This window comes from Convolutriloba macropyga, chromosome 6 (assembly GCF_964194025.1).
Source record: "Convolutriloba macropyga chromosome 6, txConMacr16.3, whole genome shotgun sequence".
Lineage (NCBI taxonomy): Eukaryota > Metazoa > Xenacoelomorpha > Acoela > Convolutidae > Convolutriloba > Convolutriloba macropyga.
This window is the reverse complement of record NC_134473.1, coordinates 31036026-31108114: the sequence shown is the minus strand read 5'-3', so window position 1 is coordinate 31108114 and position 72089 is coordinate 31036026. Positions and strand designations below refer to the sequence as shown.

At 34.0% G+C, this 72089-nt stretch overlaps 1 protein-coding gene across 1 annotated transcript; it reads right to left on the bottom strand.

Annotated features, from left to right (window-relative positions):
- Positions 1 to 17690: 17690 nt before the first annotated feature.
- Positions 17691 to 69766, bottom strand: LOC142341288 (uncharacterized). Its single transcript, XM_075392207.1, has 11 exons — positions 69273 to 69766; positions 65203 to 65475; positions 63338 to 63613; positions 60649 to 60930; positions 56475 to 56668; positions 42993 to 43192; positions 40741 to 40823; positions 21635 to 21691; positions 19396 to 19457; positions 18956 to 19016; positions 17691 to 18041 (listed from the first exon to the last, which is right to left on the bottom strand). Exons 1-11 carry the CDS (start codon positions 69764 to 69766, stop codon positions 17855 to 17857), a joined length of 2169 nt encoding a protein of 722 aa, XP_075248322.1. The 3' UTR covers positions 17691 to 17854.
- Between the last annotated feature and the right edge of the window lie 2323 nt (positions 69767 to 72089).

The window sequence follows — 72089 nt, the reverse complement described above, 5'->3', positions numbered from 1 at the left end:
ACACATCAATTTTGCTCGCCTAACATACATATGAGGTATCACAGGTCGATTGTGCATCGTTTTTCCCGCCACGTGTACTAGTCCCTGAGAAAGTTATTATTTAGAAAAATTGTTCCACTAGTGAAAACTATTACAAAACTACTTTAAAAAACAATTCAATTTTTTTCACATAACATGTATATAAGTCATCAAATTGTATATCATTTTCTCTTTCTTAGTAAACAAGTCCTAGATCAAAATTTCGCGAGAAAAATTTGTTCCATTAACAAACATTAACACAAAACTACTTTATTTAAAACATCAAATTTGGTTACATAACGTATATGAGAGTCATCAAATATCAGCTGTACTTCATTGTGTCCTCTCAAAGTACAATTCCAGGAGAAAATTACTTCATAGGGAAAACTTGTTTCCTTAGTGAAAACTAACAGAAAACTACTTCAAAAAACATCAATTTTGCTGACATAACAACATATGAGTCATCAAAAGTCAATTGTACATCATTTTCTCCTGTTAATGTACAAGTCCTAGTGAAAAATTTCTTATGTACAAGTTATTCCTTTGGTAAAACTAACACAATGATGCATTAAAAAACATCAATTTTGCTTACATAACGTAAGCATGAGTAATCAAAGGTCAATTGTAACAAATTTTGTCCCTCCTAATGCGCAAGTCCCAGAGAAAAACTTCCTAGAGAAAAGATGATCAATTAGTAGAAAATAACAAAAATTTTTTTTAAAAGACTATCAACTTTGCTCACACAGCATGCATATGAGTCTTCGAAGGTCAGTTTCACATCAATTTTCCTCTTAATGTACAAGTTTAAGAGAAAAATTTCTTACGGAAAAGTTATTCTATTAGTGAAAAATAATACAAAATTACTTTAAAAACATCAGTTTTGCTCATATAACGTATATAAGAGTCATCAAAGATCAATTGTGCTTCATTTTTTTTCTTTGAAAGTAAAAGCCCTAGAGAAAATCTTCTTGGGGAAAAATTGTTGCATTAGTTAAAACTAACAGATAACTACTTTAAAAAACACCAGTTTTGCTCAAATAACACATTAATGAGTCGTCAAATGTCAGTTTTACATCTTTCTTTCCTCTCAAAGTAGAAAAACTAGAGAAAATTTTCTTAGAGAAAAGTTGTTCCAATAGTGAAAACTAACAAAGAAATACAATAAAAACATCAAATTTGCTCACATAACGTCTACATTAGTCATCAGAGGTCAATTTATCATCAGTTTTGTCCTCTTAAAATACAAGTCCTTGAGAATATTTTTCTCGAGGAAAAGTTGTTCCATTAGTGAAAACTAACAAAAAATACTTCAAAAACAACAATTTTGCTTATATAACGTATATAAGAGTCATCAAAGGTCAATTGTACTTCATTTTTTCCTCTGAAAGCACTAGTGTCAGAGAAAATCTTCTTCGGGAAAAGTTGTTCCATTAGTGAAAACAAAAAGAAAACTGTTTTGAGCAACATAAGTCTTGCTCACATAACATATATATGAGTCATCAAAACTCAATTGTGCATCTTTTTTTTCCTTTTTAAGTACAAGTCCTAGAAAAAAAACTTTTTAGGGAAACGTTGTTCCATTTGTGAAAACTAACAGAGAACTACTTTAAAAACATCAATTTTGCTCTCACAACGTATATTTTAGTCATCAAAAATCAATTGTATATCATTTTCGTCCTCTTAATATACAAATCCTAGAGAATAATTTCTCTGGGAAAAATTGTGCCATTACTGAAAACTAGCAAAAAACTACTTGAATAAACATCAATTTTGATCACATAAAGTAAGTAAGAGTCATCAAAGATCAAATGTACATTTTTTTTGTTTAAATGTACAAGTAGTAGTGAAAAATTTCCTCCGGGAAAGTTGTACTATTAGTGAAAATTAACATAAAACTACTTTAAAAACATCAAATTTGGTTATATAACATAAATGAGAGTCATCAAATATCAGATGTACTTCATTTTTCCTCTCTTAGTACAATTCCAGGAGAAAATCTCTTCATAAGGAAAAGTTTTTTCATCAGTGAAAACTAACAGAAATCTATTTTTAAAAACTTCAATTAAACATATGAGTAATCAAAGGTCATATGAACATCATTTTCTCCTGATAATGTAAAAATCCTAGAGAAAAATTTCCATGTACAAGTTGTTCCATTAGTAAAAACTAACAACAAGATACATTAAAAAAACATCAATTTCGCTTACATACCGTATACATGAGTAATCAAAAGTCAATTGTGTATAATTTTGTCCATCCTAATGCGCAAGTCCCAGAGAAAAGCTTCTTAGAGAAAAGTTGATCCATTAGTGAAAAATTACAAAAAATTATTTTGAAAAACTATCAACTTTGCTCAATCAACAGGTATATGAATCTCAATGTCAGTTTTACATCATTTTTCCTCTTAATGTACAAGTTTAAGAGAAAAATTTCTTACGGAAAAAATATTCCATTAATGAAAACTAACACGAAGTTACTCTAAAAATATAAATTTTGCTCACATAACGTATACAAGAGTAATCAAAGATCAATTCATTTTTGTCCTCTTAAAGTAGAAGTCCTAGAGAAAATTTTCTTTGGAAAAAATTGTTCCATTAGTGAAAAATAACAGATAACAACATTAAAAATTATCAATTTTGCTCACCTCACATCTACATTATTCATCAAAGGTCAATTGTAAATCAATTATGTCTTCTCAAAATACAAGTCCTAGAGAATAATTTCACTGGGAAAACTGTTCACTTAGTGAAAACTAACAAAAAATTACTTCAAAAAACAACAATATTGCTTATATAACGTTTTTGGTAGTCATCAAAGGTCCCAGATAAAATCTTCTTCGGGAAAAGTTGTTCCATTAGTGAAAACTAACAGGGAACTACTTAAATAAACATCAATTTTGCTCTCAAAACGTATATATTAGTCATCAAAAGTCAATTGTACCTCATTTTTGTCCTCTTAATATACAAGTCCAAGAGAATATTTTCTCTAGAATAGTTATGCCATTAGTGAAAACTAACAAAAAACTACTTGAATAAACATCAATTTTGATCAAATCAAGTAAAAAAGAGTCATCAAAGGTCAATTGTACATCTTTTTTTGTGTGTGATTGTACTAGTCGTAGTGAAAAATTTCCTCAGGAAGAGTTGTTCTATTAGTGAAAACTAACATGAAACTACTTTAAAAAACATCAAATTTATTTATAACGTATATAACAGTCAACAAAGTTCAATTGTACTTCATTTTTTCTTCTGAAGGTAGAAGTCTTAGAGAAAATCTTCTTAGGGGAAAGTTGTTCCATTAGTGATAACTAACAGAGAACTACTTTAAAAACATCAATTTTGCTGACATAACGTATATAATGGTCATGAAAGGTCAATTGTACATCAGTTTTGTCCTCTTAATATACAAATCCTAAAGAAGAATTTCTCTAGGAAAAATTGTTCCTCTAGTGAAAACTAACAAAAACTCACTTTAAAAAACATCAAATTTGCTTATATAACGTATACAAGAGTAATCAAAGTTCAATTGTACTTCATTTTTTCTTCTGAAAGTAGAAGTCCTAGAGAAAATCTTCTTAGGGTAAAGTTGTTCCATGAGTGATAACTAACAGAAAACTACTTTATAAAATATCATTTTTGCTGACAAAACGTATATAATAGTCAGGAAAGGTCAATTGTACATCATTTTTATCCTCTTAATATACAAGTCCAAGAGAAAATCTTCTTAGGGTAAAATTGTTCCATGAGTGATAACTAACAGAAAATTACTTTATAAAATATCATTTTTGATGACATAACGTATAAAATAGTCATGAAAGGTCAACTGTTTATCATGTTTGTCCTCCTATTATACAAGTCCTAGAGAATAATTAATCTAGGAAAAATTGTTCCATTAGTGAAAACTAACAACAAATTACTTGAAAAACATCAATTTTGATCACATAAAGTATATAAGAGTCATCAAAGGTCAATTGTACAACATTATTTTGCTTCAATGTACAAGTCCTAGAGAAAAATTTCCTCATGAAGAATTGTTCCCATAGTAAAAACTAACATAAAACTACACTAAAAATCATCAAATTTGCTTATATAACGTATATAAGAGTCATCAAAGCTCAGTTGTACATCATTTTGTCCTCTTAAAATACAGGTCCTAGAGAAAATCCTCCCAGGGCAAAGTTGTTCCATTAGCGAAATCTAACAGAGAACTACTTTAGAAAACATCATTTTTGCTGACATAACCTATGTAATAGTCATGAAAGGTCAAATGTACATCATTTTTTCCTGCTAATATACAAGTCCTAGAGAATAATTTCTCTAGGAAAAATTGTTCCATTAATAAAAACTGACAAAAAACTAATTGAAAAAACATCAATTTTGATCACATAAAGTATATAAGAGTCATCAAAAGTCAATTGTACAACAATTTTTTGTTTCAATGTACAAGTCCTAGAGAAAAATTTCCTCACGAAAAATTGTTCCAATAGTGAAAACTAACATAAAACTACACTCAAAGTCATCAAATTTGCTTATATAGCGTATTTAAGAGTCATCAAAGGATCAATGGTCAATTGTACTTCATTTTTCCTCGGAAATTACAAGTCCTAGAGAAAGTCTCCTTAGGGAAAAGTTGTCCATTAGTGAAAACTAACAGAGAACTACTTTAAAAAACATTATTTTTCCTGAAACATATTATACAATAGTTATCAAAGGTCAATTGCACATCATTTTTTTCCTCTTAATATACAAGTCCCAGAGAAAAATTTCTCAAGGAAAAGTTGTTTCCTTAGTGAAATGCAACAAAAAACTACTTAAAAATACATCAGTTTTGATCACATAAATATATAAGAGTCGTCAAAGTTCAGAAAAGTCGTTTGTACAACATTTTTTTGTTTCAATGTAAAAGTCCTAGAGAAAAATTTCCTCATGAAAAATTGTTCCAATAGTGAAAACTAACATAAAACTACATTAAAAATCATCAATTTTGCTTATATAACGTATATAAGAATCATCAAAGGATCAAAGGTCATTTGTGATTCATTTTTCCTCTGAAAGTACAAGTCCTAGCGATATTCTTCTTAGGGAAAAATGTCCATTAGTGAAAACTAACAGCAAACTACTTTAAAAAACGTTATTTTTGCTGACACAACGTATACAATAGTCATGAAAAGTCAATTGCACAATTTTTGTCCTCTTAATATACACGTCCTGGAGAATAATTTCTCTAGGAAAAGTTGTTCCATTAGTGAAAACTAGCAAAAAATTGCTTTAAAAAACATCACATTTAATCATAAAACGTATATAAGGGTCATCAAAAGTCAATTGTACTTCATGCCTTCCTCTGAAAGTACAAGTCCTAGAGAAAATATTCTTGAGGAAAAGTTCTTCCATTAGAGAAATATAACAGAAAATTTTTTTGAAAAAGATCAATTTTGCTCACATAACATATACATTAGTCATCAAAAATCAAATGAACATCATTTTTTTCCTCTTAAAGTACAAGTCCTAGAGAAAATCTTTTTAGTGAGAAATTGTTCCATTAGTGATAATTAACATAAAACTACTTTAAAAACATCAAAATTGCTTATATAAGGCATATAAGAGTCGTCAAAGATCAGCTGTACTTCATTTTTTCCTATGAAAGTACAAGTCCTAGACTAAAAAACATCAATTTTGCTCACATAACGTATATATTAGTCTTCAAAGGTCAATTGTACGTCATTTTTGTCCTCTTAATATGCAAGTCCTAGAGAATAACTTCTCAAGGCAAAATTTGTTCCATTAGTGAAAACGAGCGCAAAACTACTTTAAAAAGCAAAAATTTTGATCATATTAAGTATATAAGAGTCATCAAAGGTCAATTGTACATCAATTTTTGTTTAAATGTACAAGTCCTAGAGAAAAAATTCCTCAAGAAAAGTTGTTCCTATTAGTGAAAACTAACATAAAAATGCTTTTAAAAAAATCACATATGCTTCTATAACGTATAAAAGAGTCGTCAAAGATCAATTGCACTTCATTTTTTCCCCTGAAAGTACAAGTATTAGAGAAAATCTTCTTGGGAAAAATTGGTCCATTAGTGAAAACTAACAGAAAACTACTTTGAAAAACATCAATTTTGCTGACATAACATATATATGAGTCATCAAAAATCAATTGTACATCGTTTAATTCTTCTTAAAGTACAAGTCCTGGAGAAATTCTTCTCAGGGAAAAGTTGTTTCATCAGTTAAAATTAACAGAAAACTTTTTTAAAAACGTTTAAAAAGGACAATTGAACAACATTATTTTGCTTCAATGTACAAGTCCTAGAGAAAAACGTCCTCATGAAAAATTGTTCCAATAGTGAAAACTAACTTAAAACTACAGTCAAAGTCATCAAATTTGCTTATATAGCGTATTTAAGAGTCATCAAAGCTCAGTTGTACATCTTTTTGTCCTCTTAAAGTACAGGTCCTAGAGAAAATCCTCCTAGGGCAAAGTTGTTCCATTAGCGAAATCTAACAGAGAACTTCTTTAGAAAACATCATTTTGCTGACATAACCTATATAATAGTCATGAAAGGTCAATTGTACATCATTTGGTCCTGCTAATATACAAGTCCTAGAGAATAATTTCTCTAGGAAAAATTGTTCCATTAATAAAAACTGACAAAAAACTAATTGAAAAAACATCAATTTTGATCACATAAAGTATATAAGAGTCATCAAAAGTCAATTGTACAACATTTTTTTGTTTCAATGTACAAGTCCTAGAGAAAATTGTCCTCATGAAAAATTGTTCCAATAGTGAAAACTAACATAAAACTACAGTCAAAGTCATCAAATTTGCTTATATAGCGTATTTAAGAGTCATCAAAGGATCAAAGGTCAATTGTACTTCATTTTTCCTAGAAAATTACAAGTCCTAGAGAAAGTCTCTTTAGGGAAAAGTTGTCCATTAGTGAAAACTAACAGAGAACTACTTAAAAAAAATTATTTTTACTGAAACATATTATACAATAGTTATCAAAGGTCAATTGCAAATCATTTTTGTCCTCCTAATATACAAGTCCCAGAGAAAAATTTCTCAAGGAAAGGTTGTTTCCTTAGTGAAATGCAACAAAAAACTACTTAAAAATACATCAATTTTGATCACATAAATATATAAGAGTCGTCAAAGTTCGGAAAAGTCGATTGTACAACATTTTTTTTTGTTTCAATGTAAAAGTCCTAGAGAAAAATTTTCTCATGAAAAATTGTTCCAATAGTGAAAACTAACATAAAACTACACTAAAAATCATCAATTTTGCTTATATAACGTATATATAAAAGTCATCAAATGATCAAAGGTCAATTGTGATTCATGTTTCCTCTGAAAGTACAAGTCCTAGCGATATTGTTCTTAGGGAAAAATGTCCATTAGTAAAAACTAACAGCGAACTACTTTAAAAAATGTTATTTTTGCTGACACAACGTATACAATAGTCATGAAAGGTCAATTGCACATCATTTTTGTCCTCTTAATATACAAGTCCTAGAGAATAATTTCTCTGGGAAAAGTTGTTCCATTAGTGAAAATTAGCAAAAAATTGCTTTAAAAAACATCACAATTGCTCATAAAACGTATATAAGAGTCATCAAAAGTCAATTGTACTTCATGCCTTCCTCTGAAAGTACAAGTCCTAGAGAAAATATTCTTGAGGAAGAGTTCTTCCATTAGAGAAATATAACAGAAAACTAATTTGAAAAAGATCAATTTTGCTCACATAACATATACATTAGTCATCAAAAATCAAATGAACATCATTTTTTTCCTCTTAAGGTACAAGTCCTAGAGAAAATCTTCTTAGTGAAAAATTGTTCCATTAGTGATAATTAACATAAAACTACTTTAAAAACATCAAAATTGCTTATATAACGCATATAAGAGTCGTCAAAGATCAACTGTACTTCATTTTTGCCTATGAAAGTACAAGTCCTAGACTAAAAAACATCAATTTTGCTCACATAACGTATATATTAGTCTTCAAAGGTCAATTGTACGTCATTTTTGTCCTCTTAATATGCAAGTCCTAGAGAATAAATTCTCAAGGGAAAAATTGTTCCATTAGTGAAAACGAGCGCAAAACTACTTGAAAAAACATAAATTTTGATCATAATAAGTATATAAGAGTCATCAAAGGTCAATTGTACATCAATTTTTGTTTAAATGTACAAGTCCTAGAGAAAAAACTCCTCAAGAAAAGTTGTTCCTTTTAGTGAAAACTAACATAAAACTACTTTAAAAAAATCACACATGCTTATATAACGTATAAAAGAGTCGTCAAAGATCAATTGCACTTCATTCTTTCCTCTGAAAGTACAAGTATTAGAGAAAATCTTCTTGGGAAAAATTGGTCCATTAGTGAAAACTAACAGAAAACTACTTTGAAAAACATCAATTTTGCTGACATAACATATATATGAGTGATCAAAAATCAATTGTACCTCGTTTTATTCCTCTTAAAGTACAAGTCCTGGAGAAATTCTTTTCAGGAAAAAGTTGTTTCATCAGTTAAAATTAAAAGAAAACTTTTTTAAAAACGCATCAATTTTGCTCACATAGCTTATATATGAGTCATCAAAGGTCATTTGCACATCAATTTTGTCCCCTTAATTTAAAATAGCTAGAGAAAATTTTCCTGAGGAAAAGATGTTCCGTTAGAGAAAACAAACACAAAGATACATTAAAAAAACATCAATTTTGCTTCCATAACGTATACATGAGTAATCAAAGGTCAGTTGTACATCATTTTCTCCTGTTAATGTAAAAATCCTGGAGAAAAGTTCCATGTACAAGCTATTCCATTAATGAAAACTAACACAAAGGTACATGAAAAAGACATCAATTTTGCTTACATAACGTATACATGAGTAATCAAAGGTCAATTGTGTATAATTTTCTCCCTCCTAATGCGCGTCCTAGAGAAAAACGTCTCAGAGAAAAATTGATACATTAGTAAAAACAAACAAAAAACTATTAGAAAAATTTCAAATTTGCTCACATAACATGTATATGAATTTTCAATGGTCAGTCTTACATCATTTTTCCTCTTAATGTATAAGTGATAGAGAAAAATTTCTTCAGGAAAAGTTGATCCATTAATGAAAACTAACACAAAACTACTTCAAAAACATCAATTTTGCTCGAATAACATACATACGAGGCATCAAAGGTCAATTGTACATCATTTTCTCCCTCCTAGTGCATAAGTCCCAGAGAAAAGCTTCTTGGAGAAAAGTTGTTAGTAAAATCGAACAAAAAATTACAAAAATATCATCAACTTTGCCCACGTAACATTTATATGAGTCGTCAAAAATCATTGTTGGTAAAAAGCCGTCAAAAATCAATTTTACAAAGTTGTTAGTAAAATCGAACAAAAAATTGCAAAAATATCATCAACTTTGCCCACGTAACATTTATATGAGCCGTCAAAAATCATTGTTTCCCTCTTTGTGTACTGGTCCTAGAGAAATTCTTTTGTAGGAAAAGTTGTTTTTTAGTGAAAACTAACGTAAAACAACTTTAAAAAACATAATATCGATCACATAACATACATATAAGTCATCAAATATCAATTGGACATCATTTTTTCCGCTTAATGTACAACTCCTAGAAAAAAATTTTTTGAGGAAAAATTTATTCCATTAGTGAAAACTAACACAGAATTACCTAAAAAAAATCATTTTTGCTCACATATCATATATATAATTATATATATATATATATATATATATATATATATATTTATTTTTATATATATATATATATATATATATTTATATATATATATATATATATATATATATAAAATATGAGTCATCAATGGTCAATTTTTCATCGCTTTTTCCTCTTAATGTACAAGTCCCTGTAAAAAATTCTTAAAGAAAAGTTTCCCATTAGTGAAAAAAGTTACTCCAAAAAAGTATCAATTTTGCTCTTACAAACTATATATGAGTAATCAAAGGTCAACTGATTTTTCTTATTGAAGGCACAAAAATTACAAAATAGTTTAGTTAACGGAAGTATCCTTGGGTAATAAATTAGGCATTTTTTAGAATTAGGTTTCGAAAATTAAGTCTCCTAAAATTCTCCAAGGGCTTTTTTGTTTCAATGTAAAGTCATATGTCTCTCTCATCAGAACTGCGCAAAAAGGATGAACACCAACACTTTCTTACATGAGATATACCAAGAAACTATCGAAACAACTCAAAAACAATTAAGAAATCTATTCTGTGTCGCCTCCACCTTAGTAAGCTTACATTTTTACGCCCCCCAGGAGCGAGTGCTATTTTTCAATTTAGTTACGTCCTGTATAACAACATATAGTTTTTAATGGGCGGAAAAAAACGGAATACGTCCCCTTCAAGATTGTCAAAAGATCTTCACACATAGCAATTATTTCTCGCAACTTCCTTTGCAGGCTAAATATCATCCCATTTGACCGAATTCATGTTCTCAAAAAAGCAATAAAAACTCCTTAATAGTCTTTTATATACACTGTTGAGGGTTTGTTACAACTGAAATTGCTGTCTAAATTCCGTTAGGACGTTACAACATAACTAAAACTGTACAGAAATATTCAAAAACCGTTAAAAAGTGTCCATGAGTTACAAGAGGTTAAAGTTTCACATTAAAAAGGTTTCTTAAACATAAAAAAATTTAAAATAAAAAATAATGGTTTCAAAAGAAAAATTTTTTCAAAGTCCGGTAAAAGCGCTATGCGCATTTTTAGAGAATTTCACTCATATTTAAACAAAACAAAAATTTTTCCTGGAGTCCTTTCAATTGTGAAATTTTTATGAGAGCAAAAACGTACCAAAGTTCATTAATATGCCATCTAAAAACAAAAAAAAAGTTGATGATACAATTAGAGCAAAAGTCTTTTAAATTACCTAACTACCAAGGTATTTTTGTTGAGATTGTTTTTTTCAAAAACAACCTAGAACAATTAATAAAGGTTTCCAGCAGTCAGTAGATGCAAACCAGCTCTTATTGGATTTCATAATTTATAAGAAAAAGTAAAAAACATTTTCTCTAAATTTTTTTTGAATGAAAGAAAAACAAAAACTTTATTCAGTCAAGAACAATAATTATTACAAACAAGAACATTCAGATCTTTTTCTTGAAAAAGCCCTTACTCTGATGTGGTGATCAGTTTTACAACGTACATTTTTTAATTCCACTTCAAAAATGTTACCATAATGACAATGCATTTGTAATAACTTCTTTTCTACCAATTTGAAACAACAAAATTTTAAAATTTCAGTTGGAGTACAAATATCATGCATGAACCATGCGTGATATTTATTACACAAGTTCAAGCCTGATATTTTTTTGATATGGTTTCCTGCCTTCAACCAACGGCGGTTGTCAACTTAATTTATATATTTTTTCGTTCTGTATGGGTATGTTCAGCAGTGCCAAAAAAGTGTCAAAAAGCAAAGGAAATTTAATGAAAAATTTAATACGGATTGTTATGATAAAAATCTGCATGACAGAAATCTGCTATGTATTGCCAGAGGAGCTAATACTTGAGAAATTAACCTGTTTGAACAATCAGTAAAGAAAAACCAGAAATCAATTGGGTAGCTTCTGTTCTTTTATGAAAACTTAAGAGCTCCGTTATAACCTAATTGGAAACTGTGATAATTTCAACCAATGAATGATAACTCAAAAACACTTGCTTTCTGGAAAAAGAATAATCGGTGGAACTACATAGACCTCCACATTATTTGTGCAGCAATGCGCTCAATGTGTCTCGACCTTTGCGAAAACTGCAGAAAATCAGATTTCCTTGTTTTGCATTGCACAGAAAGAGAAGATAGTTCTCTCTGAAACGTTCTCAATTGATTGATGAGAAAACTCATTTTGAACACCTTGGTCACACTGCATCACTTATCAATTTTCAAGTTTAGTCGACATTTTTCATATTGCAACTAATTTTGTTTTTATAACTTTTTTTTCAATTTTTTGTATTGTAAGCATTAAAAAATTTACAGCAACCTAAATTGACAAAAATTTTATTCTGTCCAATTAAATACTGATTGCTAAGCTATCTGACTAATAGTAACTGATTTGCCTAAAACTTTTTTTCGAAATTCGAACGCAAAAAAAGAAATATTCTGGAAACAAATTCAGTTGGAAACCTAAAGCATTTAATTACATCGGATTTTTAGTCACTTAGTAAATAAAAAACATTATTATCATTGAAAAGCATACATTATCTTGAAAAGAAACATTGATTTACAGCAACAGTTTTCAGTGCACATGACGACTACTACAAAAAACAATCACTCCATAAAATTTTTCATTTTGAGTCCTTCATCAAACTACAGATCAGTCGTTTGTAAGCTTTCCGGAAAAATTGGGTCTGATATAAAAAATTTCTTTTAAAACCGACTCCATATGAGTCTTATAAAATTAAATTTTATCTTATGTTCTTGAAACGATTTGTTGCAATTGATTTGAACAAAAAGCAGTTGCCAACTTTTTTGCTCCTTATACTAAACTTTTTGGAAGATAAAACGGTAGAATGGAAAAAAACTACCCAAATTTTCGTTATTATATCAATTAAGGTTTCATCAGCTGAATTCCAGTCACTTGCAGGTCATTTTCGACTGAAAAGTGGCGTTTCTATCCTATTTTTCCCAGAGAACTGACTTTAAGATCACTTGCAAAAAAAAAGAAAATTAAGTGGTTCAGACGGGTAAGTGTTGGCTTCCTTATAGAGGTTTACACGTAACCAAACAGAAAACAGTTCGATACATGTAAAAAATTGATAGAAGCTCAGTTTTTAGAAGACAAACAAAAATTATAAAAAACAATTTTCTGATCAAAAATTTCATTCTCACCCATTCAGCGACTGCGAACCAGTTGCTCGGATTGTAGTCAAACAGCTGTTTTTTTTCGAGCCAATAATTTTGCAGTTAAAATATTTCAAGAAAATTAAAAGTGTTGGTCTCTTGACTTCCCTATGTCTTTAAGCATTGTCTCAAAGTTTGGAAACCAAAACAAAATTGGAGTAAACGAGTTCGTTTTAGAGAAGAACAAAATTTACCGCTTTACTTGTCCAAAAAAGGAAACCCAAACAGTTGTTCCTTTGCAACTGCTAACTGACGGATCACTAACTCATTACTGCTTGACCACAAAATTTCATGCCTTCATGGCCCGCTAATTCAGTGTTGAAGAACACCTTTACTATAAATTTTTTGAACTTTGCATTCATGGCTTTCAAGACAGGATTTCACAGGTTAAACATTTGACCTTATGTGAAAAGCTTTAAGTTGTTAATTTTACTATGTCCCCCGACGACTCAACAATTGAATTTTCAAATTGGCACAAAACTGTAGTTTATGCTGACACAGAGGCCGTCAGCTTAAAGCATGAAACTTGTCAGCATTCACATCAGAGTTGTAAATTGAACATAGAAACACAGAAACCTTGCGCAAAAGGTTTTTGTTCTGTTGATAAAAAACGTGGAAGTGATTATTATAGATTTGAAGGTGAGAAACGCATCCAAATCATGTTTCGGGGGCTCAGAGAGAACGCCCAATCAATTTCAGAGTGAAAACAGAAGCATAGACGTCTCATAAGAGAAAGCGTCTCATAAGACGTCTCATAACTTATGACGAGCGCGCGCAATTGATTGATCAGAGCACAAGATGCGTTATTTGTCAGAAAACAATTGAACGAAGAAAAAGTTATCCTTCATGATCACGTTACCGGTGAAATTTATGGAGTTGCAGGTAACAGTGGCAACCTTAAGCTTCATACACAGACCTTTACACCAATTTTCTTCCACATCCTCAGCAAATATAACGCTAATCATCTATTAGAATTCATTGAAATTCACTGTATGGCCTAAATGATGTGTCTTAGGAAAATTCTCAGCATGCAAACTATTTTTCGAATTTGCTAGGATGCACAAATTTTTCTGATTATCTCACGTTGTATCTCACAACTTATGTCATTTTTCTGTCTGATGCGTTTGAAAAATGCAGGAGACTGATAGGTATATGGATTGAATACCTGTCATTACTATAGTGCAATCAATATTTCATTGGATGCAATGCTGAAAACAATTGAACTTGCTCTCTGATATAGTTATATTGTTGTTTTGCGAGAGAAGAGGCCTGAAGGGAATTGGTGAAAAGCGGTACATGAAAGCTAACAAGTAATTGGATGACTTTGATTAAAAAACAGGGTTCATCAGAACTTTTTCTTGATATCTTTAACTTATACGGTGGAAAAATGATGAAAAAACAAACAACTGGAGGGTTTCAATGGTCAAACATCAGTTTGGACGAGATTATTCAAACGCTCGAGGAAATTCATGTTGGGTAATTTGTGATGGTGAATATGGTGTATCCCGGTATGTTACACAACAGTCACAATGATTTTTTTTCTCTGGCTGCTGAAAAGTTAAATTTTGATGCTGATATGCTTTCTCAGTATCAATTAGAATTGGGAAACCAGACCAATCATATCCCAAAGTTTCTCGAAACGCTTCGGTTAAAGCAAATTTTAGTATGTCATTATTCAGTTCTAAAGTTTTATTGCAAACAGGGATGGACTTCAAGTAACAAAACTACATAAGGCTCTGAAGTTCAACCGGAGTGACTTTAGGAAGTGCTATATTGAACAGAATACAAAATTGCGACAGTAATCCGACATAAGCAAATTTGAAAAGAAATTCTCAAATTGTTGATCAATTCGTGCTTCGGAAAGAGAATGCAAACTTTGAGATGGCGACACAAGATGGTGTTTGTTGAAAACGTGAAGAAAGCAAAATTTTACTGCAACTAGTACAACTTTGAGAAGTTCACCGTATTCGATTTAACCGTGTCTGCTTCACTCTTAGCCAGAAAGAGATCAGGTGGAATAACCCAATTTATTTGGTGCTGAAATTACGGATTTGTGAAATATACACATTAACAGTTTCCATTATTAGGAAATCAGGCCTTCGTTTGATAAAAAAAAGCACGAGTTGTGTACCGCGACACTGATGGTCTATATTATAATTTTGAGACAAATGACCTATACCAAAATCTTGTACAGTTGATTCGACTGATTACCCCGACGAGTAATACTTACTTAATTAGTCGAACAAAAAAGTGCACTAAAACTGTCGGATGAACTAAATGTTGACATTGTGATTCATTAAAAACAAAAGCTTACTCTGTAAAAACTTTTCAAACAGTCGGAAAAAGTGCAAATAGAGTGAGCAAACATGTGAAAAAGACTCTTCATAATGATAGTTTCAGGCATGTAAGTGAAACAAGAAATCCGATGAGGAATTATCTGAATCACACTATCAGCTCATACGCGTATGGTCACTATAAAACTGCCCACAAGCGAAAACAACCTTTGGAAAAACGTCGAAGCCCCCTTATTGAGATGATAAGAATGTGAAACCACGAGAGATTCAACTGAACAATTGGATAGTGAGATGGAATAAACCCATTCTCCACGTGATCCTTGGTTCTGGCAAACTTCTCAGGTAGGATTCGATGATGACAAAATAGCAAATTTTGGGGCAGATCTCAAGAAAAACCATTCTCAAACTGCCCATATATCAATTCCGCAGCAGAGGGAGAGGCATCTGCAATGAGTCTACGCTTGTCTAGCATGCGCTAAATATTTATGACGATGCCGATCTCCTCCCCTGTTGGGAGTCTCAAGAAGTAATGACGAGGAGAAACAAAAACCTGCGATTGCTCTGTGCAGGAGCTCCTGGTGACAATAACAGCTCTAAGAAGAGCTAGCTGCCGAGCTTCAGCCCTATTGGGAGTCTCAAGAAGTAACAACGAGGAGATACAAAAACCTGCGACTGCTCCGGGCAGGAGCTTGTTTGACAACTACAGCTCTATAAGGGATAGCTGTCCAACTCCACCCCATTTGGGAGTCTCAAGAAGTAACAGCGAGGAGATAGAACCTGTGACTGCTCCGTCCGCGAACCTCTTGTGACAAAGCAGCTCTGATAGGGGGTAACAAAGACTTCTTTTTCTTTTCGTGCTTTTCCTCTTTTCCTGAAACATCCAGATGTCCAGAAAACACAAATAAATGTACGTCCAGGATGCTGACGGAGAAGCAATTTTAAATAGGTTGCTTTATAAAACTTTGCGGTGACCGTATGTTTCATCTTTAGTTTTTTTTAAAGATGTTTGTTAAAGATAATTTATTGTTTGTTCTTAACCTTGCTTTATTAATTTAATTTTTTTTTCCTATTTTTTTCTAAAAATCAAAGCCTAATCATAGTTCCAAGCTGTCTTTTAATACTACGGTTGTTTTGTTTCTCGTTTTCTGTGAGTCACCAAATCTTCCCAATAAACAACGAAGGTACTTGTCCATTTAAAAGTGAAATTAAGGGAAGTCATTGAATTATTCAGGCAATAATCCTAACATAAAGGGAACAAATTTCGGAGCTTTCAATCCGCGCGCATGATAGAACAAGTTGGGGGAAAAAGAGCTGAACAGTGAGTCAGGTTGTACTGGTTACTTACTACTCCTCTGTGAGCCGCCCTTAACACCATAATTATAAGTCCTCAAAACAGTTTCTGTGAATCGCATACTTAGACACTTTTGATCTGAAACGCTCTATGAGAACTTAAAGCCCGCTGAGCGCTACGGTTTATCCCGTTTTTGAGGACAAAAAGTCAAATAGATCAGACGATAAGTCAGTCAAGCAAAAATTCGCATTAAAAAAAGACCGATAGGACTAATATAATTGCAACAAACTTCGTTTGAGAGCAATTATTTATCAAATAATTAGCAAAACCCAAATTGTCGAAAATTTTTCTGTGTTGGTGAAAACATTCCGTTAAAATATTTGTAGGCATTTAAAGTGTTTTGCCCTATATGATTGAGAACAGCTGAAAATGACAAATCTTTCAAAAAACTAGAAAAATATGGCGAAAAATGATTTGACTCTGGTGCTGAAGTTGGCATAACAACCATATTAAATATTAACGACCTTTAAGATTATCTTGGTTGCAAAAATTAAAGAAATTTGGCAGAAAAAAAACAAAAGAAAAAAAGATGCAATAGAAGCTTAAAAACAGCGAAAACTTACCTTTTTACCTTGACTTTGGGCCTTACAGCAATTTCATTACATTAGGCATCTGGAAACCTACCAAAGACAGCTGATGCAATTTAATGCCCGCCGAGCTTTAATTCTTTATCCCGTTTCAAAAGCTCAAATTGATCGAAAAAAAGTGTGAAAACATCTTAAAAAAGAGAGTGCTCCAATACAATCCAACTTTTTGGATTGTCAAAAAGGAGAGAGCTTAAATACTAACCGCTGAGAGGAGGACGAGGTTATAAATAATTTTTACAAACTATAAATTGATATAAAATGATCCTTATTTTGTTTCGAAAAGTTAAGTGCGGTGTTCGCCCCAAAAGTGTTTGACCTGCAGTCAGAACATTATGTGCGTACGCGTATTATAGAGCCTACTTTTAATGTCTCATTCAGTCGTCAGGTGCCAAAAGACAAGTGGAATCGAGGAAAGAAGCACATACTTCTGATAGAAGAAGAGAGAACATAACAAGTAGACGTGATAAAAGATCCAACACATATTAGTGCCTCTTTTATAGGTTTTCGAAACTCACTTGGTAAAAGAATCAATATCAAATAATGTATTAATTGTTAGTTTTTATGGTGATATCCAAAAAGTTTAAAGCAGCTCCTATCTCTTATTCGGCTTTGCAGATCATGAACAGTGAAATAACGCCTTAATTTGTTCACACAGGATAGTGACAGCAATGTTTTTGTTCACCAGGTGAATAAAAAAGAAGCAGAGATATTGTTCAATTCAAAGAGCGTCTAGTACTTCGTATGTGCTTGAATATGGCTGAAACCACATCGTAGTAGAACACACAGGCTCACAAGTGATAGGTGCCAAACTAGGGTTTGTTTTCCAATTCTGGTTGCCAACCTCAAGTGACACCCAATCGAATTGCCACGCATCTCCAGCATTGTCACCCAGAGTAATGATTAAACTAAAATTAAAGGTCATTTTTATTATAACTCAATTTGCTAGAAAATGAATCTTTCCAATTAAAATCTTTTTGTTGGTGTCCCACTGTACCTCAATTTACTGAGCGAAGCTTATTTACTTGCCAATTTTCTCTTACAAGATCTGTTAAGCATCTGATAGGATACTCCAAGATAACAAGTGAGACAAGTTGTATATAAGTACCTTAATCGCTGATAAGAATCTTTATGGCAGATCTTCTACGAGAAAAGATTACGCCACGTGAATTATTATTTTTAAGTACTTAAAAAATTTTGCGCGACCAAAATATCCTATATGAGCTTTTCTGATGAAAATATTCGAATCACTGGGGTTCAGTTCAGAGTAACCGCATTAACGTTTATTGCAGTTGCCCACCCACCTTCCTGTAAGCTATAATCACTTATGTACAGTTAATTAGTTTCAAGGCTGACATCCAAATAGAATTACAGTCTCGAAAGAAACAACGATAAGGTCGTAGATGAGTTTTTTTAAAGATATAGCTTCATAACTTTGTAGGCCATTCAAGTTTATATAGCTAAAAGTTGCATTTCCTTCACTTTTTAAAGAAATATTTTCTGGGCATAATTTGTCCTTTCGTTGAAATTGAAACAGAGTTTGATGGCCAGACTCGGTAAAAAAAAGAATTGAGCAAACGGATCCCAATACCCTAACAGTTACTGCTACTGGAAACATTGTCAAAGCACAAATTTTGAGTTCTACAGCAACTCTGCTCCATTCTGATAACAAATTAGAGCATTGTAACGACGTTTATTAAAGAAGAGCGCAACTTAAATGAATTATTGGAAAATTTTGTAAAAAAAGTCAATAAAATGTTTTTGCAGTAAATTTTTGCGAATGATTCCCCGGCAAATTTGTGCGTGTAATATACACACTTACTCTCCCTTTACGTCAGTCATGCACTCCCCAATGCAAGTTCCAGTGAAGCACTTCGTCTCTCCTGAAGCAAAAACAATGTCCTCTACATTGGGGGTGCAAATTACTTTAAAAAGTTCGAAATAGTTATATTTTTGGAGATGGAGCAAGGTTTGAAGGCAAACAAAAAATACCGGGTCTACCCGATGTTTCTAATTTCTTTCATCATTGCCCGGCTTTTATAACTGCTTTTGAATTTTCCTCCTTCTCCAAAGTTCAGTTTGGGGTTATATCATACTACCCACGATATTACACAGCGTTTGTAAATCAATGGTGATATGAAAGGTGGTTCGGCCCCTTGGCTTCTGAATTCCAAAAAGTTTTTAAAATATCTTTTTATTTTTTTGTCCATGAGAACGCGAAAAGACTGATACAACATGTGGCAGATCATACTGTAAATATACCTGAGTTTAGGCCTGTAGCATCCACCATGCAGTTGGTCTCCATGTTAGGATGACGAAATCTCCTATAAAACAAATAAATGAAGAAACTGGCTCAGCATTACAGAAAATACTTTTCCCGAGCAAACAGAGGAACTTGTGAATCACCTATATTAAGGCCCCAGACCTAAGCAACCTCTCATCAGACTAAGTCCAGACTATGGTCTCTGATCAGAGGGTGCCTGACCGAAATGACCTCTGAATAGATTTTCTTGCAAACCAAGAAAAAGTGCGATCTTTGAGTGACCGCAGCCATCTCTGATTAAACAATGCCAGTCCAAAGCGGCCTCTGATCAGACCTTCGTGCGTCTAATTTTTCTGTGCTTTTTCTGAGTTTTTTTGTTCAATCCAAATTTTTGTGCTTTCTTTGATCAGACCATTCTCCAGACTGTGCCATCTGATCACATCCATTTCTCAGTACATTCCAACTTATAGTACTCAACTGAAATTTGAATATGTTGAGGTCTATCTTTTTAAGGTAACGAGATAACCAATTGAAGAAATTTTTTTCAAAAAAAATAATTTGAAGTGCATGGAAATCTACAAATGAGTCACCAAAAACAGTGTTAAAAAATTGTAGTAAAATTAAATGATCTGCTTTTGCTCTAGCATTATGTTTTTGGTAGACGTTTGTCTTTGGTTAGACTTTCTTGGGACCATTGTCCAAATTGTCGTGCGAGGTTACATGACAATTTACTCATTTCTTCCATTTTACCCAATGCAATTATACTCAATGCCATTATACCCAATGCCATTTTTCCAATGCCAACTTACCCAATGCTCTATGATCTGTTCGTTCAATTATCCGATTACACGATTTTAATTGTTCGATTATCTGATTGTAAAATGTTTACGTGTACAATATAATCCCATGTTCGATTGTAATAGTTTCATTACAAATCCCACGGGCACTTAATTATATAGTCGGCTAATCCCATTTTCGGTTGTGATAATTTCATATCAAGCCTCACGGGCCATTTTTTATATATGCGGCTAAATAGTCGTTCTGATAATCTTAATAATAGGGTAAATTGGGTAAAATGGCATTGGGTAAAATGGCAGGTTGGGTATAATGGCATTCGTAGATTGGCTTTGGGAAAATGGAATTGGATAAATTGTCCCGACACCATCGTGCGAATATAGCATTTTCCAGACCCTGTAATTTGGGTTGCACTTTACCCCCATGTGTGACTCAGGTCGCTCTAATCAGAGGTAGTTTGGGTCTGAGACGTTAACTCTGGCTTTAATTGATCGGTGGTTACGGCAACAATTCTCATATCCCGTATATTAATTTTTTTGTCAGTGTAGATTCAAATTTTTTAAATCTCATTACATAGTAGTACAATGCAAGCTGCGATAAATTGTTGGAACGGAGCAAAAAAGCATTCTAAAATGAATGATAATAAAACTTTTTGTCAATATCACTGTTTTTGAATATGTCTCAACATATGTTTCAAGAAAGAACTAGATCTAAGTCAATTTACGCCAATATAAACTTAAGAAACCAGAGAGTATTTAACTTAGAAATCTTTACTTTTACTTTTTTTCTAATTTTCTCTGTTGTTTTTTCCTGTACTACTTAAAAAGGGTCTATTTTAATACAGATAAATACTGCCATATCAACAACAACAAAATAGAGTTTGATGAAATAGATTAAAACAAAATGTGCACAAATGCGCCTGCAGCTCTAGTTCATTATCAACAAAAACTTGAAAGTTTGTGCCTAATAATTCTTATTCGACCTTGGATAATTAAAAACTTAGCAGCGCACCCTATGCTTACCGTATGAAGAAACAGTTATGGTAAAAGTATCTTCATTGACAATTAACTCCGCAGCTGTTTTTGAATTACATTTTTACCTATCATCAAAAAGACTTTGACAAGGGAGTTCGCCCGTGTAAAAAGCCCTCATGTGGTCAACGTTTTTTATTGTCTTTTTAATTCACACTATTTATTGGGACGTTCAGAACAAAATGCAAATCGGAAGTAGTGCAAAAATCATGCAATGTTTTTTATCAGCCTAGGGAGGCCAGCCTTATTACAGACAGGGCACTTTAAGAATCTAAACACCTAATACATAACTGCCAGCAACTTTTTTCATTCATTTTTTGAATGAATCTAAAATTCTGAATGTTCTATTCTAAATGGTCGATCTCAAATCAAAATCCACCTTTCTTGACTAAATTTATGAAACAAAACTCACAAATTAACAGTTCCATTGTAAGATGCGTCTGGCGGTGATGATGTGGCGGCACACATTCTAAAATATAACAAAACTTTAACGTTTTACCTGGTTGTGACATTCATGAACTTGAATTTTCTGAGTAGAAATCAAAAACTATAAATTGAAAATTCCCCTGTTTGGCATTCACCTAAAAAAAACAATCAGTATTAGGCGGCCAATGTCGGACTTCTTAAGTACAGTTACTCGATTTTGCCACTATTTTTCACGACCAATATTTCAAGATTATATTTACAAGCGTGTGTGGAAATTAGTCACAGTAAGGGACTTCAGTTCAAATGTTCTTCAAAATTGGATATATCGGCTATCGATTCCAGGTTTATTTTTCTTGGGGCTAGTGTGAAAAATGTTGACATTACTTCTTAATTAATTTCTACGCCAAAAGTCACTAGTTCCCACGGCTTTCTCCACCGGTGAAGTATCTAGCAAATAAGATATTGTCACTTACATCGAAAAGAAAAAGTCTTAACCCGGACCAAACTCCAAGTCTACATCAGTACTAGGCAAGTCTAAATCCAAGTCTTATTTATGTTTCGGCTATTTTTGAAGTTTCCCCGGCTATTTTAGACGTTTTTTTAACTGCGTTTCTGTTTCGATTGTTTGCGTCCTTTTGACTCCTTAATTGGTTTATTTAATTAATTTATTCAAATGCTTTCAGCTATGACAAAAACTGGTTTCTAATCCTTATAAAAACTTCGTTAATTTGGGTTAAATATCAGTTAAAACTGATTTTCCACTACGCTTAATCCCCTTTGTTTAGGAACAAGAATGCGCAACTGACTATTTTAACGTCCTAAATGATGTTCAAAACATAAAACGTATTTTAGTATTGCTCGCAATTTTTTTTAGTTTTCACTATTGTTGTTTTTCTTCTGTAAATGCAATGCGGACGGCAATGTGATATTTGGTCTAGTCTGGTCCATTTCAAATACCATTGAGCTAATGATTTTAATAACAAATACAGAAACAAGTGTAAAATTGCATAATAATTATCTCTGAAAATCTCTTAATTAATTTCTACGCCTCAAGTCACTAGTTCCCACGGCTTTCTCCACCGGTGAAGTATCTAGCAAATAAGATATTGTCACTTACATCGAAAAGAAAAAGTCTTAACCCGGACCAAACTCCAAGTCTACATCAGTACTAGGCAAGTCTAAATCCAAGTCTTAATTAGGTTTCGGCTATTTTTGACGTTTCCCCGGCTATTTTAGACGTTTTTTCGGCTATTTTAGACGTTTTTTTTTCGGCTATTTTAGACGTTTTTTCGGCTATTTTAGACGTTTTTTTCAATTGTCAAGTCTAAAATCAGACTTGGATTGGACTTGCCAAGTCTAAAATCAGACTCGGATTTAGACTGCCAAGTGTAAAAAGTGACATGATCATGGTTCTGAATCAGTAATGACAAAAGACTTGGATTTAGACTTGCCCAGTACTGAAATTGACTTGGCGTTAGGTCCGGGAAGGCTTTTTGAATGCAGAAATGTTGCTTTCTATACTAATTGTTGATTATGGTGAAAATTATCAGTTTGCAATTACCATTAACACTATTCACAAGTACTATTTGCAGAAAATTGAATCAAACTCATATAACAACATTTTTCTGTAGTTAAAACAATTTCTTTGATGTTCAAATACTTTTCAATCCCGCACAGTCCTTCATTTTTGATTTTCGCAACCTAACAGCTATTGGTTGAGAAACAATAACCAATTTAGAAGGAAACTTTCGCATAGATTTGAATTGAACAGGATTTTTTTGTTGCTTTCATTACGTTGTGAAAAAATCAGTATGAGAGAAACTCAACAACAATTTCTGTACATGTTTAGCGCAAATCCATTCAACAGTTTCAGAGCCCAATTGTTAATATGCATTCCAATTCGTTGGCCGTAAGCACCAATTAGGTCAACAGCGCTGTTTTCTATGGTTTTTTATAGTAATCTATGTACGATTATGTTTTTGCAGCTTATGATTCAGCCTTCTGTCAGATCTTTTGACAAAAACTTGAAAAGATCCTCAGCTATAAAAATTGAGGTTTCGCACCCCGTACCTTGGTCACAGTGAGTTTCAGTGCTGCATCATTGAATTTCAATAGAAACCATTACTGAACCAGACAAATAGAAGCGTAAATACTTCTGCCAGTCTGCCCAGAATCGATTAAGAAACATCCCAGTCTGTCCTTCTTCTTCGCAGCCTAATTTACATTATAGGACAAAAGTGCACAGAATGTTTCACATCAGACTGTACATACAAAGACCTGAAAGACTGTACATAGCAAATTTTGGAAATTTCGAATAACTCGATGTCATGCATGAATATTTTAAAATGGCGATACCCTCACGATCTATTCTATAGCTACTTCTACTAACTACACCACAACTACACCACTACATCAAACTACGCCACAATTAACTCGCACAACGACCTCCACCGACCTCCAACGACCTCAGCCAACGAATTCCGCCACCGACCTCCACCGACCTCCGACGACCTCCACCGTTTCCACCTGAAACATGTGAATCCACCAATGTATATATTTAAGAAGTTCAAGCTTCGGGCTTTTGCCCGTAGGGTGTTAATCCCAGTGTTAATCAGTCTACTTATGTTTATCCTTTTCCAGTGTTTGAATAGTAGACTCAATGGTCTTTATATGTTGTGTATTTCAGATCTGATTGAAACTTGTTTTCCTGTTGCCACTGTTTACACCTGTTGATTGAATTTGATTATTGTAAGGATGGAAGTTGTCGTTGAACTGCATGAGTCGGTGATTGAATAGGAAGATAGAGAACTAGTGTTTTCAATTGCGATACGGAGTCGAGAACTTGCCACGGAATTTTGACATTGAGGAAGATCGATGGTGAAAGGAATAAACGTAAAAGACGGTCGCCGAGGTATGAGAAGGTTGTGGCCAGTGAAAGAAGAGAAAACCGTTTTCAGTGCGCGTATTTTGACTACGTTTCACGTGCGCAAAACATAACTGCCAGACATGTAGCCATAATCCATCAAAAAAGTATCAAACTACTGAAAAAACCTCCTGTGCGAATTTAAGACAATTTATAAATCTAATCTCAAAAGACATCATGAACGTATGCATAACAAGTTGAAGTCGGAGTCATCAGAATCGGAGTCGAAGATTAAGTCGGAGTTTAAGTCGGAGTTTAAGTCGGAGTTCAAGTCGAAGTTTAAGGTGAAATTAGAGTCGTCGGATTCTTCCATTGTTCCTTTAAATTAAGTTAAATCCAGTTTTCATTGTTTATAGTTTGAAGAATTTTTGTTTTAGTTTTTACTGTGTTTATTATAGACTTTCATCCTTTTCCTTGCTATTCTGTATCATCTTCAATATGGAAAAGGTGAGCAACGGTTTGTGAAGACTGGGAAACTTCGGCTTTCTCTTTGGCGGGTTTGCAGTGATTATAGTGAGATTACTCTGAAGTTTATCCGCCACCGACCTCCGACGATCTCCACCGACCCCGCCGCCACGGACCTCACTCAGCGACCTCCTCCGCCGATCTGCACCGACCTCCGTGATTAGTGGGAATATTCTGAAGTGCATTTCGTTATTTGAAGCAGTTACATTTCAAAAACTTAAAAGTTCGAAAACATTTATAGAACTTCGAAAACATTTATAGAACTTCGAAAACAATTAGTTAATTCTATTTTGATGCATTTAGTTTCCATTTCATGTGTGTCAATGAGCATGAATATGAGCAGAATTCAATTTCGATCTCGTTAGTTTCGTTTCTGTTAAGTGCAAATAAATACAGTAGTGAACGTTTCTATATTAGGTGCAAACAAGTGCAGTAGTGAAAATTTAATTGCCTCTTGAGACGGCAAATAAAAGCGGGTAAATTGATATTGATAGGCGCCTTTATGCGCAGATAATTGTCAGCCGGCAATTAATGTTACACAGGCAAACGGAAGAATAAACTTAGTCATGCCCAGACAGATAACAGAGGCTGAAAACTTTCATGCTCAGAAACAAGTCAGTTTAATGACTCATTGACCTCCAAAAACCAGACTGTAAATTTAAAAGTGGGACATGAACAGAGCAATGGGCCGAACAAAATCCAGTATGGTTTTTGCTCTGAATCAGCAATGAATTGCACTGCTAGAGTGGTCCGGGACCTTAACTGCGTTTCTGTTTCGATTGTTTGCGTCCTTTTGACTCCTTAATTGGTTTATTTAATTAATTCATTCAAATGCTTTCAGCTATGACAAAACTGATTTCTAATCCTTATAAAAACTTCGTTAATTTGGGTTAATTATCAGTTAAAACTGATTTTCCACTACGCTTAATCCCCTTTGTTTAGGAACAAGAATGCGCAATTGACTATTTTAACGTCCTAAACGATGTTCAAAACATAAAACGTATTTTAGTATTGGTCGCAATATTTTTTTAGTTTTCACTAGTATTGTTTTTCTTCTGTAAATGCAATGCGGACGGCAATATGATATTTGGTCTAGTCTGGTCTATTTCAATTAGCATTGAGCTAATGATTTTAATAACAAATACAGAAACTAATGTAAAATTGCATAATACTTATCTCTGAAATTTGTGTTATTCTTCTAGAGGGTTGATGATATTATTGAATTCGGCATCATATACATTCGAAAAAGGGGAAGTTTTTTTGTTTTTACATTTTTTTTCCACTACTGTCATATTGCCGAATTAAAGACTTTGTTGAATTGTTATATTCGATAGTGCCTTTGAAGTTTGAAGTATATGGCTAAACTTTGCACTTGTTTTGACCGTTTTTATGGGAAAAATTTGCTTCCGTTTTCTTGTCTGAAAATGACTCTAGCAAATCAATTACCCTTTTGTTTCTAAACCTACTGTGACTGTGAACATAAAAGAAAGATGATTCGTGACAAAACTGTGCGTCTGGCTAGCGTTGTTCTTGGAGTGACTTCATTGAACCTATTTCATCTGGAAGAAACGTCTTGCTTTTAAATTGAAGCTTTTAATGAGCAATTTTTTCTGTTGTTAAAGTTAGTAAGATCGAGATTGGGAAAATTGTGCGCAACCGCACAATACAGAGCCCCAATCTAACAAGGTACAACAAGAAAAGTCAGTATTTCATGTTCATGTGAAGATATTTTCTGTTTTGCAAGAGATCTCAATGTTCGTTTTCATCTGTTTAAATAAATATGGACTTTTTAAAAATTGTTTAAGGTGATTCAAAATTTCGAAAATAGAGGGAAATTTTTCAAATGGTGCAAAGAACCGAGAAGGAATTTCATTTTATTCAAATTCGCTGGTAATTTACGCATTTGTGTTGCGTTTGGTTAATTTTTCACGGTTTGATAACAGTTTGTGAAAAGTGGTGAACTTGCAAAATGACACGTAAATTGTCCTCATCTAGTCTTATTAAAACTCTTTTTTTAGTCATTTATTAATCTCTTCGAGTTGTCCATTGCTCACTATTATTATGTTTTGTCGGCAAAAATAGGTATTATCAAGGCCGATAAAGTTGCAATCCATTACTTTATGGAACGTGGCTGGCATATCGGGTAAGCCATAAAAACTTTTCATGAGATGGCTATCGCCAGTCACATTGCCGCTTATAAAGCCGAAATGCGGAACATGTCAGGATGTGGGCTAAATTGGCTGTAAGCTCATTGCAAGTCCAGTGCTGTAAAAAATGCCATATTCTATGGTGCATTAAATCTCAATTTTGCTGGGTTGTTTGAATGAGGAATTTCATGTCATGCGATTGATGTTTTCTTCGGATGAATTTATTAAGTATTTTTCAAGCCCATGTTTATACGATTGACTGATCATTTTACTGTGGTTACAATTGGCTAGACAAAATTTCTGTCTGTACGGGCTGAGAGTTTTTCAAAATGACAGAAAAGTATCAGAAAATTGCGTCCTTTTTGGCGATGTGCAATGTTAATCATGCTAAAAAGATTTTTTTTGATTTTCTAATTTACAAAATTAAAATCTGATTTTTGCCTTCTGTTTCTTCTTTATTTGGACATCAATTTGCGGCGCAATTGATGGTTTTCGTTGATAGTGGTTGCTGCTAAATAAACTTGCTAAAAATTTTGAACAAGTTTCTTCAAAAATAGATAGCAGTCCACCGCGTAACCGCGTACAACCAAAAAATTAGACGATTTACTTCGAATCATCGTTTTTCATGGCTATTTGTTTTTTTTTCCACGTACGTCGGTTTCGGTTGAAAACGTTCTTAATTCGTTTAAGTTTCTTTCAGACCACTCAGCTCTCGAAATTAACAGCAGTTGGTATTTTGATTGTCCACCAATTTCTTACGTAATTTGTGGTGTCATACGGTTATCTGACTGGTTGGAAATCCTTGCAACACATTTTTTTGTTGATGTCAAATAACTATAATTCGAAAAATAGTGCTCTTTGAAGTTGTTTAAGTTATTTATAATTGATTCATTCCAGAATAATCTATTAGACGAAATTCTTTACACTTGTTGATTTAGTTTTCTACGACATACATTTACGAAGTGTTTCAATAGGCCGCACTGGCTGCATTTCTTAAGAGTTGCATAGAATGTTTGTCTGTGGTTTGTTGATCAAATTCTTCCACTATTTCTGCATTGGTTGTTTGCTCTGGGGTTGTCGCTTTGTCTGAATGGCTGATTTTTCTTGTCCCTTTCTCTGATATAGTATTCATCTGTATTCACTGGGCCATTGATCTTGTAGTGCAAAATCCTTTTAATTTTACTTATTCTTGCTTTTGTTCATTTTCATTATTTTAGTTCTAATTTGTTCAAATCCTGTCTGAAGATCAAATCTTCATCATTCATGCTTGTTAATTTGTTTATATATTTTCGTGAAATAATTGTCTGTTCATCTTGTCTAGTAATTCTGTTTGCCGCAACTTTTCAATTTTAGTTATGATCAAATTGTTGATCACAATTTGATAGTTTTAGTTTAATCATTCTTCTCGAATCTGAATTCAAATTTGATTGACTTTCTTTCAATCCGAAATTCGCCCCGCGAATCACGCAAATTCACAGTATTAGAATAAGCCTCATTTCGCTAAGCGAAATACTAGTTTACAAGTTAAAGCTAACTTAGCGACGCTAGTAGCACTCTAAAGTGAAACTCAGTAGGGCGGATATTCGAAGCACAAATTTAGTAGTGAATATCCTAATTTTGCTCCGCAAATCATTCCGACTACAGTAAACGATTTCTGTGCGACATGGCGCAGTCAGCTCACGAATCCCGGAAGACCCCGCTTTCTATAGAGCCATTTTGGTAACGCCCTACATCAGATCCTCCAATACGTTGGGAGAAGTGCCGCATTCAAGTAAAACTAGCAATCCTTGCAAGAGAGAATATCACGCTGAACACGCTCCTCCAACCAAAGCCAACAAATGTACGACTACCGGTCGAGCCGAAATATGAATTGGCCACCGAAGATGCAGCAAAAGAAACGGAAAGAGACCGACAAATCCGGAATAATCAATCGAGGCTCCAATGGGAAATGAAATGCCAACAAAATTACGGAGGAAAACGTTTTGTATGGTGAAAGACCATGGCCTCTATGCGACCAAAAGAGTGTTTCACTCATGTATCTCAGTATTGGAACGGAAGGAAGAAGTCTCCTAACACAAAAATTTCCGCATGATAACATCTACGATCTCACTACCCTCAAACTTTGTGAGATGATGGAGATAGCTTTCTTACGACCCAGAAATATCACTTTTGATCGCTATGTCTTCTTCTCAAGAAAACAGAGAAAGGGTGAAACTGAAGAACAATTTTACAGCATTTTGAAAGAATTAGCGGAAAATTGTGATTTCGAAAATCGAGAAGAGGTAATAATCAGAGACATCTTCATCACAAATATGTTGGAAAACGATGTTTAGCGTGAACTCCTCCGTGACAAAGGAGACCCAGAAAGAGCCCTCAGTATAGCTGTCAATGTGGAGATGGGTCATCAAAATCAACAACGGATCTCATCAAACAACACTAACAACGCAACTAGCAGTGCAATTAACGCGATACAATCCTTCAATAGTTTTTGTAGCGCGAATACACGCGGAAATCAATCAGGCAGAGTTACAGTCAGTCGAGCAGCAATTGGCCAGTGTAGAGGTTGTAGTCAAACTTGGACTACAACCTATCGTCAGGTTTGCCCTGCTTTGGGTAAGAAAAGCAATCATTGTGGTCTACTCAATCATTTTGCAAAGGTATGCCGCAAAAAATTAAATAAAACACGAAACTCTCGTCAAGATAATCGCATCAATAATGTAGAAACTTCTAAAACTACAGAGCAAAATACACAATCGAGAATGAAAAAATGTTAATTATATAAACTATAATGAACAATTTAAATCTGATTACGATTCTTCAGACGATATTTACGTTGCGATGGTAGAAAGTATTAATACACCACCAATTGCTCCGCAAAACATGACAAAAAAATGGAAATACGGATTGCCATTTGCTCCTCGATTCTGGTAGTGGTTGCACTATTAAAATGTCACTTGCTAAGGAAATGATGTGCAATTGCATGCAAGCACAATGGTCGGAGAAAAAAGCACTCAAACTAAAATCGTGTTCTAAATATATAGTTGAAACACTTGGAACCATAAAAACATCAGTTCGATGTAATGATTGTAAAATTCAAAAGCAGAAATCACGGTAGTTGCGGACGATTTTAGACTCATTCTCGGGCGTGATCTCTTTGATCAGTTGGGAACAACTATTTCACAAAAGCCTTGTCCAAACATAGAGATAAACAACATCGAAACTCCTTTGGTGCAATAAAAAAATCTTTGGCAAAAGAACTTCGGGAACAAATTCCAACAAATGAAAAATCGAAACATCATACGGTCAATTCAAAATTTCACAGAAACTATCGTGTCACACACCAAAAAGGGAGAAAAGTACCGATCCATCTTCAGCCAAAAGTAATGATAGAACTCAAAAAATTGTTAAATGAAGGACATATAGAAATATTAACAAACTGTTCTGACCAGTTTTTCTTATCACCAATAGTTATAACAATCAAAAAAGACCAATCAATCAAAATAGCCTTAGACTCCAAAATAATGAATAAAGCTATTCACAAAAACAAGTACCAGATGCCAAATATAGATTCGCTAATTCAAACAATTTCACAAATACTGTCAACCGCAACGCAAGAAACGGCTTATTTTGCGACACTTGATTTGCAGTACGCTTATAGCCAATTAAATTTACATAGCGATGCGGCCCGCCATTGTAACTTTATTCTTGTAAGCGGAGAGATGACTGGCACTTATTGCTTCAAAACGGGATTTTACGTACTAACGGATATGACTTCAGAATTTCAAAAAGCAATCGATTGTACACTCGCCGGCCTAACCAATACATTCTGTTTTCTGAATGACATACTAATATTAAATAGAGGCAGATTTGAACAACATCTCGATCTGGTACGAAAATGCTTAATAAAATTAGATCAAGAAAATCTTCGATTCAATCTCGCAAAATGCCATTTTGCAAAAGATAAAATCGAATAACTCGGTCACAATATCACTCAAACTGGCATAACACCATTATCTAATAAAACTGATGCAGACGAAAAAATTCACCATCCTCAAATCTCAAAAAAATACGATCCTTTACGGGATCAGTACATCATCTGGGAAAATTTATTCCTTATCTATCGGAATTGTGTTTTCCACTTAGACCTCTCCTTAAGAAAAGTACAAAATTTATCTGGACAGATGAATATGAAGAACAATTCAAGCTGATAAAAACGAAGATTGCCGAAACAACGGAAAACAAGCATTTTAACCCCGATCTAGAAACACGTATAAAATGCGATGCCTCTCGTAAAGGTTTGGGTTGTGCATTAGAGTAAAGAACTCCAAACGGTTGGCACACCGTAGCTTTTGCATCACGATTTTTAAATTCTGTAGAAGATCTCTTATACTATTAATGAGCTTGAATTATTGGGTGTTGTTTGGTCTATCGAACACTTCAAGTATTACCTCTATGGTAAGCCATTCACCGATCAAAGAATTTTGCTTTCAAAAATGAGAGGAAAAAGAGCTAACAAATCTTATAATAGTCGACCAGCACGCTGGGTTGATAGACTTTTACCTTTCGACTTTACAATAGATCTGCCCGGATAAAAAATGGGACTTGTTGACTATATCTCACGCGATTTTTATTAAATGCATAGAAGTACACTGATTTTGCGGCGCAAAATCCACTTATAAACAAGCCTCAAATTCTCCGCATTCCAATAACAAATTATGTAGTGAATTTGCACCGCGAAATCGAGAATATTCTGCGATTACGGAAAATGATAATACAATTAGCAAATTAGCACCAAATAACTCAAATTTTAATACCCGAATTGAGACATCAAACATTATGCACTCGCTTTTTGCCTTAAATCAATTCACAAATCAATCAAAAAAATCTAAAAAATTTCCAACGACTCTCCAACAGATTTCAAAACGTGTTAATGATGTCAAACTCAGTCGACGAAACCCTCATGCAAATGAAACATTCAACATCATCGAAAGTAAGGTTTGCAGATGAAGCAGGCCCATTCACAGCTCCCTCAGTGCCAGCAACACCATCGGCCCCAAACATGGACAAAACAACAGTTAATTCGCCGACCACAGATACGGACAGACACAGACTTATATACGGACACCTTTAATTTTGCATTGTCAAAAATATTTTCAAGTACCTTAATGACGAGCCTCACATCAAAGGATGCGATCCTCAAGGAGATCAGGGATTGTGTTGTCACATAAAAAGAGGATAGATGCCGACAAAAAAGCCCTTACTTTCATAGTTTTTGGAAGGACCTACATGTCAAAAACGAATGCGTGTGTATAGACGATCACATCGCCATCCCCAACTCAAATAAAGACGCTTATGTGGAAGCGATACATGCAAAACTTCCAGGGAGTTGGTGGATGACAGACATGGCAACACATGCATGGTGTCCGTACATGCATCGTGACATCATCACAAAAACGGCAAAATGTAACCCTTGCATCAAAATTGGTAAAAATTTAAAGTCTATTGTTCCTGCTAGAAAATGGGCACCACTAAAATTGAGCAAAGTACCCAATGAAGAAATTCAAATTGATTTTGGTGGACCAATCTATAATAAAAAAAATCAAGAATTTTACTTTCTTGCATGTATAGATCGATTTTCTAAATTTCCAACAGCGGAGGTATTTGATCGAGCAAATGCAGATAATATTTTGAAATTCATTCAAAAATACGTTTTGCTACACGTAATACCTCGTTCAATTAGATTAGATCAAGCGCTGTGCCAAAATGGTCAACAAATTAAAGCATTTTGTAATCAAAATATTATACCACTAATTGAAGCTCCAACACACGACCACAGAGCAAATGGACTATTTGAAAGGCTGATTCAAACAATCAAGAATCGCTTAGCTTGTATTAAAACGGCGGCGCGAAATCACTTTGATTTGAAAGCATCGATAAACTCTATAATTTACCAACTGCGTATATGTCACCAAAAGACTATTAATACTTCACAATTTGAAGCACACATTGACAGAAAAGCGAACACTCCACAAAGTTATATTGCAACCGAATCTGATCCAAGTAGTCTCACATATAAACCATTTTTGAATAAATATTTACACATGGAGACAGTCTGTTGGGAAGAGCTGAGTTCGGAAGAACATTGGGACACAGAAGCAAGAAGTGACATCGAGCTAGAAATAAACAGAGACAGGTTAAGCAAAGATGCAGTTCGAAGGAGCAATGCAGATCCTGAAAAGGAATCTCGTGTAATCTCGCGTCCCGATGTTGGTCTGGCAGTACCAAGAACGGAGGCCTCGCTTACATTAAAATTAGCGAAGAAAATACCCAAAATCAAAAGATCAAATTAAAAACTAGACGGTTTCTATGAGGTTCTGGCGACTGGATCATCGGTAATCAAAACAGACGCATACAAATCAGTAATAAAGGAACCGGAGAAACGTAAAGTTACAACTAGAAACTCTGTTTTCACTAAATTCGGAATGAAAGCAGAGAGACAAACCGAAGCAAATTTATGCAAACAGAAGACCAAAAATACTGTCAAGAAAGATCACAGAGGACCTAATAAACCAGCATGCAAGAGAGGCGAGACGCAAGTTGGAGGGCAATAAAAAATGAAGCATAAGAAAATCGCCGATGTCATGAGCGCAGTCTGGTCAACTCACTCAGATATGACAAGAGCGTTGCGATTACGAATTCCAGTAAAGGCGAAGAAAGACCTGGTACCCGCACCGCCACAGCCACCAACAGAGAGCGTACTCGATTTTGCACAGCCAATGTAATTACCTCATACGTCTATTGTGATCGCGGAGCTACCAACGCGACCCAAGAGAAAAGCAGCAACTAAAGCTACTAAAGCTTTACAGCCGACTCAGAGGAGAAAACGACCCTCCCCGTCGATTACCGAATCAGATGAAAACTTAGCGTCCACACAAACATGTCCGCCAACCGCGTCATCAATTTCGGATCCTTCACGTCAAAAACGTCGACAATTATTTAAGCAAAAGCAAATACAAAATAAATCAATTGTCTCTACGATTCAAAAAATAGCTGCCAAAACTCAAAATGTGGAGTCCGATTATACAGTAGCCCCCTGTTCGCCGGTACAAATATATCCGACCCAATACTACGTCTCTCCAAATTATGAAGGACCAGAAACATCAATGACAGTTGGCGAGGCGGAACGGATCTATGAAAGCGACTCTGATCAAACTCTCATGAACATTATAGTATTATTTATAGTAACCAGCACATATTTCATTAATTTCCTGATAAACTACTTCGTTCTTTTATTTTTGTCTGGGGGAAAAATTGACATAGTATTCATCATTATTCACTGGGCCATTGATCTTGTAGTGCAAAATCCTTTTAATTTTACTTATTCTTGATTTAGTTCATTGTCATTATTTTTGTTCTAATTTGTTCAAATCCTGTCTGAAGATCAAATCTTCATCACTCATGCTTGTTAATTTGTTTATATATTTTCGTGAAATAATTGTCTGTTCATATTGTCTAGTAATTCTGTTTGCCGCAACTTTTCAGTTTTAGTTATGATCAAATTGCTGATCACAATTTGATAGTTTTAATTTAATCATTCTTCTCGAATCTGAATTCAAATTTAGTTGCCTTTCTTTCAGTCCGAATTTCGCCCCGCGAATCAGGCAAGTTCACAGTATTAGAATAAGCCTCATTTCGCTAAGCGAAATACTAGTTTACAAAATAAATCTAACTTAGCAACGCTAGTAGCACTCTAAAGTGAAACTCAGTAAGACGGATATTCAAAGCACAAATTTAATAGTGATTTCGCTCCGCGAGTTATATAACAATTTTGAAGCAACTGATATCCTAATTTCGGTCCGCAAATCATTCCGACTACAGTAAACGATTTCTGTACGACACTTTCTCGTGACTAGAGAATTGATTTTCACGGCTTTTATGCTGGTTAAAATTATTTGACAAATTTCTTGTCGGTTGAGTTGACACTTTCGACATTTATCGCAGTTCTTAGTGCGCGTTCTGAGTTTCAACACTGTCTCTCAAAAGCTCTCTTTATGTGTCATTATCATGCATGTTTGTGCTGAATATGTTTCTGATTGTTTTCGTCACAACTTTAGGTTTTCAAGCTTTCCGCGAGGTATTTAAAATAGTGTATAGTTTCCTAAGGACACGTTTCCCAAAGCCTTCCGTGTCCAGTCACTGATTCCATTGTGAAGAATATCCAATTAAGGTTTTCCTCCGTCCAATCCCATACTGACAGACATTTGTCATCACAAATTGCCCTTGGTCTGTCGCTACAAAGCATCTCAATTTAAATTGATATTTTACTTTTCAACCCCCATCTGAAGTGCAATCGACTGTTTCATATCGATTGTCCATTTTCAGTGATAACCGTTGCGTCATCGACACTTTCTTTGAATTTTCTTCTGGCTGAAGTTGTACACCGTCAGATTTGTTCTAGTTTATCGATGATGTTGTTGAGTTTCGCTAGTTTTGCTAATTTGGCTTGCGTCCGCTTATTCTCAAATCTTTTGAATGTTTCAATGGTGCAATTTGCTTACATTAACAGAGCTGTTTCTGCTAATAACAGTTTATTGAATGCAACACCTCGCTAAAGGCTCATCACAATAAGATAAAATTGCATTTCTCAATGACAAATTGGCTGTAGGTTGGTTCAATAATGTACTGGTTTAAAATGTAATTTTTAGATTACACGGTGCTGAATCATTTTCAATTTGGAATTTTATATTCGCAAGACGAATTGCTTTTAAAATAGACCATACTTCTGTCTACCGTATTAAAATTGTATTTAAAAAGCTACACCGAAAAACTGAAATGAATCGATCTAGAATGACCAATGAAGGAAAATAGAGATACCATATCTGGCGTTGACCACTCAAAGAAGCTGAACAGATGTAAAGAAGTTTTGAAAGCCCTTGATCAGAGAGTGTGACCAGACGAGATTCAAACAACAAAAATTTAGAATTAGCAACAAATTACGAGGAAATGATGAAAATTGTTAGGCGCTGTTATAAGGATGATGACTGGTTAAAAATCTTAAATGACTTAAAAGATGACAAAGGATAAGTGGAAACAATGACAATCAGAGAGCGAAAACATTGAAAGGGAACCAAAGCAAAAATTGAAATGGAGCGCAATTTCTAGAATACTACAATTAATTCACCCCCCCCCCCCCCACCGCCAACCACTACAATTAATTCACCCCCACCATCCTCCCACTCTTGAATACACCTTCTAAGTGACCCGGGACATCGTAAATACAGCTGTTAAGTGACTGACCCGAGACATCGTGAATACACCTGTAAAGTGACCCGGGATATCGTGAATACACCTGTAAAGTGACCCGGGACATCGTGAATACACCTGTAACGTGACCCGGGATATCGTGAATACACCTGTAAGGTGACCCTGGATATGGTGAATACACCTGTAAAATAACCTAGGACATCATGAATGCACACCTAAAGTGACCCGGGACATCGTGAATACACCTGTAACGTGACCCGGGATATCGTGAATACACCTGTAAGGTGACCCTGGATATGGTGAATACACCTGTAAAATAACCTAGGACATCATGAATGCACACCTAAAGTGACCCGGGACATCGTGAATACACCTGTAAAGTGACCCGAGACATCGTGAGTACACCTGTTAAGTGACCCGGGACATCGTGAATACACCTGTAACGTGACCCGGGATATCGTGAATACACCTGTAAGGTGACCCTGGATATGGTGAATACACCTGTAAAATAACCTAGGACATCACGAATGCACACCTAAAGTGACCCGGGACATCGTGAATACACCTGTAAAGTGACCCGAGACATCGTGAGTACACCTGTTAAGTGACCCAGAAGGTCGAGGATATACTGCTCTGGTTATACAATTATGCGAAGGCAACCCGAACGCTCCCCGAACGCACCCCGAACGCACCACGAATGCACCCCCAGACGGACCCCGAAATATCCAGTATCAGTGAAAGTAGCAGTATGCACACAGTATGTAGTATGTATGTAGCTGTTTTAACTGGTAACGTGTTGTTACAGCAAAATGCATGCATTTTGCATGCTTTTCTGACATGCTCAGCATGTTTCAACATTTTTGAAATTTTTACACTACTAATTTTACACTGAAATTATTCTGAACAGTCTGAATAGCTGTTCTGTTTTTTTTCTGGGCATGATGACCAACTTTTAATGTAAATGAGCTGTTTCAGTACTGGTTTTACAATATAATATGGAGATACTCAGGTTCAGTACTGAAATACTCTGGGTGGTAAGCCCGGGCTACAAACGCAGTAAGGAAAGAGAAGAAACCATCGATCGTAATTATTAGAACATGTGCAACAGGAAAGCAGAATCACACGTCCGTGTTACCCTATTGGTAACCAGTCGATAAATATTCGTTTTTTGTATGTACGCAGTTCGATATGTCGGCGCAAGATTTTGTACCAAAAGCGTCAAATATGCTAATAAGATCGAAGAATTGAGCTGAATGATCTGAAAAGCTCTGAAACGTGCTGAAAAGCGCATACAATTGAAATAGTTTAGCGCAAAATTTTTTCATGAAGATAATCTGAAATTCACTGAAACTTTATAAGAAATGCATTCATTTTTCAGCGCAATTTTTATAGGTAAATTATGTAGATTTTAACGTTTTTTAGCACAGATTCTTGAATTTCGTACCGTTTAAGTTGATCTTTTATTAAGGATTCACGTTTTGTAAAAAATTTGCTGATATTATGTATTAAAATTGCTGAGTTTTCACCAGACATTTGAGAATTTTTCCCGTGTAGGATCTTACAATTTTCTTGCAAAATTGTCTTATAAGTACTTATAAGATTATGCGTCGCCTAACTAAGACTTTGTAAGACATTTTATCACACGATATAAAAGACTTCATCAGGTCTAATAAGATCTTACACGATAAAAGTTCACTTTTGTCAGATCTTGCAAGATAAAAATTCGCGCCTTATAAGATCTTACAAGACAAAAATTCTGTCAGAACAAAATGTTGATCGTGTAAGATCTTATAAGAATCTTATAGGGATCTTGTAAGATAAAAATTTGGAAAGCAATGGCTGATCTTTTTGATAAGATTTTCATCAGACCTTATTCGATAAAAATTCTTATACGATAAAAAAGTGTGTGCATGTTCTTCATATTGAAGATCTTGCAACCATTCAGGGTTGCTTTCAAGCAGTAGCCAAAAAGCTGTAGCATGCAACACTTAAGTGTCAGATCAGCAAAGAGAAATTTATCTTATTTTGTCTTTTGAGACTTATAAGATAATGTTAAAAAGGTTACCCGAGTGTTAGGGGCTTTTTCTGAGGCACTAATTATCAAATTAGAATGTAAAGTTTTCTTCAAAAACCAATAAAATCTTGGACTGTTAAGTTAGCCTTAGTATCTAGTTAAGACTCAGAATAATACTGCCGTCAAAGTAGAATCAACAAACTTTTTAGTGTTCAAAATTGGTTAGTTGACCGATTATTGTTTTACTTTCATAGGAACTTGACTACGTTATACGGTTATATTGATATCATTAAAACATGTCTTAGCAGATCTTACACGATTAAAATTCAGCCCTACGTGAACATTTATCGCGTAAGATCTGATAGGATATTTATTAGATCTTGTAAGATAACAATTCAGCAAAATTGAATGATTATCTTATAAGATAATATAAGTATCTTATCAGATCTGACATGGTTAAAATTCACGTATGGCAAAATTTTTATCGTGTAAGACCAGATAAGATCTTACACAATAAAGATTTTTGATCAGCTTCTTATCAGACCTTACACGATAAAAATTCTAGAATCAGGGGTTTAATGCATTTTTAACACAATTTCAGTGCATATCTTGCTAAATTGATCTAATTTGAAATATCAACTTCCTAATATAAAACCAAACTAAAGGAGCGAAAATTCGGGAAACAATGGCAAAGTGGATTAAGTGATGGTTCGGCATCTTATTATTTTTCTTTAAAAATTCAGCGTTTTTCAGCACATTCCTTGCTTTAGCGTATTTCACATCAGTTCAGAGCATTTTTATTTAAGGTTTATGCGCTGAATTTCTGGAAAAATCAGCGAGGCATTTCTTACATAATATTTTGAAAATGTTGCAACCCTACAATTGTCACCAATTACATTGGCATTGGATGATCATACTATAAGCCTCTGAAACTCCTCTCAGCATGGAGCGACTCGCCGGGCCTGTATATAGCCGAGATAAGCTCTCGTATTGAACAAATCAAGACTTGAACTGGTTACCCGTACCTAACTCCAAGGCAAATTCTGTAATGAATCCGAGTCTAATTCAGGTCACACTTTGTTCTGAATTTGTCTGATTCAGAGCTAATCCAGTGATTCATTCTGAATTATCTTCTGACTGAGAATATTTTTTCTGAGTTTTTTCTGATGCAGAGAAATTCAGAAATCGTTATTAAAAGTTGGTAATTAAATCCTTCTGAATCAGTACTGAAAGTTTAAACTCCTCTGAAATTGTACTGCATCAAAACTGATTGTCACTGAGCCTTAGGTACGGATGGACAATGGGCTGGCTATCTTTAGTAACTCAAAAGTTTTGCCTGCCTCATCAATTTTACCTTTTTCTGTTTTTCAGGAACCTCGCAAGGCTACAGTAGTTTATCGACACAAGCGTAACGATTGGCGCTGATTGCTGACACGATCTCACTAATGCAGGCCCACTTCCGCTTTCAACACAATTTCAACCAGCTACAAGGCTCGCTTTGCCAAACCTACCTTTGTGGCAGATTCCGAGAGAATAAGAGCATTCCACTTGTCGTGGTTATCATTACATCGCACGAATTGTGCTTCCACGACTGCCTTGAGGGCAACACGAATAACCTATTCGATAGGACTCGAATGTCCTTTATATTTTAAACTTGACAGCTGTTTCTTCTTCACTGCTTCTATCAAATGAGGAGGCAATAAAAAATTTCAATAAAAGGTAATAAAAGCAGATTAAGGGAACATTTTGGGTTGAAAATATATATCGATTGGACTATACATGATTAAGAGACATAGGTTACCGGGCGTCAGTTTATAACAAATATATACCAGTTTATAACTAAGGAGATAAATAAAAGGAAACGTCTTCTTGATTAATACACTCAGGTGCATTGTTGTGCTCAGTTTTCTCGACCGCATAAAGTTTAGCACATCAAACACGTTTTCTGCAGGCCTTTCTTGAACCTCGTCATGCTTCTATGTTGGTTGCAAAAACTACTACTTCTGGCTGAGATACTAATGATTATTCCAATATAATAAATACTTTTGATGTTCTTGATTCAGAATTTCATACTATATAATGTACATATACTCTGATATGAGCGGTGGGTTTTAGATTTTCAATGATGTTTTACAGCCTGACAATAATCATTGTCTAATAATTTGAGGGTCTCTGAAATTTGACGGAAACTCTGGCGACATCACATACAAAGTTCCATTTTAATCTTTCCAGTCACAAACACTAACTGGAATATGTAACTTGGAATTTGTAACACTTACTCTGCTGTTCGGTTGGCGTCGGAATATGTAGTCTCATTCTCTCTATGATATTCAGACCCTCCATGATATGTAAAAGCCCCAACCTACACATGACAATAAAAATTGTTAGTTTATTAACAAACTTTGAAAATTGAAGGACAATTTACCTCAACTGAGTTAAGGCAAACTCCCCCGTGCTTTCACTGCGGGGGTTTAAATCCTTTTTATAGCAATTTCATTGAGTTGTTTGCATATTTTAAAATAAAATCGATTGTTACTTTTCTATTATAAAATGCAGCAAATTTCATGCAGGGTTCTGCAGGGTTCTGAAAAATTTGCAAAATCTGCAAACAGCGCTAGAAAAATTAGAAATTAAAGTGCAAAAAAATGTTTAAATTAGCAATAATGAGAATTTACAATACGTTATCATTTTGAGAACGAGAAATTTGAAAGTAATTTACTTTTTAGCTATTACACAGCAAACAAAATCATGTTATTCAAAAAACAATCTGCTTTGGGGTTACTTGAAGTGCCCTAAATTATTCAACTGTTAAAAATTTCTGTCAATAATTTCTTATTTTTTGGAGAAAAGCAAAAATTTTTGAACTTTGAAATTTTAAAAACTTGACAAAATTAGCTGCAAAATTGTTCTGATTCGGGTCATTTTATTGAAATTTTATTTTAGTTTTTTTCTTTTTCTTGAGTTTTCTTCAATTTACGAACTTCTGTTCTAAAACTTCTGGTTCAAGGAATCGGATTTTTAACCGCTGCAAATTTTTCCTTTTTCTTCTGAGTGAAACGTTGCTATGATGAATAACGGTTCTGAGCAATAAATTTTTATTCAATCTTCAATGTTCTCAAAAAGGTAAGAAGTTTGAATTCTTTTGCAATTTATTTTTTTCAAAAAATTTTGAATTTTCATATTTCTTTAGTGTTTCAGCTGGACGGTCCTCTTTGAATATCTTTATCTGTGATAATCAGTTAAAGGCTTATGGAACCTCTTCGTACCATTTTTCTAATAATTTTCAAAAAAATTAATATTCCGCTAGAAAATACATTATCGACAGGTCTTAATTTTTAGCCATTTTAGTTGGAATTCTTATGGTGCATCTGATATTCAGTCGAGAGATCAGAGGTTGAACAATTAGCATGCGGACTACAACTGAACTGAAGTTAAAATCAGTAGTTGAAAACTTTAAATTTGATATATTTTAATGTAATTTCAAATTCCATTTGTATCTTCAATGAAACATTATTTACCGCGATTCATTTTGACTCTTTTAATTTACAAATCAGCATGCATGTTTTTGTTAAAAATGGATTTTAATGTATTTAGTGGATTTTGAGCAAATCAATTAATCGATTTTACTGGTTTTTTATAGATTTTTTCGGCAGCCAAGAAATCAATTTTGATCGATTTTAATACATAAAATTGTCTAAAAGCGCATTCTTTGATCGATTTTATTGACTACAATTTACTTTACGAAATTTAAATTTAATCGATTTAAACCTGCGCTATCTGGGTACGGACCACTTAATGCTCTTTTTTATCTGTGCTATCTGTGCTAATTTGCAACCAATAAAATCTGCTTCAGTAGCCTTTATGGTTAGGCAAAATTTTGCATTTTGTTATTATATAAAAAAGGAGGGCCGCCACAAGCGTGGTCTTATTGAGAACCATAAAGGAACTACCATGTGACAACCATAAGTGTTACCAGGTAACCATAAAATGTTAAAACGATGCAAACTACGAAATTGTGCATGAGTGATGGCACAAAAATATGTCATATCAGATTCTTGGATAAAACATAATATTTATATATACCAAATAAGAAGTTGGCAACAGCAAGATCAGATATCAAAATTTCTCATGGCTTTTATGGAGCCCATTTGGTTCTTGGATATGTTTCCCCAGCAAGGGTCACTGGGAACTCATTATTTTAGTTGGAAATCTGTTACAAAATAACATTAAATTTTGAATTCAACTATCATCACAATTATCAAGTTGCATTTTTTCCAGAATACTTGTAACGAAATTGCAGAGCATTATATAATCGAACAATGCAATAAACTATAGTTATTTTACCTGCATGACAATTCTAGACTGTGACTAAACATCATTACCGTACCGTGAAGAGGAACTATACTTAAGCCGCCGAGCTTGTTTGGCTCAGGAAAAACTGTTATCAGAAATTTAAAAACCTTTACTAGGGTAACTATAAAATAATTCAATCATTATGGTCCAGCAGAAAATGAATCGGCTAAAAAAATACCCAGAGTGGCTGATGAACTCCAGGGTTGAGAGAAGTGTACGTGAGTAAAATGGGTGCGGGATTGTTGCATGATATTGATCGTCTGTGAAAGCCAGCATAGAATATAGGGGAGCCTGCTATGTAGTAGAATGTCGTCCACACACAAACAGGGGGTGGAGTCACAGATTGTGTAACACTGTAGCACGATCTCTTGGTGATCACTGGAAAAAGGAAACTTCTGAACTTCCCTAATGGAACTGTTTTGATCTGCTGCTGGTTTAAAGATTCTATGTTTTCTGTGCGTCAATAGTCGCTTTTTCTGCCAAACTCGGTATGTCTGAGTTTTCGAATTAATTTTGTCACCTACTGAACTTAAAATATCCATCTCTCTATTGTCTGAATGACTTTCATTAAGCCTTTGGCAGAATGGCTACCGTATGTTGTGAGAGGTAATATGTGAGCAAGACAGGGGGGGGGGGGGGTAAAAGGATGTACCTGTGTATTAACATTAGGTATAGCCCATTTTCCCTCAAATCCCAAAGATGTACCTCACAGCATGATACCAACGCTGTTCACACGAGGGGGATTAGCAAGATAATCCCTTGATATTAAATTAGTAAGGACATTTACTCATTCCCATATTGCACTTAATAACGTAAATTTCCAAAGACGTACCTCACAGCATGACACCCAAGCTGTTCACTCGAGTAGATTAGTAAGATAATCCCTTAATATTAAATAAGGATGACTCATTTACAGTTACGAACGAATTTGCGAAGACGTAACTCACAGTATAAAAACCAAGCTGTGCACACAAAGGGGACTAGCTACGTAATGTTTTAATATTAAATTAGATAGGATAACTCATTTACAGTTACGTACGGCTAACGTGATTTTCAAAAGTGTACCTCACAGCATGATAACCGAACGGTTCACACGAAGGGGATTAGTAAGATAATCCTTTAATATTAAATTAGTAAGCTCATTTACCCATCCCATATTACACTTTACTAATGTCCAATACCAAGGACGTACCTCACAGCATGATACTTAGCTGTTCACACGATGGGGATTAGCAAGATAGTGCCTTAACAAATTAGGTCATTTACGCCTTACCAAATTGCACTTTACTAACCTCAGATTCCAAAGATGTACCTCACAACATGATACCCACGCTCTTCCCCTGAGGGAGATTAGCAAGAAAATCCCTTAATATTAAATCAGGATGGCTCATTTACAGTTAGGTACAACATTGCAAAGACGTACCTCACACTATGATAACCAAGCTGTGCACACGAAAGCGATTGGTTAGGCAATGTTTTAATATTAAATTAGCTAGGATGACTCATTTGAACTTATGTACGGCTTAATTTTTTTTCAAAAATGTGCCTCACAGCATGACATCCACGCTGTTCGCACAAAGGGGATTAATAAGATAGTGTTAAGGTCATTAACCAAATACCATATTACACTTGAATAATGTATAATTCCAAAATCGTACCGCACTGAATGGCAGTCAAGCTATTCACACAAAGGGGATTAGCAAGATAGTGCCTTAACAAAAAATCAGTATGGTCATTTACCTCTTATCATATTACACTTAAATAATGTGAATTTCCAAAAAGTACCTCACAGCATGATACGCAAGCTGTTCACTCGAAAGGGATTAGCAAGATAGTGCCCTAACAACAAACTAATTAGAATGAGTCATATGTTCACCAGAAGGAACCAGGCGATTAGTAAGGTATTAAAGAAGCAGCGGGTATCCAACGGCTGGGACATAAGCTAATTACTCCTTTTCATCTCTTTTTTGGAAAAATCAGTTTATCTCGCGTAGATAAAAATACCAGATTTTTGCTAAATATACCAAATTCTTGGCAAAAAAACTCAATTCTTTCTAAAAAATACCCAATTTTTGGAAAAAATACGCAATTCTTAGCAAAAAAATACCCCATTCTTATAAAAAAAGGACCCAATTTTGGCTATAACATACCCAATTCTTGCCACAACTACCCTATTCTTGCTAAAAAAATACCTAATTCTTGAAAAAAAACCCAATTCATATCAAATAATACCTAATTCTGTCTAAAAAACCCAAAACTTGCTAAAAAGTTCCAGAAAATACAAATTGTTACCAGAAACTATCCAATTATTGCCAGAAAAAAAACAAAATTTTTGCTTAAAAATACAAAATTTTTGCCAAAAATACTCAATTCTTGCTAAAAAATACCCAATTCTTGAAAAAAACACAATTCATGCCAAAAAATACACAAGTTTGTCTAAAAACTACCCAAAGCTTGCCAAAAAGTACCAAAAAGTAGACAAATGTTATCAGAAATTATCCAATTACGGCCACAAAATACAAAATTTTTGCTTAAAAAAACAGAATTCTTGTCAAAAATACCCAATTCTTGCTAAAAAGTACCCAATTCTTGAAAAAGACACACAATTCATGCCAAAAAAAACACCTTTTGTTTGTTTAAAACACCAATTTTTTGCTTAAAAATACAGAATTCTTGTCAAAAATACCCGGTTCTTGCAAAAAATTTCCCATTTCTTGAAAAAAACACCCAATTCATTCCAAAAAATACCCAATTCTGTCTAAAAAGTACCCAAAAGTTGCTAAAAAGTACCCAATTCTTGCCAAAAAAGCCAATTATTACCAAATATTATCCAATTATTGCCAAAAAATACCAAATTCTTGCTTAAAACAATCCAATTCTTTCCAAAAAAATACACAATTCTTGCTAAAAAAATCCCCAATTCTTGAAAGCAAAACCCAATTATTGCCAAAAAATGCCCAATTATTCCCAAAAAATGACAAATTCTTGCAGAAAATACACAATTCTAACAGAAATTTTCCAAAACCTTACAAGAAATTAACCAATACTAGTTAAAAATAGCCATTTCTTACCTAAAAAACTACTTTTTGCCAAAAAAACCTAATTCCTATCAAAAAAGAAACAATTCTATCAAAAAGTGTCTAATTCCTACCACTTATATTTAACAAGAGGAAGCTAAATCTTGTCAAAATTACCCAATTTTTACCCAATTTCCCTTAGTATTGTCGAAACTCATTGTGCTGATTTTCCTTCTCTTCAACAACTCAACTGTAGCTAGCTTTGATTCTTCTCTTGAGACAAGTTGTCAACTACGAAACCTTTTAGTGAAGATTCTTCATCTCCAGGACCTCCTCCTACTTCATATTCCACGTAAGTCATTTCTGTAAATTTCCAATGAAGTACCTGATAGCATGACACGCAAGCTGTTCACACGAAAGGAATTAGCAAGATAGTGCCCTTACAACAAATTAATTAGAAAGAGTCCTGTGTCCACCAGAGGGAACTAGGGGATTAGCAGGGTATTAACGAAACAGCGGGTATCCAACTGTTGGGACATAAGCTAATTACTCATTTTCATCTCTTTTTTGGAAAAATCAGTTTATCCCGCGTAGATAAAAATACCAGATTTTTGCTAAATGTACCAAATTCTTGGCAAAAAACCCAATTCTTTCTAAAAAAAACCCAATTTTTGGAAAAAAACGCAATTCTTAGCAAAAAATACACAATTCTTATGAAAAAAGTACCCAAATTTGTCTAAAAAATACACACAACTTGCCAAAAAGTACCAAAAAATAGACAAGTGTTACCAGAAATTATCCAATTACTGCCAAAAAATACAAAAATTTTGCTTAAAAATACAGAAACCTTGCCAAAAATACACAATTCTTGCTGAAAAGTACCCAACTCTTGCAAAAAGACACACAATTCATGCCAAAAAAACCACATTTTGTCTAAAAAATACACAAAAACTGCTAAAAAATACCCAGTTCTTGCAAAAAATTACCCAAGTCTTGAAAAAAACACCCAATTCATTCCAAAAAAAAACCCAGTTCTGTCTAAAAACTACCCAAAACTTACCAAAAATTATCCAGTTTTTGCCAAAAAATATCAAATTCTTGCTTAAAACAATCCAATTCTTGCCAAAAAAATAACAATTCTTGCTAAAAAAACCCCAATTCTTGAAAAAATACCCATTTATTGCCAAAAAATACACAATTATTGCCAAAAAATACCAAAATCTTGCAGAAAATACACAATTCTGACGAAAATTTTCCAAAACTTTACAAGTAAGTAACCAATACTAGTTAAAAATAGCCATTTCCTACCCAAAAAAACTAAATTTTTGCCAAAAAAATCTAATTCCTATCAAAAAATAAACAATTCTATTAAAAAGTGACTAACTCCTACCACTTATATTTACCAAAAGGTAGCTAAATCTTGTCGAAATTAATCAATTTTTACACAATTTCCTTTAATATTGTCAAAACTCACTGTGATTTTTTTTCCTTCTCTACAACAACTCAACTATAGCGAGCATTGATTCTTCTCTTGAGACAATTCTAATCTGCCTTTGTTAGGAAGCTAAGTTGTCAACTACAAAACATTTTAGTAAAATTCTTCATCTCCAGGACCTCCTCCTACTTCCCATTCCACGTAAGTCATTTTTGTTATAAAATTTGAAAACAAACGAGAAAAAGCGAATAAATGGCTATTATAATCATGTTACTCATTCGCAAATAACATATGATTTCTTCAGAGAGAAAGGTTTTGCAATTAGGATTATAGGGGCAATTTTGCTTTAACTTTAGTTCGTTTAGGATTTCAACCGTCTTCAACTAAAAAAGTTGGAATAATGGATATCAAATCTATGAAATTGAACGAAAATCTCAAAATTTTGCAGTCATTTGTTTCTTTCACCTTACATTTCCTGTTACCCGTCTTCATCCAGTTTTCTTTTATTTCAGCTTCCAGATTTCATGTTTTGCTCAATTCACCAAAAGTAACTACCAAAAGTAGAATTTCCACTAATATCTTTTGGTAGTTTCATTCTTGTCAATATGTTCAATTGTTACGGAAGCATACTTTCAAGGTTTCACGAAAATCAAGAACGCAAAAACTCTTTCTTATCAGCCTGTAGCATTTAGCACAAAAATTTAAATTTTGAGGTAATTAACCGAAATTTTTCTCATGGAGGACTTATCGGTTAAGGAAATTCTTTTTTGACTTTTTCTTCACTAGATTGAAAGTTTTTGGATTACATGCTGTACTACACAATTCTGTTGGAGCTGTGAAAGCAACTGCAAACAAGGGTCCAGAATACTGTTACATGTTACCAAGTTTTCCAGCTCATGTTTCGTGGGTTAACTGGGTTAATCTTTTGTGTTCTTATTAAATTTATCCATCCTCAAATTTTTGAAAGGCTGGACTGTTATTCATTTTTTTGATATTGTAATCTAGAAAAAAGAATGTCTCGCGTTGTATTTGATATTGAGTGCCTGGAGGGGAAATTTGTTAAGGAGTTGGGTGTTTTCAAGGACGGAATTATATTGAGATACAGTTTCTTGCCACCCAAAGACTTCAAAACTACTTTTCAAGTAATCTGGAACCCTAAAAACTTACATGGGATTAATTGGAGCAGTGGAAAACTGAAATATATTGAGTTGTCATCAATCATTCACCAACATTGTTCATCTACAACAAACTTTTTTGCGAAGGGGTTGGAGAAGTGTAATCTCCTCTCAAATTACTTGTGTAAAGATGTGGAGAACCTAGATGATTTTGGTTGTCCAAAAAATTCAAAACTTTTCAAAAATTTGGATACTGACTGGGATTGCAGCAACTCTCCGTATCGACACAAAAAAACCTTTTACAGTGCGGAGAAGAAAGCTTATGCTTTCGGAATTTTGACTCTTGATCCTTTTGATAACGTATTATATTTATAATTTCTTTTTGTTTAAGTGTTCGTTTTGTAAATAATTGTTTTTATTTTACTATTTTTTAAATTAGAGAAAGGTCGCATTGGAATATGATTAGCTCGGTGCAGATTTTATGATTGCATAAAAATGCTAGAATTGACGTTTTCAAAATAATAATATATACTTCTTTTAAAACTGGGAACCAAAAAATTTCAGTTTGAAAGGTCACAGCAAAATGACATCTTAAAATTTAAGTTAAACAAAAAATATTTGAAAACTTGCAAAAACTGGAAAAATGAAAAGAAGAAAAATTGAAAAATACAATTTTTGTTGAAAACCTTATGTCAAAAACGACTTTCTGAATCAACATTTATTTTGAGAGATTTATATTTAAAACTTTATGTAAAAAAAGGGCAATTTTGAATTAAGATTATTTAAGTAAAACCACATTTTAAAAAATTATTCTAGCAAAAAATTGCTTAAAAATACCAAAAACTGAATCGAAAATTAAAAAAAAACCAAGTAAATATTTTTTGTTTCAAACTTTATGTAAAAAGCGCCAATTTGGAACCAATATTATTTAATTAAAGCCACATTTTAAATATTCAATTAAACAAAAAATTGCTTAAAAATACCAGAAACTAAAAAACCGAAAAATGAGAAAATCAAAATTTGTTTATAACTTATTGTAAAAAGCGGCAATTTTGAATCACGATTATTTAAGATAAACGCATTTTAAATATTCAATTGAACAAAAAATTGCTTAAAAACACCTGAAACTAAAAAACCGAATATGGAAAAAATCAAAACACGTGACAATTACTGACTTCATGCATCCCTAGCGTGCATCTTTGGATGTTTTTTTGGAAATAAAAGATCGTTGATTACGAGCCGCAATCAACGATCTTTTATTTCCAAAAAAACATCCAAAGATGCACGCTAGGGATGCATGAAGTCAGTAATTGTCATCACGCAACAACGGTATCCCGCGGTTTATTAATGTTTTATCACAAAATTAGGTAGGATGACTCATTTACAGTTATGTACGGCTGACGTGATTTTCAAAAATTACCTCACAGCATGATACTCAAGCTGTTCACACGAAGGGCAATAACCTCTTAGTAACAAATTAGTAAGGTCATTTACCCTTTGCCATATTACATTTTACGGATGTCCAATTCCCAAGATGTACCTCACAGCATGATACCCAAGCTGTTCACACAAAAAGTATTAACTAGGTAATGTTTTAATATTCAATTAGATATGACGACTCATTTGTAATTATGTATGGCTTACGTGATTTTCAAAATTTCACTTCACAGCATGATACTAAAGCTGTTCAAATGAAGAGGATTAGTAAAAGAATCTCTTGGTAACAAATAAGTAAGGTCGCTTACCTTTTCCCATATTACACTTTAAGGAGGTAAAATTCCAAAGACGTACCTCACAGCATGATACCCAAGCTGTTCACTCGAAGGAGGTTAGCAAGATAATGTTTTAATGATAAATTAGATAGGATGGCTCATTTGTTCGACAGGTGATTAAACTATTAGTCACTGAATTTTGGATTATTTCTTTTTCCTCGTTCAAAAAAATCGCTATTTAAATTTTGATACAAAATTTCGTTTTATACGTAAGGTTCTTTAAAAAAACGTTTATTTGATTATTTTCATTTTTCGATTTTTTTATAATTTGGTTGTTTTTAAACGAGTTTTTGTCCAATTAAATTTTTAAAATGTTGTTTTACTTTAAAAATATTGATTCAAAATTGGCGCTTTTTACATAAACTTTTTAAAAAAATGTGTATTTCGATTTTTTTTAATTTTCGATTTAGTGTTTGGTGTTTTTAAGCAATTTTTTGTTAGATTGAGTTTTTAAAACGTGGTTCTTCTTAAATAATCATGGTTCAAAATTGCCGCTTTTTACATAAAAATATAAACAAAACTTGATTTTTTCAGTTTTCGGTTTTTTAGTTTTTGGTGTTTTTAAGCAAGTTTTTGTTCTATTGACTTTTAAAATTGTGTTTTTTTAAACAATATTGATTCAATATTGGCGCTTTTTACATAAAGTTTTAAACAAAAAATATTATTTTGATTTTTTAATTTTCAATTCAGTTTTTGGTTTTTTTAAGCAATTTTTTGTTAAATTGATTTTTAAAAAGCGGTTTTACTTAAATAATCATGATTCAAAATTGCCGCTTTTTTACATGAAGTTTTAAACATAAATGTGTCAATATAAAAGTTGATTCAAAACGTAGTTTTTGACATAATGTTTTCAACAAAAATTGTATTTTTCAATTTTTCTTCTTTTCAATTTTCCAGTTTTTGAAGTTTTCAAATTTTTTTTGTTTAACTTAAATTTTAGGATGTCATTTTACTGTGACCTTTTAAACTGAAATGTTTTTGGTTGCCAATTTCAAAAGAAGTGTATTTTTTTATTTTGAAAACGTCAATTTCTAGCATTCTTATCCAATCATATAATCTGCACCGAGCTAATCATATTCCAGTGCAACCTTTCTTTGATTTGAAAAGTAGTAAAATAAAAACAATTAATTACAAAACGATCACACAAAGAATAAGAAATTACAAATATTATACGTTATCAAAAGGATCATGAGTCAAAATTCCGAAAGCATAAGTTTCCTTCTCCGCACAGTGAAAGGTTTTTCTGTGTCGATACGGATAGTTGCTGCAATCCCAGTCAGTATCCAAATTTTTGAAAAGTTTTGAAATTTCTGGACAACCAAGATCATCTAGATTCTCATCATCTTTACACAAGTAGTTTGAGTGGAGATTACACTGCGCTTGAAAATTAGATTTGTAGTCTTTGGGTGGCAGGAAACTGTATCCCAATACAATTCCGTCCATGGAAGCACCCAACTCCTTAACAATTTTCCCTTCCAGGCACTCAAAATCAAATACATCGAGAGATATTCTTTTTTCTAGAATACAATATCAAGAAAAGGAATAGCAGTCTAGCCTTTTCAAAATATGAGGATGGAAAAGTTTTATAAGAACACAAAAGATTAACCCAGTTAAGCCACGAAACATGAGCTGGGAAAACTTGGTAACATGTAGCATTATCCTGGAATCTTGTTTGCAGTTGCTTTAACCGCTCCAACAAAATCGTGTAGTGCAGCATGTAGTAGAAAAACTTTCAATCTTGTAAAAAAAAAATTAAAAAGGAATTCTCTTAACCAATAAGTCCTCCATGAGAAAATTTCTGGTTAATTTCCTCCAAATTTAATTTTTTCCAAGCTGGTAAGCTTGTAAATGTTTACCCCAAAATTTATAAGCTGGTAAGAAACAGGTTTTGCGTTTTTCATTTTCGTGAAACCTTGAAAGTATGCTTCCGTAGCAATTGAATATGTTGACAAGAATGAAACTACCAAAAGATATAACTGGAATTACTGCTTTTGGTATTTACTTTTGCAGAATCGACCAAAACATGAGATCTGGAATCTGAAATAAAAAACTGGATGAATAAGGGTAACTGAATAATGTAAAGGGAAAGAAACAAATGACTGCAATATCTTGAAAATTAACCTCGATATATCGAGCCCATGAAACTTAAGTAAAACACAGAAGAATTGGGCACAAAAAACCTCGTAGCCAATAAGATCTTATAAAACATTTTGTTAAAGCAATAAAAGTTCTGTAGAAAATGATTTAGTGTTTATGTCATTTCTATATTTAGTAAAGTCATGTGATGTTAATGATGAGTTTTTCATTAGTCAAGTGAGGGAGAATATAGCGAGGAATACCAGCGAGCTAGATTGTACTAAGGTTGGTTCTGACAGACTTCAGTGAAGTGTTTTTAACAGCCGACGCTCCCTGTACCTCCTTCATTGTATCTTGCCCAGTATCTGTAGAACAATGAAGAAAAACACGAAAAGAGGACTGTCTTGTCAAATACTTCGATGCCAAACTTGGGGTCAAGTGCGTTTTCCTCTCTTCTCTACTTGCGATATTACTTTCTGTCGGTGACCCATTTTCCCACTCGTCACAATCCTGATGAGGTTTCTGCAAATACTCAAAGTCGTCAGACAAACACCAGAGGTTTTAATTTCTCTCTCCTCCTCAAAACATCCCAGTGGATTATCATACATTGTTCTATAAGACAACTCAGAATTGTTCACGGACGGATCTGCTTAGTTCCATGTTGTCTGAGACTTGTAAAGTTTTGTTTTCGATGTGGTTTTTGTAGACGTCTACAGTTGTCTGTTCGTAAGGTACAGCGGCTTCAGGCAAATTCTCGATAGCAATAATGAAGACCAGAAGCTGCCTCGGAATTGAGAATGGAGGATCAGCTACCCACCCGAAGCATGTTTCTCTCTCCCTTATAATTGCTACGTCATCATTGAAGTCTGGGAAGACGAAGTGGACCTTGAGATTTTTGTTCAATTTCACATATTTGATATCCATTATTCCACCTGTTTTAGTTGAAGACGATTGAAATCCTAAATGAACTAAAGTTAAAGCAAAATTGCCCCCTATAATCATAATCGCAAATTCTTTCTCTCTGAAGAATTCATATGCTGTTTGCGAATGAGTAACATGATTATAATAGCCATTTATTCGCTTTTTCTGGTTTGTTTTCAAATTTTATAACAAAAATGACTTACGTGGAATGGGAAGTAGGAGGAGGTCCTGGAGATGAAGAATTTTTACTAAAAGGTTTTGTAGTTGACAATTTAGCTTCCTAACAAAAGGAGATTAGAATTGTCTCAAGAGAAGAACCAAAGCTAGCTATAGTTGAGTTGTTGAAGAGAAGGAAACAAAGCACAATGAGTTTCGACAATACTAAAGGAAAATCAGTAAAAATTGAGTAATTTTGACAAGATTTAGCTACCTTTTGCTAAATATAAGCGGTAATGAGTTTCGAGAAAACTAAAGGAAACTGAGTAAAAACTGAGTATTTTGACAAGATTTAGCAAGTTTTTTGGTAAATATAAGTGGTAGGAGGTAGACACTTTTTAATAGAATTGTTTCTTTTTTGATAGGAATTAGGTTTTTTGGCAAAAATGTAGTTTTTTGTGTAAAAAATAGCTATTTTTAACTAGTGTTGGTTAATTCCTTGTAAGGTTTCGGAAAATTTCTGTTAGAAATGTGTATTTTCTGCAAGAATTTGGTATTTTTTGGGAATAATTGGGCATTTTTGGCAATAATTGGGTATTTTTTTCAAGAAATGCGGATTTTTTTAGCAAGAATTGTGTATTTTTTGGCAAGAATTGGATTGTTTTAAGCAAGAATTTGTTTTTTTTAGCAATAATTGGATAATTTTTCGTAATAATTGGCTTTTTTGGCAAGAGTTGGGTACTTTCTAGCTAGTTTTGGGTAGTTTTTAGACATAAATGTGTTATTTTTTTTAAATGAATTGGCTGTTTTTTTCAAGAATTGGGTAATTTTTAGGCAGAACTGTGTATTTTTTAGCAGTTTTTGGGTATTTTTTAGACAAAATGGTGCATTTTTTGGCATGAATTATGTATCTTTTTCAACAATTGGGTATTTTTTAGCAATAATTGGGTATTTTTGGCAAGAATTGTGTAATTTTAAGCAAAAATTTTGTAATTTTTGGCAGTAATTGGATAATTTCTGGTAACATTTGTCTATTTTTTGGTACTTTTTGGCAAGTTGTAGATATTTTTTTTACAAAATTGGTTATTTTTAGGCATGAATTGTGTGTTTTTCTTCAAAAAAAATTGGGTATTTTTGAGCAAGTATTGAGTATTTTTGGCACGAATTTTGTATTTTTAAGCAGGAAATTTGTATTTTTTGGCAACAATTGGATAATTTCTAGTACCAATTTGTCTTTTTTTGGAATTTTTTAGCAATCTTTGTGTATTTTTTTAGACAGAATTAGGCATTTTTTGGTATGAATTGGGTTTTGTTTTCAACAATTAGGTATCTTTTAGCAAGAAATGAGTACTTTTTTTTTATAAGAATGGTGTATTTTTTCGTAAGAATTGCGTATTTGCTTCAAGATTTGGATATTGTTTAGAAAGAATTGGGGTTTTTTTCCAAGAATTTGGTATATTTAGCAAGAATCTGGTATTTTTATCTACGCGGGATAAACTGATTTTTCCAAAAAAGAGATGACAATGAGTAATTAGCTTATGTCCCAGCAGTTGGATACCCGCTGTTTCTTTAATACCCTACTAATACCATATTTCCATATTTCCTTCTGGTGAACATATGACTCATTCTAATTAATTTGTTGTTAGGGCACTATCTTGCTAATCCCTTTCGAGTGAACAGCTTGCGTGTCATGCTGTGAGGTACTTTTTGGAAATTTACATTATTTAAGTCTAATATGGTAAGAGGTAAATGACGTTACTGATTTGTTGTTAAGGCACTATCCTGCTAATCCCCTTTGTGTGAACAGCTAGTGTGAAATGCTGTGCGGTACGTCTTCGGAAATATACATAAGTGTAATATGGTAGGGGGTCAATGACCGTAACACTATCTTATTAATCCCTTTTGTGTGAACAGCTTGGGTGTCATGCTCTGAGGCACATTTTTGAAAAAAAAGTAAGCCGTACATAAGTGTAAAAGAGTCATCCTAGCTAATTTAATTTTAAAACATTGCCCAAATAATCGCCTTCGTGCGAACAGCTTGGTGTAATGCTGTGAGGTACGTCTTTGAAAGTTTTCATTATTAAAGTGCAAAATGGGAATGGGTAATTGACCTGACTAATTTAATATTAAGGGATAATCTTGCTAATCACCCTCGTGTGAGCAGCTTGGGTATCATATTGTGAGGTACATCTTTGGAATCTGACATTAGTAAAGTGTAATATCGGAATGGGTAAATGAGCATACAAATATAATATTAAAGGATATCTTACTAATTCCCTTCGTGTGAACAGTTCGGTTATCATGCTGTGAGGTACACTTTTGAAAATCACGTTAGCCGTACGTAACTGTAAATGAGTCATCCTATCTAATTTAATAATAAAACATTACATAGCTAGTCCCCTTTGTGTGCACAGCTTGGTTATTATACTGTGAGTTACGTCTTTGCAAATTCGTACGTAACTGTAAATGAGTCATCCTTATTTAATATTAAGGGATTATCTTAATAATCCCCTTCGTGTGAACAGCGGGGTATCATGTTGTGAGGTACGTCTTTGGAATTTGACATTAGTAAAGTGTAATATCGGAAGGGGTAAATGAGCTTACAAATATAATATTAAAGGATTATCTTACTAATTTCCTTCGTGTGAACAGTTCGGTTATCATGCTGTGAGGTGCATTTTTGAAAATCACGTTAGCCGTACGTAACTGTAAATGAGTCATCCTTATTTAATATAAGGGATTATCTTACAAATCCCCTTCGTGTGAACAGCTTGGGTGTCATGCTGTGAGGTACGTCTTTGGAAATTTACAATATTAAATAATAATATGGGAATGAATAAATGTCCTTACTAATTTAATATCAAGGGATTATCTTGCTAAATCCCCCTCGTGTGAACAGCGTGGGTATCATGCTGTGAGGTACATCTTTGAGATTTGAGTGAAAATGGGCTATACCTAATGTTAATACATAGGTACATCCTTTTAACCCCCCCCCCCCCCTGTCTTGCTCTCATATTACTACTGTTGTGACTTGCCATAAGAACATAGATCCCAATTTCTCCATTTTTGGACCAGCTATTTGATAAACGGCAAAAAGGTTTTCTACTAGTTTTTAAAACCTTTTTGAGGTCTCCAAATATCGATATAACTGCTGGAATGAATATATACCTGAGGGTAGTCCCGGCCTAGTGCCAAAGATGATATTGAGTGGAAGGGAGTATACTCTTGGGTATCCTGCGATGTCTTTGTATGTTTTAACTGCAATCTCAACTGTCAATCCTGAAGTGAGTCCATTTATGGTCCAGGTGTCTAGGGATGTATCATTGCTAGTGCAGTCACTCGCACAGCTGCCCATGTCCGAGCTTAAATAAACGGTATTCGTAATTCAATGCAAACCGTAGTAAAAACTTCAGAACTGGCCCAAAGTTACCCAGTGCGTCGATTCCTGGTAATTATGACCAATTTCCGGTAATTTTCCCGTTTATGTTCCCTCATTTCTCATTGGGAAACTCACCGGGATTCCCAAGGGGATTGGTAAGTGGTGGTAAGTAATGGTCGGAACCTGACATTTTTAGCGGGATTGCCAGGAACGTATTTGGGAAATTACCAGGAAAAACGGGACCACTATTGGGTATAGTTATCAGGACCCAGTACCAGGAATTACAGGGATAACTGAAATTATATAGATGGGAATTAGCAGTTTAAGCGGGGAAATTATTGAGAAAATTACCGGGGCAACCGGGGGCGCCTGGATCGTATCAAACTCTCCGGTTATCTTGCTGGTATCCGGGTGGGATTAAATATCAGGAAAAGTGGGATATTTTACAAGATAGATGTGATCCGGAGTTCCTGGTATTTTCCCCACGCGAAATTCACATCTCTGCAGCTTGTTTTATATCAATGTCATTCCTTTTAATTTTCCAACTGGGAAAACTGGGAAAATTCATTCCTGGCAATTTTAGCGGAAATTACCAGGAATGAATTTTCCCAGTTTTCCCGGCGGTATTTACCGGGAATCGACGCACTGGGTGTATAGTATCAAGACAGCGCTGAATTTTAGTAATTGTATTTGCTTTATTCTGAACTGGAACATAGTTTCAATTCTATGTTCATGGCATTTTTTCCATGACTTTCGTGGGAAATATCAGAGCAGAAGAAAACGATTATGGGAATCATACTTTCACTCTCCTTAGATACGCGTTTCATTATAAAATCAAAAACTACATTTCATCTTCTCCTACTGCAATTAAATGCTATGTGTGAAATCTTTTTCCTGTTCCGAACTGGAAAATTTACACCACTACTTGCCGAAAATCCCTGCGAAATTCCCTTACTTTTGCTAGAGAATTTGGAAATGACGTCACACGCGCAAATGCCGTTAGTCAGAGGAAGAAGTCATTCAGAAAATTTGATTTTTTCAACTTTGCTGTGTAAAAAAATGTAAAACCAAAAAAAAGTCATGCGACTAAACAAAAAACTTAACCGGAAGAATTCCGGAAACGACTAAAAGTAGAACAGTAAACATCCTCACTGTACTAATCCACGTTCCACAAATTTTGCTAAGCATTTTGAAACAACAACAGGAAAAGTATAATGAGAAAACTAACTGACAGAAACTGATAAACAGTCTGTTAAAAGTTGATTTCAGTTGACACTAAAAAACTGCTGGTAAAAGACCTTGTAAAACAGGTAGTCAGCAAAAAATTAACAATTGACAGACAAATTCTGAAATCGATTGGTAAGAGGAAACTTGAGGAAAGGGAAAGAATATGACGGTCAAAAACGAAAAGCAATATTCTCTAAAAAATATCTATACAAATTCCAAATGCAATTGCCGACCCTTGAAAGTTGTTTAACTGATTTCAACAAACACGTGCCATGTCAAGACCTGGAGTGCCACCTCATAGTCGCAAAAACTATAGATTGATTCGTAACTAAGAACTAAAGTTGATAAAATACAGTGAGAAGCGTAAGATCAGAAGAATGGGCAAAAACCAAAAAACCATCCAAATGTCGGCGAAATTCTGCTCAAATTTTGCCAATTCTCTTCAACAGAAACCATTGAAAATATGCAATAATTAAAATGAAAAAAAAAACTCAAATTTTCTAGAACAATTGATTTCACTCACACATTTTTGCAAGTGCTATAAAAATAGAAGAAGAATACAAAAAGTGCTCGAAACGCTTAAAAATAAGGCAAAATGGTAGCAAAAAAAATCTGAAAATAGAATCTGAAAGTGCATTATTTGCTTCAAATGCCTAAAACTGCTTCCAAACAGACCACAACTAATTAATATATTCGTGAGCAACAATTTTCATTGAAAACAATTTGAGTTGAAATTAATAAACAGCATTCGAACCAAATTGTACCGCATTAATAAATTAGTTAATCAATGCGAATTACGTTACTTTGATGATGATGACAAACTAAGCTATTGAATGAACAAGAATTATCTAAAAAAGAAAGAACAAGTGTAAAATGATTGCGCAGAAGCCTTCTCATTAGGGACCTTAATTACATATATGAGTTCCTTTTACTTTAATTTAATTCAAATAAAACTTGAGTGTTAAAGTGCAAAAGTCATTTTATTGAGTGACGTAAGTCGCGTATGATCAAAATCATATCACGCAAATGAGCTAACAATATTGCTAGAGAAGTGAAAAATGACGTCACGCGTGAAAATGCCGTTACTGAGAGGAAGACGTCATTCTGAAAATTCGACTTTTTCAACTTTGCTCTTTGAACAAATGTAAAACGAAAAAGATTACTTCACTCCTACTTTCCACGCTATCTCAGCAAATATATAAACAGAAAATCAAAGTCTCTCTCTATCTCTGATGGTTCTGCTCTTCGATTGATCGATACATCTAGTTTTCACATGAAGCGTTGACTTTTACATCCTGTTTTAAATACACACCACGTTATCGATCAAAAAAATAAGAGCATATATTTATTTAACCACTTTGGACTGAAAATATTACACAATCATCCTACTGCCAAAAAACAAAATGAAAAAGAGTTCAGAGCTTGGAGAAACTAAAATACTGCAAAAGAAGATCATATAATTAAAATTATAAATGAAAATATCAAAACCGTAATTAAAAACGACAAAATTTCATTGAATTTCAAAGATTAATCGTCCAACGAAATCAGCCTTTAATAAAATGAAAATTAACCACATGTTGAGCACAGAAAGAAAATTTCGACGAACTAAAACCAAAACAAAAACAAAAACTAGAGAAAAAAATTTTAAAAGTCGCAAAAAATGGATTAGTTTGTGTACAATTCTCAAAAAAATACATCACGTTCAAAAGAGTTGTACAATGCAAGAACTTTGACATATACACTGCTTTTTAAGAAAAAAAGTCTGTTCACACGTCCAAAAATGAAGAAATTAAGGAAAAAATTCAAAAACTATCTATAAAGTAGATAAACATGTACACAATTTACACTTGAAAAGAATTATTGGGCTCCGCAAAACTTAGCGGCATCAATTTCAGAAAGTTACGTATTAATGCGTCATTGATCAAATAATATTTTTTAACAAAAAAACGAAATTACCAGTAGAAAACATTGAGCCAAATGGACGAAAAAACGGCTAAAAATGATTATATATATGCGCCGGTCGATCAAAGCATTTTTCAAAGTAAAAATGTCTTTCACTGAAAGCAGCGCATAATCCAAATTTTTTCTCGCTTAGAAAAAGTCTGTTCACCAAGACAGATTTTTTCACTTTCGCTTTCAGGTCAAAATGCCGCATCAACAAAACTACTTCATGTAAAAAAAAACAAAAAAAGACCGATAGAAAAAACCAAGATCACCGAAACCGAGTCGAAAAGAAACCAAGATACCGCAATATAGCTCCTCTCAGCTTACAGCTTCGCAGCTATAAAAATAATTCAACGACAACGTAATAATCAAGGAAGTTTATCCGGGAAAAACATTGACAACGGGCAACAAAATTAGAAAAGACTAACTGTTTTGCCGATCATCAGCTTTGGCAAAAGTCAAGGGAAAAAGCCACTATTTTAAATCAACTGAGCTTTTGGAGACGTGTTCTCCAACAATGCTAGAATACACTCCATTGGACACCCAAATTGGCTGTAGTCTCAAATTGTTGACAGCTTGCGGCAAATGTGAACATTTACCTTAATTTTCATTGACGGGGCCAGTGAAATTCTCGAAAGACTGAACGTGATAGCCGAAGATTCTTATTGGGCAGTCAGTACAAAAGCTAGAAAACTATGGGATGCCCTATTTGGAATAACGAAGTCAATGTTACTGACTATCGACTGGTGTTTATAAATAACTCTCAAATATGGTCCAGACTAAAATGACAACCTGATCAGAAAACCGTCAAGGTCTCCAAATCCGTCAAAATAAATTGTAATGTGTGACACGGAGTTTGTTGAGTGTCGCCTTTCAATAGGTGTGAGAGATCGAGTAACTTGTTCAAATTCCTGGGCTGATGGTGAAATTCGTCTGCCAACATCTGAGTAATCAACAAATGACTGGATAGTCAGGTGGACCACAGTTAGTGAATTCAGTCCAATGATTGTGAAAGATATTGTAGATTCCGCTAAGATTTCACACGGTGCGGATGAACAACTCCCACTATCTGACCTGGAATAACAGAACTGCTTATAATGAACTCATGTAATCTCGTGTAAACCCGACCAACCCAATTGGCAAAGAGTTGATTAAAGAAACTGCAGTTTAGATACGTTATTCAACAATGTTTCTCAAAAAGGAGTACAGGAGTTCATAATTAGCGATTTGCTTTAAATGTAGTTATTACTATTGTTTTTTGTCAACAGGGTTTTGAAAATAGCGGTCGCTTTCGCAGCGCATCACAGTTCACTTGCGTGCACTTTTAGTAAATTTTAAACTTTTTTCATTCATTCTACCCCAGTTTGAAGAGTGCACGTGAGTCAGCCATTATCTGACTGGTCAAAGAACAGGCCTAAAAAAAATGGTGCATGCAAAAGCACAAGAGCCGTAAAATCCTTTTCATGCGTTTTTTTACTCTTCATTCTAGTTTTTTGTACCCTTCATGTCGGTGTTGCATAATTTATACTAGAACAAGCTGTTAAAGTACACATAAATTGATAAAGAAAAAACTCTATAGGAGTGCTAGGGATATCACATTGTGCTGGAGGAGCATAGACAGACGACAAATTTCTTAATTAAACAGTTACTTTATTGCAACTACAGACGAAAAGTTAGCGAAAATTAAAGCCACCTGGCACAGTGGAAGAGTGGAATCTTTTCGTCAAATCCAGAATATCGATCAAAAACGTCGAAAGAAATGTTCAGTATATTCAGTTTTCCACGTAAGGTAAGAAATCTTCGGTATGTTTGGTTTGGACCGTTGGAAAGCTTAGTATGTTTGGTCGGTAAAGCAAGAAAAGTTCGGTATAATCGGTTTAGCCCGATTCTGTCGCTCGGTTAATAGTGTAAAAAACGTTCGGTTTCTTCGGTTTCATGTGTGAAAATGTCAGTGCGTTTCATTAACAACGTAAAAAACCTCTAGTATGCTGTTAAGGAATATTAATACAGAGAAAGATGTCCTGAGATGAAAATGTCCCGATATTATTAATCATGAGAAAAAAGAGGTCACAAAATTTTTAGCATTCTATGAAGTATCGCATTACTAAAAACCTTTGTATGGAGAAAAAAATGGTTGAAAAAAATATAGAGCTGATTTATACTAGGGTAAAACTGAAAACCAATGAAAAATATTACCAGAAACTACAAGAAAGTCTCAAAAGTTGGTTTTTGGAATCAACTTGAGATAATTTTCCGACAATACTTTATATTATTATCATCATCCAAGAAACCGACGACACCCAATTTCTTTTGGGTTTGAAAACTGCGATGCCGAATATCTTTTACGTTTAAAAACGACTATAACACATATCTCCTACCTTTGAAAGCGACGACAATGGAATTTTTCATGTTCGAAAAACGACAATACCGAATCTTTTACGATTGAAAACGACGGCAATGAATCTTTTTCATGTTAAAAACCCGTACAGAGCAATGATGTTGACAAAAAATTGTCAGAAATTGGCTAGAAAAAACCGACGATACATACCTTTTCTTATATTAAAAAAAACAAAGACATCTCAACTAGAACCGTTTATGTCCCGCAGTATGTTATGCACCCCGGTAGCAGAGCACGTGTCATTGCTTGTTATATCATTTTGTGAAAAATGGCACGTGTGTCTGGACGTAGCTAGTAATATGCATCCAATAGGCTATGGAGGGCACAATTGGAAAAGATCGAAAATATGGCATTTGCGAAATAATACGCACCCACTAAGCTGTTGTGGGCATAAACCGGACAGAGCCAAAGTATGGCACGAGAGTCTGTGGGGTGCAAATATTATGCACCCACTAAGCTGTGGGGGGCACGAACGGAAAAGATCCAATATATGGCACGTGTTTCTGGGGGAAAGCAAATAATATGAATCAACTAAGCTGTCGGGGGGGGGGGGGGGGGCAACGGAAAAGATCTAAATTATGGCACGCGCGTATGGGGGAGTGCAAATAATATGAACCCACTAAGCTGTCAGGGGGGGGGGTTGCAATTAATATGCACCACTAAGCTGTGGGGAAGGATGGGCTGGGTGCACAGATGGAAAAGATCCAAATTTCTTTAGTTTTGTTGCCAAACATCTGTAAAATTGACGAGAACGAAATGCTTGCCTTGAGCTATATCAGCTTCTTTTTGTAAATTTTTACTTAATAACCCAACCCCCCATAATTATCACATCACTTAAAGACATAAAGACTACTCATAAAGTACGTTTATCGTGGACTCATTCTTCTTCTGCTTTTTTCCAGCTCATTGATCTAAATACTACTTTTTTCTCCTATTTCTTTTTTAGCACAATTTTGCTCGATTTTGCAGCTGATTCAACTTCATTTTGATACAGGGGCTTTTTGAGCCACTAATTCTTAACATTCAGACCATTTACAGTTATACACCATTTCATTATTGTACATTTATGAATGACATACTTACAGAACCAAGAAACCGTGACAGAATCCACTTGGGACTTCTAATTGGAATGTAATACTTTCGTTTGTAGTGGACACTGTGATGATATCCGGAGTATCAGGCAGCGTAGCCACACTGATATCCAGACTAGCTCCAGCAAGGATGTCTTGTCCTGGGTATTGTACGTAAGCTTTGACAGTTATAATCTCGGAGTTTCCGGGATCTAATTCTGTCACAGTGTATGACGTCACAGAAGAGTTCACAAAACAGCTCGTGGCCAAACAACTACCCCTAGTGGACCTAAAATAATTGTATCTTTTTTGTACCTTCATTGTATCTTAATTGGTAATATATTGTATCTTTACAAAACTCATTGATGTTTTGTATTTCAAAAACCGAGAAGAAACATAGCCGGTAGAATACCGGAAACGACTAGAAGCGTCGTGCATTATAATCTCTAACCTAACATTACCGAAATCAGAACATCAAAACAAAAAAAACAAGAACGTATGATTCATCAAAATGTCAGAGACATCACAAACGAGAAACATCAGAACACTTCAGGGGTGTGGGAAGGTGCTGTTGTAGGTGGGGAGCGGGTGCGGTTTGGGGGGGGGGGGGCAGATAGACGGTTGGCAGGTAGGGGGCACAGGTAGGTAGGTGGGGAGGTAAGGGGGGCTGTAGATTAGATAGGTTGGAGAGTCTTATATAGGATTAAAAACCTCAAAATGAGCTCTTCACCTTGAATTTTATCAGCAGTTCCTAATGACTACACATTACAAAATAAGCTACTGTTAAAGTCCATTGTTCGAAAATGGATGTCAACAATCAAAGACAGAGGTAAATAGTCGAAACGAAAGAAGTCGAAATTCAAGTCATGAATTAACTTGTTCTAGCTAAAAAAAACTGTAGAATACCAATACTCCTATTCGAGTCGTAAAAACACCAAGTGTACGGAATATAGCGCTCACATCGCTCAAAAAAGACGTGCTCGAAACACTTAATTTTTCTAGGATTGGTTTTCAATTGGTTTGGTATAACTTATTGAGCGTTTTTCTTCACTTAATTTTCAATTATTTAGATATACTGCAGTCTTCTAATCGACAATTAAACTTTAAAAATTAGCTTTCCAAAAATTGAGCTTTGAACATTTTGTTTCTACAATTGAAGCCCGTCTCTGTGAATGTTTCAAATTTTGAGAAAGTGAGCAGTTCTACTGGTACTCTTGATTATGTGTATTTTGTTTCCACCTGAGGGATTATTATGTGTATTTTGTCTCCACTTTGATTTCAAAAATAAAAAGAACATCCGTGACTTCGCGTGTCCTGTTTGAGAAATGCTGAGGCAGCTCCAGATTTTGAAGGAAGTAACGGAGTGTACTCAGGCTGCCCAACTTATACTAAACTTTCTAACACTTATACGATGCCGCAAACAACAAAACAAAACTTTACAACGCCTGAAAAAGACCTAAAAGTTTTCTAAGGTACTGTATCGAAAATTTGTTTTTTGTTTTTTCTAGTTTCTGAATTCTGACCTCCTGAAAGCGAAACGATTTAAAATCTAACGCTCATCTCTTTCAGTTAATTTTTCGTTACTTTTTAGCACTGAGTATATGTTTTAACACTTCAAAACTGCAGAACTTTGTACGGTGTCGTATAGGCCCCTAACGCGAGCAATGTACCCTAACTTTTTAACTACTAATTTCTGACGAGTCTAAAGTGTGCTTTGATCATAGCCCTGAATCAGTACTGATAACTAGACTTGCAATTAGACTTGCCCAGTACTGATACCGACTTGGCGCCGAGTACGGGTTCTCTTTTGGCACTCGGCTCAAATTCTACTCTGTTCTTACATTTTTATCGACATATTTTTTTACCCGTGTAGCTTACTCGATTTGATATCCATCTTTCACTCCATCTACATTGAAATACACAGTGGCAGAGGTTGTATCAGTTATCCAGCTTGATGTCTTAACTGGCATTGCGGGATATGTGGACGCTTGTATTACTAGAGGGTTTCCTACCCGCATTGAGTGTCCAGGGTAGACTACAGATGCCCTTATTGTTATGGTCACGTTGGTTCCAGTTGGCATATTGGCCACCTCGAAGTCGGATACCCAGAAATCGAAAGTGCATGGGGTGGTGCATGGGCCAAAAGAGGATCTAGGCAGTGCAAATTGGTTCTAAAATATTATATTCCATCCATCGGTTGTTTAGTTAAGTGAGTGCCCTCTGAACGGTCAGGTATAGATTTATGTTACCGATTCATAACATACAATAACGCAGTTTTGATAACCCTTCGTTGTCTCACGGGCTGTCATTAAAAAAGATTGTGATGTTCCGCACTTTAGATTTCCATTTTTGTACATTTTGAAGCAAGCATCTTCCTCTACTACAATGGAGGGTTAATACTATAAGCAAATATTTTTCAGATTTGTCGGGTAAACTCCATTATTAAATTTAATCCAATCTTTGAGTCTATAAAAACGGAAAGTGATGTTTAGTTTTTCAAACGAAACAATAATACAGATTCAATGATACAGCAAATAACTGAAGAAATAGTTTTATTATTTGTCTTCAACGATCAAGAGCTCAATTTTATCAGCTTTTAAAAATAAGAAATAACCGTGGAAAAGGCAGCTCTTTTCTTGCCCGGAAAGTTTCAACCAACAAGCACATATTTTTTCAATGATTTCGCAAAAAAAAAGAAATTGAAAAAATAATATACAATCCTGAAATTGTGAAATTTGTATTTCAACCATCATATCTCTTTCATTTCGTATTGTAATAAAGTTTGCGTATTGTCGGTGTAGTAGTTATTTTTTTGTCCAGCAAATAGTAGAAAGCAAAAAAGTGCTGTAAACTTTAAAAAGTTGAGAAACGTTCAAGGCTTTTGGAGGCGATTCTTTTCAGTATTATTTCTTTTAATAATTCTTGTTTGCAAAGAGCCCGCTGCGTTTGCTATGATTTAACGTACAGAAAACAACTCTGATGTTGCGGCAAATTGCTGTTGTAAAAAGATTTTTTTCAGCAATTAGATTTAGGTTTTGCAGCTTCTCTCTAATTTTTACGGGGAGAACCTTTAGTCAAAAGACAGTAAAAAACTTGATTAAAACTCTTTATGCATTTTCGACAGCCAGAAATTTTAACATTGCAAAGCATATTGCAACAATTGTTTTTTGGAAAAATATTCGATTTATGAAAAAAATTAGCAAGATCAGATACGATTTAAGAAAAATAAGCAGTGATCAAGCAGTCCAGTAAAGACTAAAATTATTTTGAACTACCTCGATCTAACGCAATTACTTCTAAAAATACCTATAAGTTTTGATTATACCGGGACTGTGAAAACTTTTGGGACGTCTTATGAAGCTGCCTTCAAATTGATTTAGTTTTAATTGCTCTTTCCATCACCAAAACGTTTAACTTTTTAAAAACAATTTTCTGGAAAAGAATGAACCAAAGAAAAGAGCGATTATCTGGTTAGGATTTATGAAAAAAATTGGAAAAGATTCAACCAAATTAAAATAATGTCGATCTGAATTTTAAACGATATCAGTTTGAGGTAATAGAAGTATGAGCCGTATGATCCATACAAATATGGACCATGATCGAAAACTCCAGTCATTAGACCTGAATAAAAGTATTTTCAACTACCTCGAACTAACGCAATTATTTCTAAGAAGCCCGTGCATGTATTGATAATGCAGGACTGTAAAAACGTTCGCAATTAATACTTGAAAAAATGAAACTTGAAAAACAATAACACTGTTGATTTTATTTTTAGAGACAAAAAGTCTTGTTGACTATTTTGATTTAATTTATTTTGGGCTAAAAATTTGGCTAAATATTTCAAAGTTCAGCCTTTTTCATCAAAAATTTCAGAAATAAACTTCTTTAGTGCACTTTGACTAAATTGCCCGAAAAAAACACACCCAAAAACAACTAACATGTAAACTACAAGGGGAACTAGTCCTGCTTTCACCTCCATTGAGAGTAGTCGGGAATTAAAATTGTACCGTTTTTTTTGCTAAATTTACACTGGATTATCAAAACACAGCATTTGATCTTCTAAATTACAAATTATCTAGATCTGAAACATTCGACACAATTGAGTGTTCCTTATGGAGAACAGCAATAGCAAGGCTGGTTTTGGTCCAATCTTGGACTGTCGCAATCCAAAAATTATTCAGATTGTAATCAGCCGGTCGTTTTTTGAAAAAATATCGATCTTTATTATGTTAGTTAAAGGACAGAACAGATCCAGTCAAAGCTCACTGTTGATACGTCCAATTGGTTTCCTAAGCAGTTCCAAATTATTGTAACTAGTTTCTTAACTCAAAAATTAAGGACGTTTTGACTTTTAAAAAAGTTTGATTTTTAAATAAACAATGGCTTATTGGACCTTGACACTAGTTTTTTTTTTAAATTTGGTAAATTTGTAGCGTAGTGTCAGCAAAGAAAAAATGATTTTTTTCCTATTCTGTCTCTTGAATTAAAGTTTAATCGTTTTTGCGGTTTTACGCGTTAAGTTATTGTTTTCCGGCTTAATACTACTAGATTTCGCAATTTTTTTACTTTAAGGCATCTGGCCAAACTTCACGTTTTTTCGTCGTTTCGTTGCATTATAACGTTTTTGAGAGTTCGTATATTACGTCTTTGACGTTCCAAATAAGGCACAATTGAACATATAAAAGTTTTTTTTAAAGGCATAAATTAAACATCCCCTTTCTCGAAGAATTTATTAAAATCTTTCACATTTGCCTTTAACTGTAGTTTTTCTTTGTGTTTTTAGTCGTATGAAAATTCCTGGATAAATACAGGTTTCATTGGCTTCTTGGGGTGGAAAAATTGAGCCAATATTTTGATTTGAGTAGATAGCTGATGGCTTTTATGACTTTGAAAACAAATGTTTTCAAAAATTAATAAAATTACTATTAAACTTCATATTTTTGTGATTTTTGTCAGTTTGTTACCTAGTCTTGTTACTTACAGGTCACATATGACACTATTCTCCTCAATGAAAAATGCAAGTGTACAAAATCTAACATTTTTAAAAAAAAAATTCGTCATAAATTTGCTGGCTTCGACACGGGTTTTTAGCAAAACCTGTAAACTACTTTTTATATTTTTGTCTGTATTTGACGTTCTTCTTCTAGACGTAAGACATATTGTGAATAATTACCTTTCTCAATGGCTTCCCGTGGACGAACAAAAGAACCAATTTAATTATTTTGTTTTTTTTGTAGCTAATGACATTCATGACTTTAAAACTAATTGTTTTCGAAAAAAAAACAAAACAAAACTATTACTCAATTTTGTTTGAATTGAATTTTTGTTTGTGGTCTCTATTTCTTGTTTTTCGTAACTGCATAAAAAATGCATAGTGACAGGTCTTAATGGCTTCTTATTGAGGTGGAGTTTTCAATTGCTATCTATTGGTTTTCATTACTTCGAAATTAATTGTTTTTTTAAAAAAAAATACGCCAATTTTTTCCAGCTGTTTTTTGTCGAATTGTTACCGAGCTTTATTATGGAGTGGTCCCATATTTTTTCTAGTGAAGTACAAGTTATTTTGTTTAGTTTCAGATTTGTCTTTTTTTATTTTAAGTTTTTTTTTGAAATAGACATAAAATTTTGGATGTAATTAATGTTTGTTGTTATTGTTGTTTGATTTTGTTGTTCTTGTTGACTTGCTTTCTTAATAAATGTTGATCTGATCAATCTAATACGGCATTTTTACTCCACTGAATTATTTGCGTTGCAGGCAATCTTTTTGTTCATACACATTTCTTTTTGAAAAATACTCTTCCTCATTTGGTAGACATTTTTGCCAAAAATGTGGATGAGCGGGGTCAGACCTTTAAGTGCGAACGCAAATTACCGAGTTTCCTTGTTTGGTCTAAATTTTATTAAGCATTTTTCAAGTACATTTTAATATGCATAAATATATATCTTACTCAATTGACCAGCCATGGTAGATTCCTTGCAGATAGAATCCAACGGAAACACTGGAAGTAGTCAACACAGGAGAGTAGGAGTACTCCTGAGGAACTCCAGGAAAGGTCACTTGTGACACAGGAGAGAACTCACGACTCACTCTCAACTCACCACCCGCACTGTATGACGTCACTAGGAACTGGTAGAAACCTCCGGGCTTCAAATTCACAAACTCAAACGTGAGATCAGGAGAGAAAGATTTGGTGACAAGTCTGGGAACAACATTTGTGGTATTCATAATGACCTCAATAGTGCTGCCAGTCCCTGCTTCCGACTTGACTTCGAGTTGGATTCTGGTGGGGTCCGATATATCGGTGGATGTTGATAAGCTAACATTGGGAGGATACAATGACTGCTCTACTTCCAAGACATCGCTTTCCTTGTCTCCGCTTATTGATTTGAAAAACAGGCAGTAACCTAAAATAGTAAAGCTATGGGCGTTATCAACAGACATTTACATAATATTAATCAATCAACATTTTACGATCTACGACCATATAAGGTTAGTCATTTTGTTTGAGTGAGCATGTGTGAGATAGAATGATATGTAACTATAGGTTGAAAATCGCTTTTCTAACTTTCTTTATTCTAAGTGCCACGTAAGAAGTTTTTGATGATGGTAAAATCGCTGACATAGATTTCAGATTTTTGAGGATATCACGATAAACATATTATAGTAGCTATACAATATTAGTTATATGAGCCCGGACTTCAGTTCAATTCACCACCGATCCTCAAATTTAAATCTCTAAGACTGCCGAGAGTTGAGCGTCTGCGATTTTTACAAAAAAAATAATGATTTTAATGAGTTTGGAAAGAGGGTTCGACAACATTCGAGTAGTCCCCATTCTCAAAGTTTTGCTTGAGTGTTAACTTTCTATCTAATGTAATCTTATGCTGATATAATACGTTGGTTCCCGGGATGACCACCATAAACGTTTCTTAGAAACCATACGTAAGACATGTATGGTTGTATGGCTTCTTTGATACCATACTTAAGACCATACATAAACTTAAAGGTGATCTCAAACGAAGTCTCTTGGACCACGTAGTACAACAAATATATCGTACTTGCCATTGGCCTTCAACAAAATTTTTTTTTCTATGGTGCCCTGGATACCATATCAAAGACCATAGACTTTTATGGCCCATCCAAGATCATAAAACTTTTTTTGTGCAACTTCTTTTTTTAACACAAAAATGATTTTAACAACGTCCTATGCGGGTTTCAGACGGGTTTTAAGAATGGAGATTTAAAAATTACTTGTGAAAAAAAATTTTATGGTGTCTTGGATTACATAGCAGAGAACTGCGTGGTCGCGAACAAACTAAAACAGCGTTTATTGTTGATAAGTGAAAATTGTTGTGCTCCCCGTGAGATTAGAAATTCACTCTCGCTTCTCGTTTCGGATTTGCAGGAACTAAGAACTGAAGAGGATTAACTCTTGACGAAAACTCGTGCTTCCTTATTTTTGTTCATTAAAGATAATTGAATTGATTTTTCACTTTGTTTCTTGAATGTGCTATAGTAATAATTCAATGAAAAATGAACTTTGACCGAATTTTTTGCCAATATGCAAGGTTTTTGAGGAATTATGAAGGCGGTTAAGGAACGTTTCTTAAAACTTTTATTACTTTTTTCTCTTTAAACAGTTTTTTCTGGTGCTTTTGATTTTTCTAATTATTTTAAGCTGTATTGTTTAGCTTATTAAGCTTTAGTTGTCAGCGTTTATCCCAAAAAACTGTAACTTAATCTTCATCACTCTAAAAGTTTGCAGAATTGAATTAGTTTTCATTGCTCGTGCACCCAAAACTGTTCATTATATCCAGTGCCATGTTTGAATTCCTGTAAACAATATCTAAGACCTTATATGGCTTCCTGGATAGCATACCAATATCATATATGGTTTCTTGGCAACCATATCAAAGGCCATATTTAGACTATTGAATACCATAGCAAGATCACTTATGGTTTCTAAGAAACCATATCAAAGACCACATATGGTTCCTTGAAAACTGTACCAAGATTATATATGGTTTCCAAGAAACCATATCAAAGACCATATATGGTTTCTTAGAAACCATATCAAGGACCATATATGGTTTCTTAGAAACCATATCAAAGACCATATATGGTTTCTTAGAAACCATATTAAAGACCATATATGGTTTCTTGGCAACCATATCAAAGGCCATATTTAGACTATTGAATACCATAGCAAGATCACTTATGGTTTCTAAGAAACCATATCAAAGTCCACATATGGTTCCTTGAAAACTGTACCAAGATTATATATGGTTTCCAAGAAACCATATCAAAGACCATATATGGTTTCTTAGAAACCATATCAAGGACCATATATGGTTTCTTAGAAACCATATCAAAGACCATATATGGTTTCTTAGAAACCATATCAAAGACCATATATGATTTCTTAGAAACCATATTAAAGACCATATATGGTTTCTTGGAAACCATATCTAAGACCATACCTGATTTGTTCATACCATATCAACGATGATGATCAAATCGACGCTGAGGAGTCGGGCGTCAATGGTTTCTTAGAAACCATATCCAAGACCATTTATGGTTTCTTGGATACCATAGCAAGATCATACACGAAATCAATGCGCTTCGTCTATGGAACCATATATGGTCTTGGATATGATTTCTAAGAAGAGCCAACCCGGGTTAATGCTTTAATAGCAAACTCCATTCAGACTGCAACAATTTTGATTTTCAAAATTTTGAATATTTTTTTGTTTAGCATGTCTCA

Coding starts and splice junctions, on each gene's coding strand:
- LOC142341288 (XM_075392207.1), bottom strand. CDS start 69,766: ATGTCTGTTGATAACGCCCATAGCTTTACTATTTTAGGTTACTGCCTG. Junction 43,193..56,474: donor TAGGCCGGGACTACCCTCAG/GTATATATTCAT, acceptor TCCTTTTTCCAG/TGATCACCAAGAGATCGTGC. Junction 40,824..42,992: donor GAGTTCATCAGCCACTCTGG/GTATTTTTTTAG, acceptor TGTCATGTGTAG/GTTGGGGCTTTTACATATCA.